This window comes from Phocoena phocoena, chromosome 10 (assembly GCF_963924675.1).
Source record: "Phocoena phocoena chromosome 10, mPhoPho1.1, whole genome shotgun sequence".
NCBI classification, from domain to species: Eukaryota; Metazoa; Chordata; class Mammalia; order Artiodactyla; family Phocoenidae; genus Phocoena; species Phocoena phocoena.
In genome coordinates this window covers 36,847,702-36,918,187 of record NC_089228.1, presented here as the reverse complement: position 1 = coordinate 36,918,187, position 70,486 = coordinate 36,847,702, and the positions used below count along the sequence as shown (strand labels likewise).

The following is a 70,486-nucleotide window of genomic DNA, read 5'->3' as shown; positions in this document are numbered from 1 at the left end:
GCCTAGGAGGGGGTGCTACCTCCAGGCATGGAGGAGTTTGGGGAGGGGACTGGTGGCGGTTGGGTACTGCCTTTAGTGAACTAGACCACACTGAAGTTTCTTTTTCCCCCTAGTCCACTGAGAATCGGTTTACGGTCACCACGTCTGCAGGGACTGAGGCCAGTAAGAGTTTTCTGACGTAGGCCTGTGCCGTACTTCCCCTTCAGTATATGTGGGGATGGTGCCCCCTGCTCTCCCTGGAGGCACTGAGGTCACATGGAGCCTGGGAAGGGGTGGGGTGAGGGAGTAAGATTTCCCAGGATTGAGCCCTCAACAAGGGCAATGGGAATGTGAGCTGAGCTGATGCTTCCTGGAGGCCCAGGCCATCGCCTACCCCAGGTACCCTGTGATGATTTTCTGCTAGATGGAGTCTAGGTTTCTGCTCACAGCAGGTTAACTGTGGGCCCCTGTGGAAAGGTGGGCTGGGTAGTCTGGCCAGGGAGGAATCAAGGTATCCCTCTGGGTCTGGAATTGGCAGACAGTGCAGCTGTCCCAGTCAGATTATGCAGGTTATGGACCTCGGGTGGCCCATTTCTAGTGAACCCAAAGGCTGGGTTTGGTATGGGCTAGCTGACACCATTTTTTTCTTCCTGGATCCTGGAATTTATTGATCTTGTCCAGTTTCCAGATTCAGTGAGGTCTTGGCCAGGCAGAGACCTCTCTTCGCTATGGCCTCACACAGCAGGGTCAGCGAGATACTGCAAGGCCTCTCCGGAAGGGGCAGTAGGGCCAGCTTGTACCTGGAAGCTGTAGGTTCCAAGCAGACTGTCCTCTTCTTAGAATGCTAGGACTCAAGAGGCCTCACAGCCTGAAGGAGATAACTCTGGTATCTCTTTCCTAGCACTTTTGCTTTGAGGGCAGATTCTGGATGGGCCTGCCTTACTGAAATTGGTGGTGGGTCTGGCCACTGCCCTGTCTCCCTGGTATGGTTCCTTGCTGGTGCTAGTTCTGGTCCAGCTCTTGTTCTAGTCATAGGTACCCAGAGAAATGACTGATACAGGGAAGAAAGGGAGAAGACAGAACTGGAAGGCCCAGCCTGCCCTTTGAAGATCAGCCCCAAATAAAGACATTGTATTGAACCAAGGTGGGTGGGGTTTCTAGCCATCAAGACACTCCTGCTTTCTGGGCCCTTGACCATCTCAGTGGGCCATTCCCCTGGAGGTAGGCCTGGGCTCTCCTGGGAGCCCAGGAAAGCCTTCCCCTGCTCTGAGACCAGCCTTGCCACTCCCTAGCCTGTCTTAGGCCCTGTCCCATCTCCTCCTTGCTGGTGCCTGGTTCAGATGTCTCCCAGCTCCCGCTTGGTATGGGGCTGCTTAGCAGGTGGTGGGCTTGCTGAGTAACCTCCGAGTCTGCCCCTTAGCCACTTGGACAGGGAAAGGGGCAGGAAGTGTTCTCACTTCTGGAATTGAAAAGTTGCTCAGGCAGGAAGGGAGTCCCTGTGCCCAAGATCTCAGGAGCCCTGTCTCCTTATTAGCTGCTTCCCTCCCCCATGACAAGAGTTCCTCCTTTTTCAAGGGAGAGGGAGAGGAGGTTTGCTCATGATGCAGAGCCTGTGCGAGCAGGTTTATGCATGCATGCCTGTACTATCGCTGAAGAACTTCTGTGCACTGGATCCTGGACCTTTCTGCCTAGAGCCCTGGAGTGAGTGGTGGGGAGGAGAGGCCACCAGTTACAGTGCAGCAGAAGACCTGCTCCCTCTGGTGGGCATTTTGGGATCAGAGAGGAGGAGCTGCTTAGTGAGGAGCAACAGAGGCTTTCAGGAGGAAGGTTGAGCTAAGTCTTGAAGGATGGTTGAGTTTCCCAGGCAGAAAGGACTCTGCAGTAGGGTTACGAGGACATTTCAGGCAGAGGAAGTAGCCTACGCAAAGAGAGGAAGCATGGGAGGATGTGGCATGTTTGGGGAGCTGCAAATAGTTCTGTGTGGGGGTGTGGTGGGAGAGGAGGCTGGTAAGGCTGGCTGGCCAGAGCCCGGATTTGTCTCTCCCTCTGCCACTCACATGATTAGTGGGCGCCTGCCCACCTGGGTCTTGGCCCCTGCTCAGGCCTAGGGATGCAGAAAAGGACTGCTAGGTCAGTGTGTGGACAAATCCAGGCAGTGTGTTGTGTGTTGTGTGGGCCACCCTGAGACAGCCTTGCATGCTGGCCTCGGAAGTTTCATCATAGAGGTGAATTGGGATCCATTGAGAGGTTCTAAGCAGGATGATCACAGGTGTTCTGGTGCCTTTGGGGGACTGAGAAGGATGTGGAGCTGGAAGGTCCGTGAGGGCTGCTGAGGTGATCAAGACCCTGGGACCCAAACCCAGGCAGGCCAGGTGTTGGAGAGGAGATTATCAATTGACCTTCCATCCATTTCTCTGTTTAACCTGTATTGGATGTTTCTTTTGTATAGCATAGGTCGGTAGGGTTAGTTAGGAACATGAAGATGGGCTTTGCCGCAGACACTGTCCTTTGGTCTGTCAGCAGGAGGCCTGCCAGAGCCACCTGCCTTTCTGGCCATCCTCAAGTCTTGGGTGTGAATGGGACAGTTGCACCATCTAGAGACAAGAGGTGGTACTGCAGTGCTCTCCAGCGCCTCTGGGTGGGGTGGGAGGAGCCTGAGGTTGAGAGAACTGACTGAGCTGCAAGGTTGACTTGATCTGGCTAAGAGTTTACAGCACAGTATTGGAGTCTGTGGGGGTTGCCATTGAGCCGCCCTGAGAGGCTCTCCGAGAGGGTGTTTGGACCTGAAGGATGGGCAGGGAGGAGCTACATGTTCAGAGTTTTGGGTAGATGGGCATCCTGAGCCAATGGTTACGTGTTTGGCCAGTGTCATAGCTACTAATAACTGACAACAAGTATGGAGCACTTGCTGAACCATGCTCAGTCCTCATGTGAAGTATCTCACAATTCTGTAAGTTGATATCAAGGAACTGGGAATTCAGGAAACCAAGGGACTCGTCCAGAGCACAGGACTCAAGATTCACACCCAGGCCTGCCTCTCTTCAGAGTTGTGGTCCTGACTACTGCACCATATTGCCTGCCACGAAAGCCCTGAGTTATGCTTAATGACAGGATTCAAGGGGACCAGGGCTGCAGAGAGTGGGAGCTGACCCCCAGGGACTACGCAGAGGTGGGAGTCAGTGCCCAAGTTTCAGGCAAAGTGAGACTCTGCATTGGCCAGGGTAGGAAGGCAGAGCAGGCCTGAGACATCCCTGGGGGATTGTTGACAGGACTTGGAAAGGGCCAATGGGAGGGCAGACACAGGTAAGAATGACTTCACGGTACTGGGAAAGGAGGCTGAGGAGAAGAGCAAGTGGAGGTAGAAGGAGTTTAAATTTAGGGGTCAGTGGCCCCTGAGTAGGGCCTTCAGACTGAGGAAAACCCGGGATGGAGAGCAAAAGGTCTGTGGTAAGTCTCTTGGATTTAGGAAGAGATACCCCTGGGGGCTGGTACAGATTCAGGTGGCAGGAGGTGAGACAAACTGGGACCCCTTGATACCAGAAGGAAAAGCAAGTGCTGGCCCTTTCAGGCCTGGAGTTAGGCCTAGGAAGTGTTGGAGACTCACGTAGGAGCCCTTACCTGGGTGGGGTTTGTGGGAGCCAGGGGAGGGAGGGGAGCAGAGTGAAGTGAAGTGTAGGTACTAGGGGTCCAGGGAGACTTAGGGGGAACCAGCAGTCTCAGCCAAGAAGGGGCTTGGGAAGCGGGGCAGGGTTTAGGATAGGGTGTGGGTTGGAGAGGAGGTGTTGAGGCCCTGGTGATGATGGCTGGCCCTGCCTAAGAGCCTGGGGAAGAGGATCTCACACAGTTTGAACAGCAACCCAGAGTTCAGTTCTGCTTCCTGACCAGCCCTTCTGTGGCCCCTCCACAGCTGGCAGGAGCCTGCCCTGTGCAATGGAGGGATGGAGAGTCCTGCAGCGGGATGCCACAGGCCGGGTTTCAGCAGGAAATTGTCATCTCCATTATGGTGTCTGGGGCTGCGTGGCTTGTTGGAGCTAGTGGTTCTGCCAGGCCCAAGCTGGCACAGAAGCCAGGAAGCAGGAGGTCTGTGGGCCTCCTTCCTTTGCCCAACCCTGACACCCTGCTCTGCTTCCCCAGGTGCCCTCTGAGAAGTGCCGCTGTGCGGTGGGCAGCATTCTGAGTGAAGGTGAGGAGTCACCCTCCCGTGAGCTCATCCGACTCTATCAGAAATTTGGCTTCAAGGTGTTCTCTTTCCCGGCACCCAGCCATGTGGTGATGGCCACCTTCCCCTACACCACACCCCTTTCCATCTGGCTGGCTACCCGCCGTGTCCATCCTGCCCTGGACGCCTACATCAAGGTGAGACACAAGTCTGGTGTGTGTGTCAGGGGGCAGCCAGTCCTTTGAGTGGGTGCTGGGGAGGCCTGCCTAGCCTGGGAGGAAGAGGCTGTTTTGGGAGGGCAGCACCTCGTGGAGCAGGTGCCTGTGGAGCTAGGAAGATGGGCAGAGGCTGCTGGCATTTCTTCCATACACCCGAGACCTCTTGGGCCCCAAGCATCTCCCAGGAGTACGGGTAGTTTGTTCAGAAACCCAGTCTTGTCATTTAAGCTCTGACTTGGAACAAAGACATCCTTAGTGCTCAGCCCCCACTCCAGACCCACCCTGTCCCTATCCTGCTGGGCCCTGCAGAGCAAGGGCCCTGAGACAAACTTCCCCTGTTGTAAATTACTCCTCCTCTAAAACATTTTGTAAACTTGGGTGCTAGGGAAATGACCCCAATTTGGGCTTGGAAGTGATCGTTTATTCATCTGTTCAACTTGTATTTATTGAGTGTCTGTGCTAGGTGCTATGCTGGATGTGGTGTGAGATACTGGTGCATGAAATAGGCATTTACAGTGAGGTGTGGAGATAGGTAATAACGTCAAACAAAAACGGGATACATGCTAGGAAAGTACAGGGTGAGAAAAGGCAGGGAACCAAGTACACAGCGTGGTTAGGGACAGCCTCTCGGAGGAGGTAACTTCTCAGGCAAAATCCTAGAAGAGCCCTTGGAGGGGCGGTAAGAATGTTCTAGGCAGAGCTAGGGTGAGGAGCGTGGGTTTGATCTAAAGGCAGTGGGAAGTCACTGCAGAGTTCCAGCCAGAATCCGAGCTGCACCTGTGCGAGATGGGTTCTGCTGTCGTTGGGAAGGGTAGGGCTGGACCATGGCTCATGGGAGCCGGGTGGAGGTGCTTTGAAGCTGTTATGAATCCTGCCGTGCATGGCGGCATCTTGGGCTGGGGCAGTAGCTGTAGAGATGCAGACAAGGGTGGAGACTGACAATTTGTTTTGGAGGTAGAACTGATGGATTTGTGGATGGGTTGGATGATGGGAAGGGGAGGGAGTGGGAGGAGTCACAAGTTGCAGTCCCCTCTGGGCAGGGCAGGTGGGTGAGCGTGTAGTGGTGCTTTCTACTGAGGTAGGCAGGGCGGAGGGAGGAACTGGTTTGCGGGACCAGCTCTGTGGGCTGTGTCAGGGGATCTGCCTGAGGGACATCTTAGATGGGGTGTGGAGTCCACAGTGATGTGTGTAGTCTGGAGTTCAGAGAGGATTGGGCTGGTGAATATGTTTGGTGACGTGAGCCTATTGACAGTATTTGCCCTGGAGGATGGCTGAGGCAGCAAAGTGTACAGAGGGCATGGCCAGTGTGGCTGGGATCAGGGAACAGGAGAAAAAAGTTAGCAAGAATGTGAACTTGGCGGTTTTGGAAGAACCTGGTGGCTTGTTCTCCAGAGCAGCTTGGGAAAAGGGACCGGCCTTGGTGATGGAAATGGGAGTTCAGACACGTCCTGGTTAAGTGTCTGGTATCAGGGCTTGGGAATGAATAAATGGGGCCCTGGGTCACCAGCTGTGGCCTTCGTGGGCGGAGACAGGAAGAAGAAACAGGAGGGCTGCTGTGGTAGGGAAGGGGCATGGGGAGGATGGAGGAGGATTTCCTTTGTGAGCTGGAGGTTGGCAGCCAGGAGGGTGCTGGGCGTGGGGTCGGGCAGGAGGCTGAGGGGCAGGGTGAGGCAGGAGCGGGGGGAGCTGGCTGGTGTTGAGGGCAGGAAGAGAGACATCAGTGCCTAAGGCCTGCTCAGCATTTCACCCAAGGAAGGGCTGGTGTGTGGTGTCTCTGGTCTTGTCTGTGTCATCCTCAGTTTCAAGGGCCAGTCTGGAGGAGCACCCCTGGGAAGAGACTTTCTGGGTTCCAGACCTCAGAACAGGACATGTGGTGTGGTGGCGAGCAACTCAGCCACCACAGCCTTTTCTTGGCTTCAGGGGTTTATTTTTAGACACCTTTGTCCAAATTTCCTGGCCCCTGACAGCTTCACAAGTTGCCTGGTTTTGACGTCACCTCTTTGATGAAAGCCCTTCCTCCTACCTCCTCCTCCCGTGGGAGCCTGTCAGCTGTGCTCTGGGCTTGATTTTCTTGGGGTTGGGGCTGCAGCAGGGGGTGTACCATCCTCTCTCCTGCCTGTGATGAGGAAGCCTGACAGGTGCGGGGCAATGCAAGGGGCTTCTCAGGGATGTGTGCGAGGCGTGCTGTGTGGGCTTGACCACCAGCTGGGAGAGTGAGACAGATGCCGGGCTGCCCTCAGTGGAGGCACGGCCCAGGTGCTCTGCTGGTTTTGGGGGTGAGGAACAAACCCAGGTGAAAGACGAGGAAGGGGCCGGTTCTCTTTGTTGGTCTCAGCCTGCAGTGGACAGGGTGTGGCCCTGTGCCTCTCTTGGCCTAGGTGACAGAGAGAAGAGAATGTAAGGCTCGCTCTTTCACCTGCCCTCTTCCCCACTGCCCTGAGACCAGAGAAAAGAGGCTGCTACTGAGACTCTGAGCGCTTCTGACTGTCCCAACCCTGACAGCTGGCTGCCTTTAACCGTGTGTGCGTGCGTGTATGTACATGTTACGTACATGTGCACGTGTCTTTTTTCTCCACCCCACTGGCTTCTCTCTGGATCTGAGGCTGGGTCTGCTGTGGAGTTGCTTCAGATGCAGTGACAGCAGCCCGTCAGCTTTCTATTTCAGGAGTGGTGAGGGCGGCAGTAGCCAAGAGGAGGGGAGGGAGGGCTTGGCAGGCTCACCTGCTTCCCCAGAGGCTGGGGCAAGGGGTGGAGGTGAATGATCTCAGAGCTTTGGATGAGGGAGGTGGAGAGCAGCTGCTGTTCCGGCAGTGGCAGATGTCTGAGCCTGGGACAGGATTGGTCTCATGGGACAGCAAGGTCCTAGGGGTTCTCTGTGAGGAACCCAAAGACAAGCATTTGTCAGGGCTCTTGTGGGGATTCTGGAAGGATGGCTGGATCCCAGCTTTGTGGTCTGTGTGGCAGCCCCTGGCTCTCTGGCTGGGCTTCCCCAGCTTGGCAGCCTGGCAAGCTCTAGGGGCTGGAAGTCTGCCTTTCTCCACGTAAACCACTGGGGGCCCCAGGCCAAGCACTCTGGGACAGCATGTGTGTGAGGGGTCCCTGGGTTCTGTGTGACTATTTATCTATGTGGAAGATGCCCCAGCTTTGTCAGGCCGCTCCACCAGGGTCCAAGGAGTTAGCCTCCAGGGCAAGAGGAGACCACTCCCTGATCCCCAGGAAGGGGGTTCCTCTGGCAGCTGAAGGAGAGAACTGAGCTTCCTTGAAATTGCAATGCCACAGAGGAGGTGGGGCCCAGATATCAGCCCAGAACAATAGGCAAAGGCCTCAAAATTCACCACAAGGTGAGCCCAGTCTTAATGAGCGTCCAGGGAAGGCTTGGGGCACATGGAGCAGACCAGAGATGAGTGCGAGGCCTGGGGTCCCACGTATGGGGTTGTGTGTGAGTTCCCTGAGTTCGGTACTTGGCTCATATCTGCAGTTGGTGAGGAGATCACTGAGAGTGTTAGACTGGCCAGCCAAGACCCCCGTGCCTGACTTCCAACAGGATCTATGATCTTTTCCATAAACCCCCTTCCCCAGGGTCTCTGCTTTCCCCAGGTTTTCAAGGGAGGTCTCCTTGTGATGTTTGGGCATCTCCTGAGTTTAGGGAGGGCATTGTCTGTGTGGAGGCTGGTTGGCTGGGTAAATGCAGGCAGGCCCTGGAGGTCAGATAGTGGCTCTTTCTCCATAGAATTGGAGATGTGTGGTAGGCAGAGCAGGTATAGTGAGCCAGTGGGGGAACCTTGGTGGTAGAGTTCTGGGATAGCTGGGTTGATGGGGCTGTTCTACCAGGGACAGCTGTGAGCAGGGACCCCAGACCTTACTTCTCAGTCTGCTCTGGGGGCCAGAGCCTAGGGGCTGTGCTAAGGTACCCCTGTGACTGGCAGCCAGGGATAGGGGACTGCACTCAGACCTTTACCTGCCTCAGCTGGAGTAGCTCTGCCTCTGGGTTTTACACATCAGATGACCTCCTGAGCTTTTGTTTGGAGGAGGATGTTTGAGACTTACCTGGTTTGAAAACCTCTGTCCTAAGAGGGGGACACCATTGGGCAGATGCCTCTTCCACCCCTGGCCAACTGCATGTCTGTTCTAGATCCTGAGGACGCCGTGGCAGTTGCAGTGTGAGTGGAGCTGGGAGGTGCCAGGGCTCATCCCTTGTGCAGACAGGGGCAGGAGGGTTCCCAGAAGAGGCACTTTCTGGGGGAGCTGGAAGCTGGACCTGGAGGAAGCCCTGGGGAGTATCACGGTAGAGATTTCCCTGGAGTGGATGTGACTGAATTCCCGAGCGGTGGGTGATAGGCTGGCAGTGTCAAGGGACAGCCAGCTGGAAACTAAGGAGCGGGGTCCTCAGCTGCCTCAGCAGGGTGGCTACAGAAGTGGGTCATCCTGTTGAGCGTGAACAGGGAGGAAGCTCCCAGCAGCATGGTCAGAGTCTGGGTCCTGCCCAGTGGCTCACAATCTCCTGTGTTTGTTTTCCCTCAGACTGTCTGGGTGACTTTGAGGGAGTCAGTGATGGGGGTGGTTTGAGTCCACACTGAGGCCAAAACACCAGTAGGGAGCAGGATGGTCCTGGCAGTGGGAATCCAGGTAAGGAAGCCCCCATAGAATATGAAATTTGGGGTCGTCTCTTTCTCTGCCCATCATCTTTGCTGAGCTAATTTGGGAGAGTTCCCGAGCTTTATTTTTAATAAGGAAGGCCTTCCTGGTATCTCAGCTCAGTCACTTACTCTGCACTTATTTACTGGGCCCTCTTTTGTGTGGCATTGTTCGGGGCATGGAGGAATGAGCTAGGAGGCAGGCATAGTGTCCTAATCAAAGCCAGCATCCCCATTGTTTTACCAGTAAGGACAGTGAGACCTAGGGAGGGGAGGTTACCCAAGGTCAGGAGTTGAAGCAGTGGCCAAGTCCAGACTGGATCCCCTGGGCAGAGAATCACTGATGGCTACATGCCTTTTACCACTCTGCTCTGCCCATGATTGGGGCTGGGCCCAAGAGGCTGAGGACTGTCATGAGCTTGGGATGCACTGGGAGTGGTACCCAGAGTGGGCCTGGGATAATAGCAGCACTGTGGCCTAACACCCACTTCACCCTCTGTCTCCAGCCCTGGTGGGCAGAGTCATGGGCTGAGGCTGTCAATTTGGGAGCCTGCTGGGGAAGCCAGAAGCAAAAGGCAGGAAGAGCCTGGCTGCCCATTTGCCCAGCAGGGACTCATTAAGGGTTACCTTGGCAGCTGTTCTGGGCACAGGAAGCAGCTGCTGCAGGTGCCTTATTGGTCCTCATGTCCTTACCCTCAGTGAGGTGGAGATGGCTCCAGGGCTAGCTTACCTGCCAGGGCTGCGACCTGCTAATTGGCCTGCCCCCAGTTCAGGGAGGAGGGTGTGCTCAGTAGTACCAGGACCTGGGGCTGAATGATAAGCCCCCAGAACTCTTTCCTCCCACCATCTCTCCCAGCCACAGGGCTTAGCCTAGGAGGAGTGGGGTGGGGAGGGGAGAGATGGATTCACTGGGAAAGGCAAAGCAACCTTTGGGGGTGGGGAAATTTGGGCTGAGCCTTGAAGGATGGGTAGTGTTCTCCAGGTAGGAAGGCAGGTCAGGCAGAGGCACTGACGTGGACATGGCCTGTGTATCCATTGTGGCTGGAGTACAGGGGAGGAGCAGGAATTTGGGCCCAAGAGATGAGGCTGGGTCCTGCAGGTTTTAGAGAGCCACTAATGGTATGTGATCAGATGAGTGACAGCATCCAGGCTGGCTTTGGAACAGGACTTGAGCACTGGGGGATGGAGAGGAAGAGCCAGAGGCCACAGTCAAACTCTAAAAGAGAGTAACAGAAGTTAGCAGAGAGTAGCAGTGACTCTCCATTCCCAGATTTCCCCGGGCCAGGAGGAGACCCCCCATCCCAATTCCACAAACATACACCAAGGCTTGGCTTCCCTGACTCCCCTTAGGAAGTTGCCCCTGGATGTTGAGGTGTGGGGACCCACGCAGGAGGCTAAGGCTCTCCCCTCTGCTGGCCTGGGGCCCTGAAACTTGTTCCTCAGCCTCTCAGGCTTCACCCCTCCCCACTCCCCTATCCCAGTAATGAAAGCACAAAGCCAGCCTTTGCTGGGGCGGGCGTGGGAGCCACCACTCTCGAAATACCAGCTCAGATATTGTAGCTTGGCAGCCCTGCAGGACCCTGGGGGCTGAGGCTTGTCTGGATGGTGCTGTGGGCTTGGGCCATCACCAATCCAGAGAGAGCCTTTTTCCCCAGGCAGATGGGCCTTACCAAGGAAGGATTCTTTTGCTCTTTTCCAGAGAGCTTGGGATTTCAGGAACAAGGAAGGAGGAGAGATTCCGAGGAGGGAGATCCCTCCAGAGCAGAACAACTCTGCCTTTTAGTGGAGCCCTCAGATCGGGAGAGGCTGTCTGTCTGCTTATGCAGACAGGAAACCTAAGGCTCCAGAGGGAAGGTCTTTCCTGAGCAGCAAGTAGAGGTACCAGTCAGAGATGAGAAATTCAGGGCCTTCTCCTCCTCCCTTACCTTCTGTCTTTCTCCCCACCTCTCCGTCCCCACTTGCCCAGCTGTCCTTCCCTCTGGCACTTCCTGATTCCTCTGGCTCCCAGGTGCTTGACTTCATGGCTCCATCTGCACCAAGCAGCCTTCCTGCTGCTGGATAATCAATCAGCAACATTTTCGTTGGCTTATAAGCCGAACTGGGCTCAAGGTCCTTGACTGCACAGATGCTGCAGACAGCGGCAGGATCTCGGAGAGGGATGGGCTATGGAGCCTGCCATGGCAGCAGCGTCGTCTGGGAGGCTGTGGCTCCCCTTCATTTGGAAGGGAGAGTGTTAGGATCCCAGGTCTGAGCTCCTGAGCTCCCCGTGTAGGTACTCACCCCCACACTCCCCAGCCCTCTGCTCTTGCTCCACAAGGGCTCAGAAGGCCAGAGCAGGGCTGAGCTGGGATTGAGTATTGGCTATCTGGACCCTGGGGAAAGGCTGGGCATGGCTGCAGATCAGGACCTGCCTGGCCCACCCAGGTATTAGGATGCTTAAGGGCCTGTGCCCCCCCTGTGCCTGCTTAGAGGGAACTACTCTCCCCTGCTTCTGCCCCAGCCCACCTTGGTCTCCACTGCTGCTGAGGCACCCCTCTTGGGCTGCCCACGAAGCCATGGCCTGGGTGAGAAGGAATATGAGCAGAGGTGTAAATTGCATGGCAAGCTGCCGGCTCTGAGGTGAAAATGAAAAGTCTTCAGGCAGCGTTGGCAGCAGGCACAGCAGGCTGGGGTGCCAGGCACAGCGCCCTGCTCTCCCTCACACCTTCCCCCTTCTGCAGTCTTCCCCAGACTCCCACCCAAGCCTTGCTTCTCTGCCGTCCCCTCCCCTGCCTTTTGGGGTGGGGGTGGGCTCCCAGTTCGGCCCTGGGCTAGACCTGACCCCAAGAGGGCCTTCATCTCTTTCTTCCATTATACCTTCTAACTGGCTGATTAGTGCACAGAAAAATGGGCTGTGCTTTTGTTAATTTTGTGAGCTTAATATTTTTGGTAGCATCTCCATTGATTCTTTTTGGGTTTTTCAAGTGTACAATTGTCTTTAAGTAATGGGGCTTTTGTTCATATTTTCCAATTCCTCACTTATTTTAATATCATCTATTCCAATCTCTTTATTTTACAGTTGGGGAGATTGAGACCCAGGGAGGGGTCAATAGCTAGGCCAAGGCTCTGGGCTCCTGCCTGGAGCTCTTTCTGCCACTTCCTTCCCCCTCTGTCCCGTCCCTGGCAACCCCATCTCATTCCTTTTCTCCTTTGCCTCTCATTTGCAGAGCTTTGGGCTGTCCTGCTCCAAGGGAGAAGGGTACTCACCATCCCTTCTGCAGGCTCTCCCTTGCTAGCACTGCAGCATCCCCAGAGCTGTCTCCTGCTGTCACTTCCTGCCCCACAGACAGGCTTAGGTTTTGGTCCAGAGGCTGTTGAAAGGCCCATTGGGTATAAGAGGGAGCATGGGAGAGGGAAGTTGACGGAAGTTCCTGGGCAGAGTAATAACAATGTGCCACATTCCAGCAGCAGCCCCCGCTGCGCCTCCCCCATCACTTTGCACATTCGATGCAGACCAGCTGCCTAAGGGGCCGCCAGGGTCTGAGCCCCCACTTGCAGGGACTGCTATGTGCAGGCGGGTGCACGTCAGTGTCTGTGAAATTAAAAATGAGCATGCCTCACTTCACCCAGTGAAGAGATGCCATCACCTTGGGTGGGATGCAACAGCTGTTTGCTGGCTGTGTGGCTGCCCAGCTCTCCAGCCTGGCGTGGAGAGACAGGTAGGACTGGTCCACTCAGAGTGAACAGGAAGACCCAGGGCCCCTCACTTCAGTGAGACAGGAAGTAGAGGGCTGTGATGGGGTGGAGATTGCTAGAGCAGACCTCATCCCTTTCTGGGCCTGGAGCTCATCTAGGAGATACATGACCCAGACCTTGGCCTGCACCCATTGCCTTGTCCTTTTAGGGATTTGAGGCCACATAGCTCTGAGCAAACCCAGGCTCTGGGCAACCTGGGAATGGGATCCACCCTGTCTCCCCTGCTGGGCCTGACCTCTTCTGCACGCCACACTCTCCCCACCCCTAGCCCAGGCCAGGGCACAGGTTGATGGTTTGAGAGCAGAACACCAAATGAGGGTAGTTCAAGTCCTCTCTCTTTCTTCCCTCCTCCCCTCTCCTAATTCAGTAAGAACTACCAGGGGAGGCACTGTGGGTCCTGTGGGGAAACCTTGGCTCGGCATATGCCAATCTGGTGCCTTTGCAGGAGCCCTGAGCTGTACCCCACCCAGGACATGAGCTCAGCCTGAGGTGAGGAGGGAGCGTGTGGTGTGTTCCCAAGGTAGCCAGGTCAGTGGCACCATGGCAGCCTTTTGTGTGCTGCTCCTTCCCTTGTCTGCCGGCACCCCTGTGGGCGGTGTGAGCACCTGGTGTTGGTGCAGGAGTGGTGGGGGGTGTGCTGGTGGCTGAGGTCTCCTGGAAATCCCTGCATTATGGGTGGTGTACCAAGTCCACCTATTGTTTGTGGAAGCCCCAGGGGGGAAGGAATCCTTGGAGGTGTGTCTGAGGGACTGGAACTCTGGAATCCAGTTTCTAGCAGTTCCTAGTGGCACCTTGGCATGATTAGCTGACTTCTTCCTATTAGGCGGGGAGGATTATAGACATCTACGTCTCTCCCACCTTGGAGCAGGGCTTTGTGATCCCCTTGAGTCTGCATGTGCGAATGAGTTGCCCTGGTTTGTGGCCTCATCAGGTAGCCCGTAACTTCAGTGGCCAGAGCAGGTTCCCCTGTCCTAGTGATGCTTCCTCAAGCCTCTGGCTGTCTGGTCTGTGGGAGGGGTTGTGCCCAGGGCTGGGAAGACTCCAGGCCCATCCAGTCAGTCCCCTTTCCCCAGCAGTACCGGCCCAGTGTGGCATTGGCCTGGTGTCCTTGGCAGTCAGTTCTCCAAGGGCTCCCTGAGGCTAGCTGAGGGAGAGGCAGCTGGCCTTGCCTTACTTCGATGATTTTCCAATATTTACCAGGTCATCAACACGCTGCCCGGGCCACAGCTCCTGCTGTGCAGAGAGGACCTGAGAGCTGGCCCATGGCTATCCTCTCTTCCCTGAGAGACTGCACCTGGCTGGGAGGGAAAGGGCTTGTTCTCTCTGCCTGATCACTTAGGGACAGGGCATATGGCTAGTCCTGCCCCACCCTCCATCCCCAGCCCCACACTGAACTCATTCTTGGTCAGTGGGCAGAGCGTGGAGAGGGATCTCAAGGAGAGGCTACAGGGACAGGCCCTATCTATGGGCCTGGGTTGGAAGTTTCTGCCTTTGCCTTCTTCCTGCCCCTTCTCTGCCCCTGAGTCTGAATTTTGACAGGATCCAGCATGTGTTAAAATGATTTGGGCTGAGCCGTCAATGAGATTTTAATTAGCTCCATGCCTCCCTCCAGTAGGGAGGGCCAGGGTCTCCCAGGTGGCTTGGGTAGGACTGGGCTGGGCTCGGGTATTAGGCTGCCCCTCCAGGGGCCTGGGGACAGGCTCGGGCAGCTGGCATTCTCTGTGTGGGATGTTGTGAGGAGGGAGGGCTGGGCAGGGAAGGAAGGGCTGGGTAGCCCCAGGCCACAGTTTTCTCTCCCTCCTCTGTCTCCCCTGTTCCTCTGTTCTCCCGGATGGCTTTGAGATGAAGGCGACGGCAAGGATGGAGGATGCAGTTTCCATGGCAACGGGGCTGTCCACAGCCAGGCAACTTCAGAACCGGGCTCTCCGGAGGAGGCAGATGCACAGAGCAGCCACAGAGAGCTGCCTCCCGCCTGCTGATGAGGGGGCTGGCAGAGCAGTTGGCAAGGGTGGCTGCTTGGTGCTACCCACCCTGATGCCTGGCCTCCAGGAGAGGGTGGAAAGGGCACTGCTCCCTCTTATCATCCCTGTTACTTCCAAAAGGAAAGCTAGGCAGGTGGCTTGAGTGTTGGCGAGGGTTGTCCCTGGAATTTCTGGGTGGACACAGGCTCTGATTCCTAGAAGCATCCCCAAAAGCCGACTGTCTTCAGCCCTTGAGAGATGGGCCTCCGGGTAGCTGATCACCTCTCAGCAGCTTCCTTTTGGACCCTTTGAATGCCCAGAGTATGGAATGCTGGTGAAGGCCATGCCCTGATTGGATTCGGGAGCCCTTTCCCTCTAGCTATCAGGGAATGACCTGGACCTTCTTCAGGGAGCCTCCCTGACCCTGGCCTCGTGACCAGTTCACTGAGTGGGGTTCAGGTTTGGCAGATGCTCGCCCCCAGATGCTGGCAGTAGAGGGGCCCCAGAGCCTGGTAGCTACTCATTCCTGATGTTGTCTTCTTGTTCACCCTCCTCCTGAAGACCAGGGCTGGGGTGGGTGTGTGGGCAGGTGGAAAAGCAGAGGCAGCCATTGATGTGTTTGGAGATGGGAAGAGCTGGGGGCATGCCCTCATTAGATGGCCAAAAGAGCACCCATGTTAGCAAAGAAGGTCAGACTCAAACTATTAAAAATAATGACTTTCCTTCACTGCCCCTGGAGGTGTCAGGGCTAGGGTGTCCCACTCTGTTCAAGCTCACAGAGTCTTAGGACAAAAGGCCTTGCCTGGGACACCCATGAAGTCAGAGGCTGAGCTGCAGCTAGACCTTGGGCCAGGACATCCACCCCCATGTGGCCTCCAGCCGGCTGCTGAGGGCCCTGGCTGGATAAAATAAACCTTCCTTCCCTCTCTCTCCCGGGGGCTCATTTTTCTCTCTCTTCACTTGCTTCAACTGGAGGGGGGTTCCTCAACCCTAAGCGTGGCCAGGCAGGCAGACAAGTGGAGTCCTGGAGTGGCTTCTCCCCACCAGGCAGTAAGTCTCTCATTACCGCTAAGTGGAAGGCTCATTTCAGAGCTCATGGTGAGAGCCGGACGGGTGCTATAAATAGCCGTGTTGTGCGGGTTAGCGGGTGAGCAGTGACAGGACAGGGTCCTTTTAATCATCTTAGTGGATAATTGTGCTCCATTGCGGGAAGAGGGCAGGCTCAGGAGCAAGATGCACTTGACCCCTGTCCTGGTTTGTCTGCCTGTCTCAGGGCAGCTCTGGCATGTATCTGTGCCCCTTTCACATACACTGGGGGCTACAGAGCACTGGGTTCTGTGTTCACGCAGAAGGGAGTGGAGTGCCTGTCTACACGTGGGGCCCTATAAGCTGGCACTTCAGCCCACTGGGGAGTTGGGCAGTGTCCAGTATTAGACCTACTTGTCTTGTCTGTTCCTCCAGCCTAAAGTCTGGCACCTCCCCCTTGGCTGAAACTCAGGACCCAGGTCTGAGAAGGGGTGGGAACCAACCACATCTGATAGACTCGGAGGTTGGAATAGACCTGAACCAGCAGGGGAATGGGAGTAAGAGAGAGGTTTAGCTGGCCTGGAGCTCCTATTCAGGGTTAGTCAGTAACATGTCTGCAAGGGCAGGGGCTAGAGGCCTGAGAGCCAGGGGCACTGCCTCTCCTGATATTGGTGGGTCAGTCAGCATTGTCCAGGGCAGAGAGGAGGTCAGGGCCATGGGATCCTGAGATGGCAAGTCTGGCAGGTCAGACCTTGGCTTGGCTTGGGTGCTTGGGGTCAAAGACTGTGGGGTCCCTGTCCTAGGGTATTCTGGGGTGCTAAGCTTCATGGTTCTGTGAGACCAGTGCTTTCTGGAACAGCGTTTTGGTCCCAGGATTAGCAGTGCCAGGCTCCTGGGTTCTTTTAGCACCTGTCCTAGGACTCCCAGGTCCTCAGACCACTGCCCCCTGGAGTATGAGGTCCTGCCCTTAGGATGCTGTGTGGGTGCCTTCGGGAGATTGGAGCAGGAAGCGGAGCCAGCCCCCTGGGAGGGAATAAATAATGGACAGTTCCTGGGGCCACTCAGGGACGTGTGGGTCAGAGGCCCTGTAAGGCTCATTCCGCCTTTCGCGCTCTCCCACAAGGAGCGGAAGTTGTGTGCCCACCCACGGCTGGAGATCTACCAGCAAGACCAGATCTATTTCATGTGCCCACTGGCACGGCAGGGAGACTTCTATGTGCCTGAGGTGAAGGAGACAGAGCGGAAATTCCGGGGCCCTGCGGAGGCCAATGATGCCCAGGTGGATGGCACAGGTACGGGGTAGGGGTGTTGCGGGGGGAAGAGGGTGGGGCCTCCTCCCTCGCTGGGTCGCACTGTGGGTGTCCAGGCAAAGCTTCACAGAGGTGGAAGAAGGGACCCATCTACCCACGTGCAGAGTTACCTGTTCTTAGACACGCAGATCCATGTAGGTGTGGCTTCACACGTTACCCCTGGCAATGCAGATACAAAGACCCTGCCTGGATTCCCTTCAGATGCAGCAGGAGTACCCTTGGAAACACAGATCACAGACAGCTGGATGCTCATGGGAGGGGGCTGAGGCTGCTCAGGAAGGGCATCACTTGGGTGGGCTCGTCAGGAAGTGAGATTGGCTCTGGATATGGAAGGTGAGGAGAGGAACAAGGTGTCCCCCAATATGGGGCCCCACCCAGAGCCAGCTGCTTTCTTCCTTCCAAAGAGGAACAGGGCGACTTCCCTGGTGGCCCACTGGTTAAGAATCCACCTGCCAATACAGGGGACACGGGTTCGAGCCCTGGTCCGGGAAGATCCCACATGCCGCGGAACAACTAAGCCCGTGCGCCACAACTACTGAGCCTGCGCTCTAGAGCCCACGAGCCACAACTACTGAAGGCCATGTGCCTAGAGCCCATGCTCCGCAACAAGAGAAGCCACCGCAATGAGAAACCTGTGCACCACAACGAAGAGCAGCCCCTGCTCGCCAGAACTAGAGAAAGCCCACGTGCAGCAGCTAAGACCTGATGCAGCCAAGAATAAATAAATCAATGAATCAGTCAAAGAGGAACCAGAGAGCATGCAGAGGGGAGCCAGGAGATCAGCGCCCTGCCCCTTCCATCAGAACCAGCCTTCCTACCCCAGGTCCAGGCCAGTAGGTTGCTTGCCTGCTCTCAGCCCACCCCCTTTCGTGACCTCTTGTAACCCTGAGCTGTCCCCAGGTGCGAGGGGACCTGCTGGTAACATCCCAAGTGGTCTTAGAGGGTCTAAGGCTTGGCCATGCTGTTGGAGCCTCATGTGACTCTGGAGGTCCATGACCTGTGGGAGTGGTACAGGGCTGGGAGGAGAGTGACTGTCCCTCTTCACCTCCTGCTTTAGGAGACTCTCTCTGTCCATCCAATCTTCAACAGCCAAGGTCACCCTGAGAGACATGTGTTGGCGGGGGCAGGGGGTAGGTACTGGGAGGCAGCCTTCACTCCCTAGGGGCCATGTCCAACACAGTTAACTTCATCTGCCACTTAATTGCCTCCATGGGGCACTGCTTCCACCGGCCTGGTAGTGCCTGGCAGATACTCTTCAGTGCCCCTACTGTGGGCACAGGACATACTACAAGGTCAGCAGGCCAAGGCAGTCCCCAGGGCAGGAGGGGAGCACCTTGACCTTCTTTCAACCTCCCTCGGCTGCCTGCACCCCCTTTCTTTTCCCCCCCACCCAGCTCCCCTTTCAAACACTGCCTGCCAGGGTGTTGAAGGACTCCTTGGCACCCACTACAGCTGGCTGCAACCTAGCTCCCACGCCCCCAGCTCCTTGGCCTGTCCTACCCACCAGCCTGCCCACCCATCCCCTGGAGTGGGGGCAAGGGGTCTGCTCTCCTCTGATAGGGTCTGCCCTGGCACCTGGGGCGGACTCTGGATGTCTGCCTGCCAGGTGCATGCCACTTGCGCAGCAGTGTGTGATGGATGCCTGTCTGCCCAAGGCTTGGCCTGTCCCTGTCTACCTTCCTGCTGTGGCCCCCGCTTGGGCTGGGAGGTGAAAGGGGGTGATTAGCTGCCTTGCGCCTGTTATTACATTGATGTATTATTTAGCTCCAGAGAGGCAGTGAATATTTGATCTTCTTGCACTGGCTGTGGGCAGTGGAGGAGAGGGGGACTGGGGTGAGGTGGCAGCTTCATTCTCTGCTTCAGCAGCCTTTGGGATTTAGGTGCTATCCTGCCTTGCCTGGCCTCTTCTTCCCTGGGACACAGACCCAGGACTCTGGACTTCCTCCTGTGCAGACCTTGATGGAGCTGGAGGTTTGCCACTTCCCTGCCTTGGACTCCTTTGCCAGAAGTGTCCACATGTGCCCAGGGGCTGTCCTCATCCCAGCATGCTGGTCCCTGGCCTGAAGAGGCACCCCTGGGCTCCTTCCTCTGATCATTCCTAGCCTAGGAACTGGGAGAGGAAGGAGGCAGCTAGCTGGCAAGCAGGCAGGTTCCCATACCTGGGTCCCGAGAGAGCCATTGGGTGGGTGGGTGGATTGAACTTAATGGGGCCAGGGAGAAATTATCGCCCTCCTTTGCTCCTTTCAGGCCTGCAGCCTCTGGGACACCAATCATTATTTAAGGCAAGAAAGAGGGGTTGGAGTCCTGCCCCAGGGTCAGAGGGAACCACCTATAATTCAGGGAGTAGTCCTGGCTCACTCTTGAATACCTCCACTCTGGGAGCCATGACTGAGGCCCCAGCAAGAAGAGGGCCCTGGGCCAGCAACCTGGCACTTACAGGGCTCATCTCACCTCTGTCAGTAGGTCCCAGAGGTCATCTTGGGGCCGAGGAGGCTGAGGGAGCAGATCCCACCCCACCCCACCCCACCCCTCACCCTGGGCTCCAGCTGAGGTTCAGTGAAAGTTCCAGGCCAAGTCCCAAACGCCAAGCAGTCCCCAGCTGTGCTGGGCTCTGGGCTCAATCACCATGGAGACAGGATCTGAGGAAGCTGGCCCACCCGTCACTTTCTGTGATGTTTGATAGCTGCCCCCTTCCGTCTCACACAGGAAGGGAAGCATATCTGCCTTTTCTCAATCTTGATTCCTACGCACAGTAGGCCTGAGCTCGTTGCTCCTCCTTGCCGCCCCCAACTGCTGACAGTGCCTCTGACCTGAGGAGGTGAATTGAGGGGCTGCTCCTGAGCAGGGCAGTTGAACCTGCCCTGGAGGACGTGTTGGGGGTGGGAGGAGCAGGCCGGGAGAGATCTCAGGGCTCTCCAGCCACTTGCAGAGTTCTCCCATGGTCCCTTCTGCTGCTTTGTGGCTCAGGAGCCACTAGTGGTTGGGGATGGGTAAGGACTTCTCTGGGATGACCCAGGCATAGAAGAAGAAAGTCCTTAAAATGCTTCTTCCTAACACCCTCCTCCCGTGTAATTGGTCGAGGATTTCTCAGGACTTCTCCATCCCACTCCTGCCCCAGCCTCCTCCTCAAACTGGGGCTCAGTGTGGGCCAGAGGCAGGGATATGGCTGCCCCTTGGGGAGCCCTGCATGGGGGAGGGACACAGGAGAGCAGGCCTCCTGGTCCATTCTCCTGTCCTCAGGCCTTATGGGCAGTGTTCTGGCCTTGGAGAAACCTCTCTCCAAGCCTGAAATGGGGGGTGGAGGAGGGGACACTACTTAAATCTCTGTCCTACCCTCAGCTCCTCAGGTTGGGGCTGAATGGTCTTTAATGGACTGTTGGCGGCTGGGGGGCAGCAGGCTTTGTGGGAGTGCAGGGAGCTGAGGCTAATTCAGGGTAGGGAGAAGAGTATACAGCAGGCTGTCCTCCCTCACTCCCTCCCTGTTCTGTCCCTCTGCCCTGCCAGTGCAGCTCAAGACAGGGCAGAGGGCAGCTGGAATGAGCCTCTTGAGCCAGGGGCAGCTTTATTATTCATGAGCACACTGTGTATGCTGAGTTGCTGGGCTGGTGGGAGAGCCTCAGTCCTCTCCCTGGAGGAGGGGGTGGGGGCCCTAGCTAACCTGTGCTCCCTCTTCCTCCAGGAACTGACACGATGAGTGACACAAGTTCTGTAAGCCTGGAGGTGGGTCCTGGCAGCCGGGAGACTTCAGCTGCCACACTGTCCCCTGGGGTGAGCAGCCGTGGCTGGGATGATGGTGACACCCGCAGTGAGCACAGCTACAGCGAGTCGGGTGCCAGCGGCTCCTCCTTTGAGGAGCTGGACCTGGAGGGCGAGGGACCCCTTGGGGAGGCAAGGGTCGGCCCTGAGGCTGAACCCCTTGGGGTTGCCAAGTGGCCCTGGGAGCCCAGTACCCCTGAGAAGGGTGAGGAGTAACCCACAGCCTGCACCTTCCTGTGGTGCAGTTGCTAAGGAACTGAGCAGCCTCTTCAGTCCTCTTCTTCCTCCACCTCCCGGGCTCAGGCTGGGGCCAGGGGTCTCAAGGGGACCTGACTTCTACTGCCCTGGGCCTCTGGCTAAGCCTTCTCCTCACTGCCCTGTCAGCTCCCAGAGCCAAAGGAGCCGGGACTGTTGGCACCGAGCCCCCGCGGCTGCCACCCCTGTTACATCTTTTTTTCAGATTCACATTGGAGCTTCCAGGACCCAGAATAAAGCAAATGCTTTTCTTTGTTTTACCTGGATTTGTACTGTGCATTTGTTTGTTCCACAATTGTTCTGGTTCTTGGGGACCCCAGAGCGGGCAGGAGCACCCCCAACCTGAGGAGAGGAAAGAACTTGGCCAGGTACCCTGGGGGGGGGGGTAGAGGGAATTGGAGGCCTTTCACTCCCTGTTCTTTGGCCCCACTTGACAGCTGCCCCTCCATTGCAGCAGCCCCAGAGGCTCCCCCAGGCTGCTGGAGAGCAGGCAGATCAGGACAAGGGGTGTGAAAGCTGAGCATGGGGTGCCCTCTGGGGCTCAGGAGTGGCGAGCTCACAGCCTGCCTCAGTCTGCTTCCAAGGGATGCCTTTGTGTCTGTGGCTAGAGTGTGCCTGTGCTGACACTGTTATCTGTCCAGCCGGTGAGGACATCCCCGCTGTGCCTGCCAGTGGCTGTGTATCTGCGTGTGTGCATGTGAACACACGCATGCCTTTGGTCTTTTATGTGGTGGCTGTACCTTGTGTGGATGGCTATGTGACTCTGTGCACATGTTGCTGTGCTTAGTGTCTAACTTTGGTTGAATTATAGGGGTGTGAGCCTGGCTATCTGGGAGCGTCACTCGGGGGTCTTTGTCCATATACAGTTGTCTGTGTGTAGTTATGTGTCTGTGTACAACTATGTTTGGCGGGGTGTGTTCATGTGTAAAGCTGTGTGTTTTTCTGTGTCCATATGTAAAACTATAGGTTTTTGCAGCTGTGTGTCCATGAGTATAGCTATATATGTGTGGACATGTTCACATGTACAGCTACATATATGTGTTCATGTGTACAGCTGTGTGTCCACATGTAGAGCTATGAATTACAGCTGTGTCTGTATACAGCTGTGTGTGCAGTTGTGTGTTTATGTGTACTGCTATGTGTGTGGCTGTGTCCACATGTACAGCTCTGCATGTAAGGCTGGGTGTGTGTGTGTGCATAGCTGGGTGTGTAACTGCATGTCCATGTGCTGTCGCGGGACTGTGCAGCTTACTTGCTGCAGGCCATATAATGGCCACTTGGGCTTGTGCTGTGTTTATAAAGCCCCATGTCTTTTGTGAGGCTGCCTTGGTGAGTGGGCTGGGACTGCTGTGCAGCTCCTCTCACTTCAGAACCCTGCTACTGTCAGCCCCTCTGCTCCAGGGGCCCAGCCCATCACTCACCTACCCCAGGGAGCAGTTGCTCTGAGACAGTGGAGAGGGTGGGAACAGCAGGAGCTGGCAGACAGCATGTCTGTCTCTCCAGCCTTGTCTGACAGCTCTGAACCCTCATCCTGCTGCCACCTTGCCTCATATTAGCAATGGAGTTTGTTTGGGTTTGATGTCTTGGTCTGTTGTACAGCTGTGCTCTTTCCAGAGCAGTGGAGCCTCCAGTTTCTGTGTCGGGGGAAAATGCCTGTCCTTCCTTGGTGACAACCCCCTGCCCCCCAACCCCCAACGCCAAGCCCATATGTAGGTGTGTGTACCAAAGGGACCTGGGATTAGCATGTGCTCATTGGCATGCATCTGAGCTAGCCTTACCTCTACTGACACCTGTGGAAGAAAGGGCAGCACCAGGGGAACGTGTAGAGATGCTGTGCCCCTAAGTACATGTTAGTGTGTGCATTATGGCTCTGGGGCTAAATCTGGGTGCAGCCCCCCTCTCCAAATCCCTCAGTACAGTGTGGCGATGCAGATTATCCACCACCCCTACCCAGGGGTATCCTTCCGCACTCTGCTGCAGGAGGGAAGAAGACTCAAGAACATCTTCTCAGAGCTGTCCTCCCTCTGCTCGGGCTCCAGCTCCTGCTCCCTCCTATGCAGCAGCCAGTTTCGGAGCCTCTTCCCCAGCCCCCTCCCTCCCAGATCCCCCTGCCAGCCCCAGCCTGTCCCTCAGGGTTGACCCTGAGTCCCTGGTCCTGCAACCCCACTCCCCCACCCCAGATTGGTATCTCTTTGCCATTAATGCCCTTTGCACAAGAGAGTGGAGATTAGTGGAGGGGTGGGGGGGAGGTCAGGGCTGGATGTGTGTGGGGTGTAGTGGTTTTAAAGGTCATCTGCAGGAAGGAAGAGAATGTCCCATCCTCCTCTGATCCTACCCCCCCACACTCCATCTTTTCCTTCTAGTGACTCAGGCCCCAGCTCGCACTTGGGGCTGAAGACACATTCCCCCACCCCAGGCCTGGCATGTGGACGGAACTGCAGTTCATGGATACGGAGAATCAGTGTGAGGACAGGGATGCAGCAGGCTAAGCGCTCCACCTATCTCCTACGTGCCTCTTTACCTATCTCCCAGTGGACCCCACTACCCTAGGGCCAGCCCTCCCGCTCTCGCAGATGGGAACCCATAGCACTGTGCGCACCTCCCGGGGCTCAGTGACCTTCCCAGCCCAGTGCCTCATGCCCGCTGCTCTCTGGAACGCAGTCTGACTTGGGGTGGAGGGGCCAAGAGGCAACTGCTCCAGCACAGGGTGGGAGAGCCCGAGGATTCAGCACCACGCGGCGGACAGCGCCGGGCCGGTGCGCCTGAAGAGGGGAGCGTTGGAGGAGTCCGGGGGGAGGCGGAGGCCCGGTTGGCCGCGGGAGATCTGGAATGGGGAGGAATGGAGGAGGGGCTGAGGGCGGGCCGGGGCCGGGGGCGGGGCGGGCCGCGATTGAAAGCTGCAGGTTGAGCGGGCGGGCGGAGAGCGCAGAGCTGCCGAGCCAGCGAGCGAGCGAGCGAGCGAGCGAGCGCTCTAGCGGGAGCTGGAACCCCGCGCCCCGGCTCCTCTCCGTTTTTCTCCGCGCCAGAGCCGGGCGCGCAAGGTAGGGTAAGCCTGGTGGTGCCGCGGCCGCCACCGACCTTATCGATCCTGACCCCACGTCCTGGGGTCCCACGGGCCCTCGAGTTCTGGGGCTCCTGGGGCTGAGACTGGCCAGGGCGTCCAGACAACGCTTGCCAGGAGCTCCGGGAAGCGGGAAGACAGCCCTAGACGTCCCGCCTTTCTTCCCCAAAGAACGCACGCTCTGCCTCTCGATCCCTCGTTCTTCCTGCCCCTCCGTCCTTTGGTCAGTCTTTCTGTCTGTGCCTCTGTCTTTGTCTCAGCCTCCCAGGCTCCATCGCTCCCTCCCTGAATCTTGTGGCCCAGGCCCCCAGGCTGCCCCATTCTAGGGTTCTCTCTCCCTTCAGGATTCTGTCCCTTATTGGAGCTTTGGTCCCAGCCACCCCTGTGGGAGGATCGTGGTCTTAACCAGTTTGGACCTCAGCCCCCATCTGGGTCCGTGTCCCCATCTGTGTTGGGCTTCATGCTTACCTCTCTCTCCTGTTTGCCTGCTTGAGCTGCTGCTTTCTGGCTATGCACAGGATCACAGTTCTCCTGGCCTAGCCCCAGTGGCAGACTAACCCTGGGGAGCTGAGGGGGCAAAATGAAGAGCCCCAGTCTCTGTGGCCAGGATATGGGGTCCTTCAACTAGTTCTGCCCTTCTTCAGGCTCAGTTTCCCTCTGCTAGCCTTCCCAAGCCTGTGTGATTGTGACAACCTGTTTGGGATGGGTGTCTGGGAGGGCAGCTGGGGCACAAATACAGGGTGCAGAGTGGAAGAGGGAGGCAGGGTCTCTGAGGGCCGGGGCCAGGATGGACAGGGCCCTGAGACCAAGGATGGGGAGTCTGGAGATGGTGACTTTCTCTGCTTGGTTCTGAGCTGAAGAGAAAACGAAAGCAAAAAGTCTCAAACGGCAGTCTATATAGTGCTAGCGTGTCCAAAATCTCACCTTGAGCCCTGTTTTGAGATTTTGACCAGATGGACTGCCCCCCCACCCCTGACACACACATACACTCACATCTACTTTCCCTGTTGACTTTAGGACCTGTGGTCACTTCGGTGTCCCTTTCTAGGGCCAGCCTCTCTACCTTGCTATCTAACTTCCAAAGCCTAGAGTCTCTATTACTTCCCCAGTCAGGGAGTGTTGGGGATGGCTTTTTAAGAACGAGAGGCTGGGAACCTTGGGTGCTCACCTGGGCTTCAGTTTCCTTAGAGGTTGGAGACTAACTACCCTTTGTTCTCAGCCAGCGATGGCTCCTCTCTGGAAATCCAAGGCTCAGGATAGGGACTGGACTCCCAAGTTTGTAACTGTGACCTTCTGCTGCAAAGCTGTTGACTTTGGGGTCCCGGGAGGTTTTGACAGGGTGTTGGACATTCTTCTGGGTCTTCTGTTTTCTGTTTGGGCCTTTACTCTCTGTAATCCTCCATCTCTGCTAAATTTGGGATGGGCACAGAGCCCATCTCCAGCCGCAGATCTGGGCAGGGCTGAGAGACAGGCCAAAGGGGTGTCCCAGGAGTTTCTCATCCTAGTTAGGGGCACCACCTCTCCCTGGCTCCTCAGTCCCTGGGAAAGGAGTTTGGGGGAGGCAGAATCAGAAGGGGTAGCCACTCTCAGGTTCCACTGTTCCCTACCTGTTTGTCTGTCTGTCTGTCTGTCTGTCTGTCTCTCTCTCTCTCTCTCTCTCTCTGCAGGAGCTGGGTCCCTCCTCATCCTTTTCCTGTCTGTCCTTTCCTGGTCTATTTATACCTCTCTTTGCCTTTGCTGCTTCTGCCCTCACCCCCTGGAGGCCCAGGTCTGCTGGACCCATCCATCCCCTTTGGGGCCATGGGATCACTGCTTGGGTTCCTGGCTCTGCTGCTGCTGTGGGGCGCTGTGGCTGAAGGCCCAGCCAAGAAGGTGCTGACCCTGGAGGGGGACCTGATTCTGGGTGGGCTGTTTCCGGTACACCAGAAGGGCGGCCCAGCAGAGGAGTGTGGTCCTGTCAATGAACATCGCGGCATCCAGCGCCTGGAGGCCATGCTTTTTGCGCTGGATCGTATCAACCATGACCCAAGCCTGCTGCCGGGCGTGCGCCTGGGTGCACACATACTCGACAGTTGCTCCAAGGACACACATGCCCTGGAGCAGGCACTTGACTTCGTGCGTGCATCACTCAGCCATGGTGCCGATGGCTCACGCCATGTTTGCCCCGATGGTTCTTATGCCACCCATGGTGATGCTCCCACTGCCATCACTGGTGTCATTGGCGGCTCCTACAGCGATGTCTCTATCCAGGTACATGGGGGCTGTTTAAGTGGGGGCTGGGGAGGGAGGCCAGAGGTGGGGACCTGGAATTCCTGCTGAGCAGGGGCTCTGGGCTACCATGCATTAGAAGAGGGACTAGAAGCTTCCTTCGAGTAGCTTTTTACAGAAGACTAAGAAAGTGCCCCTGTGGCAAAATGGGAGTACAATTTTAGAGACTGTGCAAGGAAAGCATCCCACTTCCAACACATACGCACACACACATCTGATGTTATACAGCCCTAAGAAACTTAATAGGCGTTTTGAATCCTGGCTCTCCCACTTACTGTGTGACTCTGGACATTATTTCTCTCTTCTGTGCCTCAGTTTCATCCTTATAAAATGGGACTCATAATACTTACCACTCTTAGGGGTGTGGTGGAAATTTAATGAGGGGGCCTGGCAGATCATAACGGCGTAATCAACATTAGCTGCTATTGTTATTAAGCCATTTCATAGATGGAGAAACTGAGGCTTGGAGAGAGGCAAGGCACAAGTCCAGGTGCTCACAAAGTAGAGACGTGAACCTAGGGCTCTCAGCCAAGGACCTCCAGGACTGTCAGGTCATCTGTCTTTGGATTGGAAAGGGGTGGAAAATAGAAGCCAAGAGCAAACCAGAGAAGAGAAACGGGGGTTGGGGACCCAGAAGGAAGAGAAGCAGGATGTGTGTGGAGGTGAGGAGGAGGGTACCCAAGGGTCTTCAGTGGGTGTACGATTTGAAGGGGTGGAAAGGGGAGGGAACCAGGTCCTCCCTCCTCCTGTTCTCCCACAAGGGGTCAGCAGAGGGCTCAGCTAATGTCCCTTGCCACATCTGGCTGCTTTAGCCCAGGTGGGATCCTCCCTGTCCCTGACTGGGTTCCTCCTCTTGCTTGGACTCTTACCTTCCTGGTGCCTGACATAGGCTGCTGGAAGGTGAGGTCAGAGCTGGGATTGGGGTTGGGAGTGTTGCAAGGAGGGCCTTGTCTGGGGCCTCAGCTTCCTTTAGGAAGCCAGCAGAGGGCATTGCCATCAGAAGCAGGGCCAGGACCTCTGACCTGGAAGGCTTGTTTAGGAGAAAGGAAGCAGGAGTCTAAACCATGAAGGCAGCTTCTGGCCTGGGGTTGGGGAAGCCTGCTCATACCCCTATTGCAGGGAATGAATGACCAGTCCTACTAGTCCCAGCTACTGGAAGTGTCCAGCAGTAGCTTGGACAGGTGTGGCTGTAGCAGCACCTACATCTGCAGCCCTGGGGGTGCAGAGGCAGGGATGGGTAGGCAGCCTCCCACCTGCTGATGTCTGCAGGGGACTCTGGGGTGCTTTCCCAGCACCCACTCCTCACAATTCTCTTCAGGGCCCCATGTATTCATCTCCAGGAGCCTAGTTACCTCTCTCCAACCCCAAGTTGCCTGCCTCCTGCAACAAGGCCCACACCTCAACATCAGTCTGCTTTTTCCTTGTCTGGGTCAAAGCAAAGCTCAGTCCTTTATCCATAGGCTGCACCTGCCTGTTAATGATTCCTCCATATTCTGGCCCCTCCTCTCTTGCCAAAACCCCTATCATCTTCCAGGCATTGTGGCTTCACATACATCATTTTTATCTGCTTATCAACCTTGTAAGGCAGGAATGAGAAACTGAGGCTCAGGGAGGTTTGCTAACTTGCCCAGGGGCACAGAGTTAGAAAGTACAGGGAAGACATTGACACTGTCAGAGTAAAAACCTGTGTCCCAGTTGCAAATACAGGACCTAACTCCCGCTTGTGGAACCTGGGCCATGCCCTGCTCTCACCTACCCACCATCCCACCTGGTCCTTGGCTGGACCCCACCCTTAGGGGCAGGTCCCAGGAATCTGGGGGTGGGAGATCGGCTGCCAGGCAGGCAGTGGTAGGCAGGAAGCCTTGTTTATTTCAGGTTCAGGCATCCAGTGGAGACCAACTCTTGGGCTCTCAGAGCTATGGAGCCCTCAAATCTGGGTCTTCCTGGGGGAGTCTTTTCCTCCTTTCTCCATCATCCCATCAGAATTGACTCCGGGGTAGAGAGCTTAAGAGCCCTGAGCATCCCACTTGCCATCTAGGGCCTACTTTTCCCTGTGCAGCCAGTGGCCAACCTCTCTCCACCCAGGACTTGGGCTTTCCCTTAGCTCTCTCTCTTTGTTACTGCCATGAGTCTGAAGGGAGACAGCAGAGGGGTTCAGGTGTGGCTCAGGACCCTGGTGCCTTGGCCCTGGGTCTTTCTCAGCCCTTGGGAAGGGATAGAAAACTCCCTGCCACCAGGGGGAAGACACATCAAGACAAGTTATAGGTCTTGGGCTTCCCTGGTGGCGCAGTGGTTGAGAGTCCGCCTGCCGATGCCGGGGACACGGGTTCGTGCCCCGGTCCGGGAAGATCCCACATGCTGCAGAGCGGCTGGGCCCGTGAGCCATGGCTCCTGAGCCTGTGCATCGGGAGCCTGTGCTCCGCAACGGAAGAGGCCACAACAGTGAGAGGCCCGTGTACCGCACAAAAAAGAAAGATATAGGTATTTTCGAGAGGGAGACCTCAGGGCCAACCACGTGGGCACTTGATTCCAAGGTCCAATAGCTGTGGGGGCACATCCGTCTTCAGCATTTGACTTGGTCTCTATCTTCGCCCTCTCTACCCCTCCCCCAGGTGGCCAACCTCCTGCGGCTATTTCAGATCCCTCAGATCAGCTATGCATCCACTAGTGCCAAGCTGAGCGACAAGTCCCGCTATGACTACTTTGCCCGCACGGTGCCCCCTGACTTCTTCCAAGCCAAAGCCATGGCTGAGATTCTCCGCTTCTTCAACTGGACCTACGTGTCCACTGTGGCATCCGAGGGCGACTACGGCGAGACAGGCATCGAAGCCTTTGAGCTAGAAGCCCGTGCCCGCAACATCTGTGTGGCCACCTCGGAGAAGGTGGGCCGTGCTATGAGCCGCACAGCCTTCGAGGGCGTGGTGCGAGCCCTGCTGCAGAAACCCAGTGCCCGTGTGGCTGTCCTATTCACCCGTTCCGAGGACGCCCGCGAGCTCCTCGCTGCCACCCAGCGTCTCAATGCCAGCTTCACCTGGGTGGCCAGCGATGGCTGGGGGGCCCTGGAGAGCGTGGTGGCAGGTAGCGAGGGCGCTGCTGAAGGTGCCATCACCATAGAGCTGGCTTCCTACCCCATCAGCGACTTTGCCTCCTACTTCCAGAGCCTGGACCCGTGGAATAACAGCCGGAACCCCTGGTTCCGCGAGTTCTGGGAGCAGAGGTTCCGCTGCAGCTTCCGGCAGAGAGACTGTGCAGCCCACTCCCTGCAGGCTGTGCCCTTTGAGCAAGAGTCCAAGATCATGTTTGTGGTCAATGCGGTGTATGCCATGGCCCACGCGCTGCACAACATGCATCGCGCCCTCTGCCCCAACACCACCCGCCTCTGTGATGCAATGCGGCCTGTCAATGGGCGCCGCCTCTACAAAGACTTCGTGCTCAACGTCAAGTTCGATGGTAATGGTGCTGGCCAGTGTCCACCAGGCAGATGGCCCTCGGAGGGTGAAAGGGAACAGGCCCTCAGGTTCTAGTACACGGCTAAGAAAACAGCCCATAGCAAGTAAGGGCATTACCCAAGGGGCTGGTGTCAGAGCCAGAACAAGGACAGCTAGGCAGAGAGGACTCCAACAGGAGCCAGGACTAAGGTTCCACTTTCTGAGTTCCTTCCAGAGAGTAGATGTCTGGCCTGGTCCTTCACTGTGAGGATCTCTGGTTCCTGCTTGGGCCTTGCCCTTTATCTCCTGTCTCTTTATCATGCAGGGAGTAGGGATGAGGAGACCTCAAGCCCATTGTCAGGCAGCAAAATATCAGTGAGAGTCAGAAGGAAGGTGCATCAGGATGACACACTATTTTCCAGGAAAATTTCTATTCCTAATCTTGGTTTTCCACTCAAGGTGGCCACAGTCTCTTCAAACCAAAAGTTATTTTAATAGAAGTTCCAGCTTCAAGAAAAATAAATGCCTCAGAATCATCGTTGTGCTTCAGGAAGAATCACTGTGGGAACAGTGAGAGAGGGTGCCAGGGCTGACAAAGCTTGGAGTACTGGACCAGGATCAAGAGGAATAGTAATTCCAATAAGACTGACATTCAGAGTTATGGGAGAATCAGAGTGGGGGTTAGTGTTGCATTTGGGTCTGATTGGGTTGACATTAGAACAAGGCTGAATTTAGCCCGCTGGGCTAAGTGGAATTTATGGTAGGGCTCAAGTTGGATTTTGAGGACTTTTTTGGGTAGAAAGAGTAGGGGCTGCGGGGGACCTGCATTCAACACCAGGCTGCACCATTCACCACGGGGCCTTAAGTACATGATCTGCTAACTTGAACACCATTTCTCACTGGGACCTGGGATGACAGGGATACCTGCATTCTGAGCCTGGCTGAGAGATGTGAGGTTCACAGGGGAGTGGGGATGGGGAGTAGAGTGATTTGTGAGCTGCCTGCCAAGCATATTCTGGTGAACATTGGTGGTTCCAGGTGACCACTGAGGTTGGGATTCAGCTTGCACTGGGATCAGTGTTAGGACTGTCCGGGGCTGGAGCTGGGGATGTCATTGATGGGATTAAAAGTAGGACCAGGACTAGACCTAAGGTCGAGTTTAGCCTTAGGGGGTCTCCATGGTAGGTTTGGGGAAAGGGCTGTGGTGTGTGTTGGGATAAAGTTGGGGTCTGGGGTCTGGGTTGGAAGGTCTAAGGCTGGGTTTTGGGAGTTATGGTTGGGGATTGGTGTGGGCATTAGGTTTGTGGAGGTGCCTGGATTTTAAGGTTGGGGTTCTATTTGGGGCTTAGGGTTGGGGTTTGTTGTAGCTTCTCATTTAGAAAAATGGCTGGGGTTAGGCTGGCTTTAGTGCTGGGTTGAGGATCAGAAGGATGAGGGCTGACCTAAGCTTTGGAGTTTGAGTTCTATGTTAGGGTTGAGGTCACATCAGGATGACCCACCAATCCAACCCTCTCTTCCTTCCCTCCCTGACCCCAGCCCCCTTCCGCCCAGCTGACACCAACAGTGAGGTCCGCTTCGACCGCTTTGGGGACGGTATTGGTCGCTACAATATCTTCACCTATCTGCGGGCAGGCAGTGGGCGCTATCGCTACCAGAAGGTGGGCTACTGGGCAGAAGGCCTGACCCTGGACACCAGCCTCATCCCATGGGCCTCCCTCTCAGCCGGGCCCCTGCCCGCCTCTCGCTGCAGTGAGCCCTGCCTCCAGAATGAGGTGAAAAGCATGCAGCCGGGGGAGGTCTGCTGCTGGCTCTGCATCCCCTGCCAGCCCTACGAGTACCGGCTGGATGAGTTCACCTGTGCTGACTGTGGCCTGGGCTACTGGCCCAATGCCAGCCTGACTGGCTGCTTTGAGCTGCCCCAGGAGTACATCCGCTGGGGCGATGCCTGGGCCGTGGGACCTGTCACCATCGCCTGCCTAGGCGCCCTGGCCACCCTCTTTGTCCTGGGCGTCTTCGTGCGGCACAATGCCACCCCAGTGGTCAAGGCCTCTGGCCGGGAGCTCTGCTACATTCTGCTGGGTGGTGTCTTCCTCTGCTACTGCATGACCTTCGTCCTCATTGCCAAGCCATCCACAGTGGTGTGCACCTTACGGCGCCTCGGTTTGGGCACTGCCTTCTCCGTCTGCTACTCGGCCCTGCTCACCAAGACCAACCGCATTGCGCGCATCTTCGGTGGGGCCCGGGAGGGAGCCCAGCGGCCACGCTTCATCAGCCCTGCCTCGCAGGTGGCCATCTGTCTGGCCCTTATCTCTGGCCAGCTGCTCATCGTGGCTGCCTGGCTGGTGGTGGAGGCACCAGGCACGGGCAAGGAGACAGCCCCTGAGCGGCGGGAGGTAGTGACATTGCGCTGCAACCACCGTGATGCAAGCATGCTGGGCTCGCTGGCCTACAACGTGCTCCTCATTGCGCTCTGCACACTCTATGCCTTCAAGACCCGCAAGTGCCCTGAAAACTTCAATGAGGCCAAGTTCATCGGCTTCACCATGTACACCACCTGCATCATCTGGCTGGCCTTCCTGCCCATCTTCTATGTCACCTCCAGTGACTACCGGGTGAGCTACCTGCTCCAGGGTGGGCTGAGGCCTGGGGGTGGGTGGGGGGCAGGGTGGAGTGGGACACAGGACCTTCTATTTCCTGATATCTCATTTAATCTTCTGATAACTCTGAGGCTCCAACAGGTTAAATCCTCACCCAGGAGCACACAGCTTGTGGTGGCCCAGTTAGGAGTGGACCCCAGGGGAAGGTGGGAAGGTTGAGTGGGGCCTGGGGAAATGGCCATGGAGGTGGAGGAATTAGAGCTGAGAAGAGATTTCAGGACTCAGATGTTATCTCCTAACCTGGGTGGAGGTGGAGGTGCCGAAATGTGTCCAAATCAGCAGAGGCTCTACCCTGCTCCACTGAGGGGTTGGCTGCAGAAGGGGAGCCCTGGTCTCTGCTTTTGTGGAGCTCCTGAACTAGCAGGGTGATTGACCAAAGAGCTGCTGACTGGTTTAGGTTGACAAAAGGCCCCAGTGAGAATACAGAAGAGGGAGGTGTGTATGTGGTGGTGGTGGTGGTGTGTGTATGAGTGTGTAGGAAGTCAGAGAGGGCTTTTTGGAAGAGGGGTCCTTGAACTGGACTCTGCAGCACAGGCAGATGGGAATAGGTAGGGTGGAGGAGGTGGGGAGGGCAGCCAATACGGAAGCTGATTGGAGCAGAGGGTCTGCATTGCCCTCCCCCTCGCTTGGAGTTGAGGTGGGAGGGGTGTACATGGTGGAAAGGTAGGCAGAGGTGAGAGTGAAGCAGGAATGGGAATGGCAGAGCTATTAAACCAGCAGCCCCAGAGGGTACAATGCTTTGATGCCCCTTGGAGCTGTGCAGTGTGGCGTGGTGCCCCCAGAGCTGTGTAACCCTGGGATTGAGAGATGAAACCAGGGAGGTCAGGAAAGGTGAAGCAAAGAGGGGGAGGAGATCTGGGGTGTAGGGTTCAGGAAGGTCAAAGCAGGTGAAAACTATACCCCAGTTGGTGGCTTCCTAGCAAAATTCCAACTGGCACTGAGTGCTCAATGCGTCTCCTCAGCTTCAAGGGGCAATGGCTGCTTCAGATGGAGTGGTCAGGGCAGACCTCCCCAAGGATGTGACAGGTGAGCTGAGCTCTGAACAATAAGAGGATAATCTTGGGTAATCCTCACAATTCTGGAGTAAATTCTGTGGCTCTCCCCGTTTTACAGATGAAGAAGTGGAGACTCAGGGAGGTTCAATTCCTTGCCTAAGGTCACTCAGCTTGGGAGTATAGAGCAGGGTCTGAGCTGACAATTTTAACAATTAAAGGAGCAGGAAAATTGAGGCAAGAGCCCCTGCAAAAGCCCTTTTCCTCAGGACAGAGGTATGGAGGGCAGTGCCGGTGGCCAGGGACGGCTGGGTGTGGCTGCACTTGCACCTGCTGGGCCACCTGCCTGGGCAGTGGAGGCTCGAGCTGGGGAGGGAATCTGCTCTGACTCAGCCTGTATTTGCATATGATTTGCATTTGCATGCCAATCATAGGTGGCTAAGGACTTACCTGGCATGTACACACACAGTACCCACACACACATGCGTGCACACACGTATCCCTACGCTCACACATGTGCACATACCAGCACACCTGGCAAACATCCACATCTTCCCACACATCCATATACATGCATCCTATATACTTACACACACAACTGCACACTCTCACCACCCCCTACACACACACACCCCCTACAGATATTCATGCCCTTACATGCATGCACTCCATACCTGCACCCCTACACACCCGCACACACACACATGCCTGCACACCCACTCCCACATGCACTCTGCATGTTCACCCCCACAGCTGGTCATCCTGGAAGACGGTGCACTGGGGCTGATGCTGGGACTGTGCCCAACCTTCCTAAAAATTCTTTGGAGCTTGGCAGACGGACCAAGGTCCAGTGTTGGATGCTTACGGCCTCCCCTGCTCCTTACCCCACCTCCCGGGCAGGGTCCCTGGGGCCAGGCCCAGGCCTGTGGGACAGACTCATCCTTGACCTCTCCCATCACAGGTGCAGACCACCACCATGTGTGTGTCCGTCAGCCTCAGCGGCTCTGTGGTGCTCGGCTGTCTCTTCGCGCCCAAGCTGCACATCATCCTGTTCCAGCCACAGAAGAATGTGGTTAGCCACCGCACACCCACCAGCCGCTTCAGCAGTGCAGCTGCCAGAGCCAGCTCCAGCCTCGGCCAAGGTCAGCGTCCATCTATTTCTAAGACCCCTCTCCACCTGTGCCCCCTCTCCCCACCTTAGTTCCTCATCATGGGGGCAACTCCCTGGGTTGCTGAGATTCCTTGGCTGGGGGTGAAGTGCCCCCTAGATGAGGCTGGACAGGAGAGGGTGTGTGGGGGATGATGGTGACCTGCTCTCCGCCGCCCTGCTTCCCTACTGTATAAGGGACCTTGGGACTGGCCCCAACCTCCAGCTTCCTTTCCCTAGGGTCTGGCTCCCAGTTTGTCCCCACTGTTTGCAACGGCCGCGAGGTGGTGGACTCAACAACATCATCGCTTTGAGGATCCCCACACTCCTGCCCCGACATGGCTGCTCCCCAGAAGCCAGCGCAGACCCGTGTCCAGGGCCAGGAGGAAGATGGCTGGAGCACTGCAATAATGCCAACACCATGCCCGCCCCCAGCGCCACTTACCAACCTATTCACTCAAACCCTTCAGAGTCAGAAGTCAGAGTCCTTGGTCTGGGAGCCTCTATAACGACCACCAACTGCCCTTGCAACTGTGTTCCCTCCTTGCCAGGCCCAGGACTTGGAAGGGAGCAAGCCAGGGTCCACTCTGCACTGGAACAGGGTGGATGAGGACTGAAGGCCCCAATCCCCAATCAGCAAAGGTGCTTCCAGCCCTGCCCCTCCCTCCTTCTAGGACCTTTTAAAATTTTTATATAAGTTATTCTGGGATGGGGAGGGGGGTCAAAATGGGGGCCGTCGCTCCTCCTGCACAGTAGTTTGTCCTGTAGTTTATTTTGTATTATCTGTAAATAAAGTGTCTTTATTAAAAAAAAAAAAAAAATCACTCTTTGCCTCTGATCCAGGGAGGCCCCTCACCCCCACCACAGCCTCTCAACCTTCATTTTGCCAGTATTTGTTCACTCTGCTCTGTGCCTATGCTAGGAGGATCTGGTGGCCACAAGACAGACACAGTCCCGCCTGGTGGAGACACAGAAAATGAATAAGCCATCCTTCCTTGAAAGGAGCTGCTACAGACAGGCCAAGGCACTACTGGGGTGAGGATGGGAGATTTAAATGGACACAAGCTCACCTGGCAGTCTGGGGGAGGACGTGGACGATGTGGGTGATGGAGCAGGCGGGGAAGCTGACTGTGACCCTTGGGAACTGTGGGCTTTTCCATTGTCTGGCCTGCCTGGCACTTGGAGGAGCCTTTGGTTAGCTCAGAGCCAGGCTGAGCGGTTTGGGGTGGAGGGAGCCAAGAGGAGGCACAGGCTGGAGCATCGCCTGTTCATGTGGTGCGAACAAAGCCAAGAAGAGGGCATGAGGAGGGAGGAGGTGAGGTAGGGAGGGCAGTTGGAGAGACCATCTGCTGTCGGACCCGGTGAGAGGTGGGAGAAGGGGGCCTTTTTCCCATCCCTGGAGGTGCTCGCTCCGCGGTGGGATTGTGGAGCCCAGCGCCCTCAAGCAGCCCCCGCGTTTGCAGTCTGGGACTCACCAGCAGAGGGCGCCGAGGCACAGGCTCGGACTCGACTCAGCCAAGCAACCGCTGCCCTCCTGTGGCCTAGGGGGCAGAGGGCACGCTGCTACCACAGGAGCAGAGGAAACTGACCTTTTGGGGGAGGCCCCAGACTGTGGTATCTTAGAGGGACGAGGTCCTGCACTGGGAGACGGGCAGACCAGGGACATTTGTTTTTTAAATTCATTTTTACTTTGGCAGCGCCGGGTCTTAGTTACGGCACACAGGCTCTTCCTTGTGGCACGTGGGATCTTTTAGTTGCGGCATGCACGTGGGATCTAGTTCCCACCGGGCCCCCTGAATTGGAAGCACCGAGTCTTACCCACTGGACCACCAGGGAAGTCCCGACGTTTGTTATTTTTAAGTGAATTCATTTGCATCTATAGGCTGGTAAGGCTGTGGAAATTTGGGTTAACAATTTAAGAAATGAAAACAGAAAACTGAAAAAAGAAAATTGCAAGAATGGCTTTTCCTCTCCAGCCAATATTTGGGGTGTAGGGATGCCAAATAAAATACAGAATGCCCAGTCAAGTTTGAATGTCATATGAACAATGGAAACCTTTTTGGTGTAAGTATATCTCATGCGATATTTGGGACATACTTACATTAAACATTTTTATTGTTTATCTGACGTTCCAATTTACCTGGGCATCCTGTATTTTCACTTGCTCATTTTGGCAACTCTACTGGGGTGTCTCTGCCCCAGATCCCTGCCCTGAATGACCCAGGCCTAGGTGCAGCCCCTAGTGACCAGACATCAGGGCGCTGCGCCCCATGGGAATTGTGGTGCTGTTCCCTGCTTCCAGTGTGGCCTTTTCTGGGTCTTCATGCTAAACTGGATCCAAGGAACATTTGCCCACCCTCCCAGGCCCTGGGCAGGCCAAGACAGGACTTTGCAACTGAGCAACTCTGCAACTCCTCTTGCAGCTGAAAAGCAATCCTCCTTCGCATGGCTCAAGTATATTTTCCTTAAGATGTAATAATAATAAGTTTTAAAAGGTAGTAATTAACATGGTTCACAGCTAAAAAGGTACAAAGTGTATTCAGTGAAGACTCTCCTATCCCTGCCACCCATCCAAGGAGAGGGCCCAGAGGCCTGGGAGCTGGAGGCAGGTGAAGACTTCCTAAATGTCAGTCCTCAAGTCTATGGACCACATCCCTTTCCTTCCTCCCTTGCCATCCCCACGCCCCGACAGTGTTGAAGGTGGAGAATCTCTTGTCCTTCACTCCTTAGCTCTCAGTCCTTATCACACATTACTAAGACCAAGCGCCCAGTTCTCCCCCCAATCCTAAGTGTTCTGGGTTTATGTCCCTGCTCTCTTCTCCAATGCCACATTCATGTCCACAAAGCCCTGAAAGGGGTGGGGGCTCAGAGGCCCCTGCCCTTTCCGGATGTTACTGGAGAGTAGGTTCTTGTCTCGTGGCAGAAGGAATTCAGAGACGAGACAGGGAGGTCAAGAAAGCAAAGCCAGGATTTACTTAAGCAACAGAACGCTCAGAGAGCAGGCAGGCTCAAGTGACTAGCTGGGCTGAGCTTCTTAGGCAAGCCAGTTATGTGGGGTATAGAAAAGAAGGAATGGAATATTCATTGGGGAGGATTCCCTGATTTTCATCCCAGCTCCACGTTCCCGAAGGGAGGAGGGATTTTTGTCCTTTAGTCTTGATCAGAAGTGTCATGGTGTCGGTGCATGATGGGAACTTCTTATCTGCAAGGCTAATTTTATTGTAATGAGAGCATAATGAGCAAAATGTTACCTTCAGATTCCAGAGAGTCGAGCCTTTTCCCACCTTTCTTTATCTGGCTCCAGGACACTTATCACCCCAAATGTGTGGTTTCCTGTCAGTCCTGAAGTTCCTGCTTTTCTTTGTCTGCCCAAGGACCCCCACTGTTTACAATGGTTTCCTGCCATTTGGCCTGTGTCTGCCTTTCTCTGTTCACATCTAGCTATCTACCTGCTCTAACACTCCCCCTTCAAGGAATCTGGACCCTTAAAGTCTTTCAAGGGGCAAAGGGTCAATGGTCCATCTTCTGTAACTGCTTCAAGCTGAGCATGGGTGTTGTCCCTACCTATGGGTCCAGGTCTCCTTGCTGTCTGTCAGAGATAGGGGTTTGGGGGTTGTTTACAGTGGTGGAGATGGAGAGTAGGGAGTAGAAGGAGGCAGCATGCTTATCCAGTGGATGTTGATAGTCCTCATCTTCAAGTGGGATGGTTTGAAATCCCTGACGTATCATCATTTGAAGCTGGAGTTTTCTGAAGCTGTGGGATTTTTTTCCCTTGGCACCTCAGGTTTCGCTATAGCAGCTAACAGGGAGAAACTGGAGTATATCTGAGTATATTCATTATATTAAACATTAGTCCGGAATATTGTCCAGTCCCTCTGCTGGCCTTCTCTCGTGTATTGTTAACTCTATTATTATGCTTTTATTGTGAGTTTTAGTTTTATTTATTCCAGTCACTAGGTTCTTCCACCAGATAGTGACGCTCCCCACATATTAGATATTGGCAGTCTGGTTGGTGTCTGTCACCTAACTGTGATTACTAAAAATTAGAGTGTGATTGTAGTATGTTTCATTAAGCCATCGTAATTCTTGTCTCCAGATGCTAATACCAGTAAAACAGAGGCTAACTTTGTCTAAAAGCTGAAATACCCTTCCCTCTGATTTGGTGTCTGTTCCAGAGACCTTGGCCTCCAGTTGGTTTCTGCCCCAGTCCTTCCTTCTTTACTGCACTGGTGTGGTAAATAACCAAAATATTTTGCTGTTTGCCCCATCAAGTCCCTCAAGGAGGTAGGGAGTCCTAAAAGATGTAGGTCCTTTGGGGAGGTACAGCTGTGGGGGCAGATCCAACCGTCAGAAGAGTTAGTAACTTTAGCAATGGCATTCATGGTGTCAGATAGTGGATGTTTGTAAGCTGGAGCTGTGACTATGTGAATAAGAAGGGACTTCCCTGGTGGCGCAGTGGATAAGACTCTGCGCTCCCAATGCAGGGGGCCTGGGTTTGATCCTGATCAGGGAACTAGATCCCACATGCATGCTGCAACTAAGAGTTCACATGCCACAACTAAGGAGCCCACCTGCCACAACTAAGACCCGGTGCAACCAAATAAATATTTTTTTAAAAAGTGACGCTGGTTTTGTCAGACCTCATGGTTGGAAGTTGCTAGAAAGATGTTAGGGGATGTTTAAAAAAAAACATCCATGTTAAACATGTTTAAAAAAAAAAAAAGGAGGACCATTAGGATGGGTGAGGTTAAAGGAGCTGTGACCTCATGAGAAGCAAAAGAGCAGAGATACAGGGACTTTACTGGAAAGGGAGGGTATTGACACCTGGAAGGAAGCCATTAGCCTCCTTTAAGGTGATTTTTTTTTGTTTGTTTGTTTGTTTTTGGTTTTTTTTGCGGTACGCGGGCCTCTCACTGTTGTGGCCTCTCCCGTTGCGGAGCACAGGCTCCGGACGCACAGGCTCAACGGCCATGGCTCACAGGCCCAGCCGCTCCGCGGCATGTGGGATCTTCCCAGACCGGAGCACAAACCCGTGTCCCCTGCATCGGCAGGCGGACTCTCAACCACTGCGCCACCAGGGAAGCCCTAAGGTGATTTTTAAAGGAGTGACAAACTTTGTTTTCCCTGGGATTCCCTGATCCGAGACCTGTGTATCTATACGTTTTTCTGTTTGTTTTTAATTTGGGGGGAATATTTGGAGCTGGATTGTCCATAATGCATAATCTAGCCAAAAGTAGGCCTTGCTTTTGGTTTTCAGGGAGAGTAAGAGTTGCCACCAAGGCTGAGAGAAAATTCCTTCCCAGTAAATGGACTGGGGCATTTAGGCATGAAAAGAAACTTCTGAGTTATAAGGGTCTTTCCCTGGGTGCAAGTGAGAGGGGTGATGAAATGTTTTAGCTTAGGCCTTCCTTCTACCCCAACAATAGAGCAGGTTTCAAGGGCAAGGGGCCCAGTGTGAGAAGTCAGGACAGAGCACATGGCTCCCGTGTTCACTAGAAACTGGACAAGCTTACCTGCCACATCAATGGTCACCCACGGTTCCTCCCATGTGATGACTGTCTTCTAGGAAGCCTTGGGAGGTCCCAGGTCCCGTCAATCAACCACTGCCATGACTGGCATGGGGGAATTTCCTCACTCCCTTCAGAGCTGGGGGCATTTCCTCCTCCAGTGGCCCATCTTCTTACAGATTGGGCATGGTGTCTTGGGTAGAGGTTGGGACCTGTTTCCTGGACATTCCTTGCTCCAGTGTTTGGAGCTCCCACAGGTAAAACAGGCTCCCTTTCCTGGCAGAGGTCTTCTGAGAGTACTTTTGGGGTGACCAGGAGGTGGATTAGATCTTGTCATGACAACTGCCAAAAGCCTGGCTTGCCATTTCTTTTTTTTTTTAAAAGATGGATTTTTTTTTAATTGTTATTTTATTTATTTATGGCTGCGTTGGGTCTTTGTTGCTGCACGTGGGCTTTCTCTAGTTGCAGCGAGTGGGGGCTACTCTTCGTTGTGGTGCGCGGGCTTCTCATTGCACTGGCTTCTCTTTGTTGCGGAGCACGGGTTCTAGGCGTGCAGGCTTCAGTAGTTGTGGCACGCGGGCTCAGTAGTTGTGGCTCACAGGCTCTAGAGTGCAGGCTCAGTAGTTGTGGCACACGGGTTTAGTTGCTCCGCGGCATGTGGGATCTTCCCGGACCAGGACTCGAACCTGCATCCCCTGCATTGGCAGGTGGATTCTTAACCACTGTACCACCAGGGGGCTTGCCATTTCTTAAGTCATGCTGTTCCTTCCTTTCTTCCTCTATTAAAGACACTGAAAGCCCTGTATCAACAAGAAGGTTGAGAGGGGTTTGGGGCCCCACGGCAAGCTTTGAAGCTTCCGACGGATGTTGGGCTGATTGCCTAGTGAAGTGGGTTGCAAATACAGTGTGTCCCTCAAAAGTGTTTGGGTCTACATTCGTATACTTTCTGAGGGCAACTGCCAATTGGGCCTGAAATAGGGCTGGATTTCCATCTTGGCCTTGGGTGATATCTTTAACCTTGTAGTTAACAGGTTTAATTATGCATCCCTTCAATGAGGCAAAGGCTCATGTAGCCCCCTCTAGTGATACCAAGCTGGCCTGGCTGATAGTCCCAATTGGGATCCATTAGAGGCACTGCTGTCATGCCCACAAGGTATTGATAAGGTTGGGCAATGTGTAATCCATCAGCATATGTTTGATGCTGTGCCCAAATACAGGTCTTTTCCTCAGTGGTGCAGCAGTGGAAAAGAATAATATTTAGGTCCTTCCAGGTAAAGTCAGAGGAGAGAGTCAGTCCCTGGAATTCTTGGGTGAACCGGCTAGAGTCCTCCCAGAATCCACCCAAGGGAGTGCGGTGCTGGTTGAGGTCAGACAAAGGAAAAGGGGGGTGGACTCTGGTAATTCCCTGAGGCCCACCTACTACTTCCTGAAGGGGGCAAAGAAGCTCTGGCTGTGCTTTTGGTACAGAAGGGTAAAGGGGCTTTTAGGGCAGGGGAGGGGCTGACGATGGTGAGTGTTGGGGCTAGGGTCTTCTGCCTGGGGGCTTGGGTTCCTCCAGGAATGCCAATAGAGAGGGCTTTTGTGTAGCCTGAAGGGGTCCCAGCCAGCAAGTTTCCCTAACATAGGAGTTGCATAGCTCTGGATTTTCTCTTAGGGTCATAAAAGCCTGCACATAAGGAACTTCTGTCCATCTTCCTTGCCTTCTGCAAAAGTGTCTAACTGTAGGACGGTATTATAGTTGAGGATTCCATTCTCTGACCAGGCCTGATGGTCCTCAAGTTTATATTGGTGTCAGGCTGTTTTACAAAATAAAACGAGATTTCTTCGTTTTAAAGAATATAGAGGGACTTCCCTGGTGGTCCAGTGGTTGAGAGTCCGCCTTCCAATGTGGGGGATGTGGGTTTGATCCCTGGTTGGGGAACTGGGGTCCTGCGTGTGGCGGGGCAACTAGGCCTGAGTGCCGCAACTACTGAGCCCGTGTGCTCCAACTAGAGAGGCCACGAGCTCTGGAGCCAGAGCGCTGCAGCTGGAGAGAAGCCCACGCGCTGGGAGAGATTATGCATGCCGCAGCAAGGATTCCGCCTGCTGCAACTAAGACCGGAGGCAGCCTAATTAATTAATTAAAAAAAGAAAGTAATGTTAATTTTAAAAATAACGTTTGCATTTAAGCAATTGATGTTGTCTGATACCGATATCATCTTCAATATTTGTAATAATAAAAAAAAAATCTAGAGAAAACTTGTTCCAGTGACTCAGAATGATCCCAAGGGGTGAGGCCTTGGGGATGGAGGAGATGTTTCCCATTGTTCCTTCAGGGAGAGAGTACTCCTGTAACAGGAGCACTAGCGTTAGGAGCTCCTGTGGGGGCGCCCTAAGACAGGATTGGTTCCAGAGGTCCCCGTTCACCTAGTCCCCTCGACCCTAGCCAAAATAGGGGTTATCTCCTCCCCCATATGGCGGTCCTGCTGGCCCCAGCGTCCGGGGGCCGTGTCCTAACCTGGCGTCCCTGGTACCCCGGATGAGCAACCTTCCTGAAGTCTTCTCTATAGCTTCTATGGCCAATGATTAATTCCTGTGTTCCAGGGTTTGCTCCCCTGGAACGGACATCCTCATAGTTTTAGGACGTATTTGGTCAGGGAACCATCCTTTCTCGAAAAGCGTGGTAAGTTTCTGAAAACAGGCATTGGCTATTAAGGGAGGTGGTTTGTGAAAAAGCTTCTCTTTCCCCGTCCTTATTGTGGGCGGCGCCCCCATCGCCAGGCTGCCCTCCCCTCCCCGCCATGGGCTCGCGGCGGCGGGCGGGTAAGGGAGGGGATATGGCGGCGCCAGGCGGAGGCACCCTGTCTGCACTTAAGCAGACGGAGAGTCCCGGAGCCTCCTAATCCCGCAACCCTGGTGAGCCAAGGACACCAGCACACGCGGGTTACCTCTGGGGCACGTACGCCGGGGGCGTGGCCCCAAGGGCAACGCAGCCCCGCCCGAGCTCCCTTGCCTTTAGGGCGAGGCGGAGGCGGGGGCGGGGGCGGGGGTGGGGGCGGGGCCGGACCTCCGCCAAGAGGCAGCCCACTGAGGCGGTGCGCAGCTAATGATGGCGGCCTGGGCGCGGTCCCACCACCGTGGGCCCTGACCGAGGGGCGCGTGACGGCCCCCCTCCCAACACGCAGACCGCTTGTGGCACGAGGGAACTCGCGAAGGGACCGCGGCAAGACCACAGCACGAAGTCTCTTACAGTCTATTTAAGTAAGGCTACATTTTATATTTCCACACGGTTGTAGCTGATGACTGTTAATTAAGTGGTGGATAAGGCAAACCCCTGAGGGCAAAGCTCCTGTAGTTGCGGTCTGTAGCCTCTGAGAAGGGCTGGAAACTTTTCCTGACGTGCCCTGCGCAATGAGAAGTTACAAGCGGGAGCGTAGAAGTTGGAAAATGTTTGGCAGAGTTTCCCCCCCCCCCCCCCCCCATTTCCAGCGCAGTAAGGCGCGAAAGTAAGAGTGAGGTAGGTACGAAGAGAGGAGACTAGGATAGTGAGGCATAGATGCACCAGTAAATCTGTAAGGGAAGCCAGGGGTGGAGGTGGGGGCGGTGTTATGCTTTTAACTGTGCGCCTAAAACGTTGCGTGGAAGTTACCTTGAGGTGGGCGGGCAGACCTATCGTCTCTCTAGTGCGGTCCACGACCCAGCCGTCCTCTGGAGGGAGACTTCTTGTGGTAAACTGCAGGTAGCCCTCAGCCTGTCTGGGTGGTCCAGGAGCTAGCTCCCTCTCAACAGGGGGTCCCTCGGCTTGGGCGAAGGTGGTTCCGGCCACTCTGCTCACTGATCCTCCTGGCGCGGCGTAGGGGATAGTGAGCCCTCTGCAGAGGCAGACCCTTGAGAGAATATCGCAACCCACGAAGTTGGAATGTACTGAGCAAAGGTATTGGGGGCAAAAAATGGAGCTGAGGGGATGACACGGAGACGGGAAGATTCAAGCTCGTCCACAGGGCGGAATCGTGTGGAGAGCCTTGCCCCAGAGCTCTATTCAGCCAGAGCGCTCTCTCTCCGTTCCTCCCGCCCCACTGTGGCAGCTCTCACCTCCTCTCCTGGTGTGGGGGGGTCCTGAGAGGTTGAGGGGTCGCTGAGGGTCTGAAATAATGTGCCCACCCCAGCCTCCTGCAGAAAAAGGGAAGTAGCCTACCATTGCCACCCCTGTGGGCCCGCGGGGCATCAGCACGAAAGATGCAGTTTTCGCAGTCTGGGGAAGAGGGCTAGAACTGGGGAAAGCAAGGGAAGGAGAGAGGTGGGGGGTTAAAAGGAAGTGTAAAGGGAGGGAGGAGGGAAATGGAGGAGACTTGGGGTGGGGGAGGGGGGAAGAGCAAGAGGAAGAGAGTAAAACCGGGAAGTTTTATACCTGAGGACTCTTGCCAAGATATCAGGGTTTGTATGTTTGTTTTTAAGAAAAATCGCTTTATTCTTTCTGTGAAAACAGTACATGCTCCCCATGAACAGTTTAAGCAGAAAAGTACAAAAAGTAACTAAATTACCTCTTGGACTTCCCTGGTGGTGCAGTGGTTAAGAATCTGCCTGTCAGTGCAGGGGACACTGGTTCTATCCCTGGTCCTGGAAGATCCCACATGCCCCAGAGTAACTAAGCCTGTGCCATGCGCCTCAACTACTGAGCCCGCGTGCCACAACTACTGAAGCTGCCATGCCTAGAGCCTGTGCTCTACAACAAGAGAAGCCACCGCAGTGAGAAGTGCACGCACCACAACAAAGAGTAGGCCTTGCTCACCACAATTAGAGAAAGCCTGCGCGCAGCAATGAAGAGACAATGCAGCCAAAAATAAATAAAGAAATAACCTCAAGTTTTATCATTCAAATATAACCATCATTGACATTTCTGGTATAGCATCCTAGACATATTTCTATGCGGTTTTACAGGAAGAATGGGAGATAAAAATACTTTCATAAAAATGGGATCATGCCATATGTTTATTTTTTTAGTTAAGATTTAATTTTACTTGATTGTGGGTTTCCCTGGTGGCGCAGTGGTTGAGAGTCTGCCTGCCGATGCAGGGGACAGGGGTTTGTGCCCCGGTCCGGGAAGATCCCACGTGCTGCGGAGCGGCTGGGCCCGTGAGCCGTGGCCACTGAGCCTGCACGTCCGGAGTCTGTGCTCCGCAACGGGAGAGGCCACAACAGTGAGAGGCCTGCGTACCGCAAAAACAAAACAAAAGATTTAATTTTACTTGATTCTAATTGAAGAAAATGAATATGAAGTGAAACTGAAGAAACTTAGAACTTCTCATACATTTCTTCACCACTAAAGATATTTTTTCCCCCTGAAAGATCCCTGTACGTTTAAGAAAAGAGACAGTGACATTTAGAGGTAAACATTCCTTTAGTCTCAGGGAATGGGAGGAGAGAGAGTTTGACCTGTGGTCAGCCTTCTTACAACATGAATAGGAGGAGAGTGAGCTGATGCTAGCTCTTCCTGAAGCACACTGCACCTGGTCTGGGGGTTGCTGACTAACCCGTCATTAATGCACTTCCAATGCACGGATGTGTGTGAGGCAGACACCCACAGGTGCTAGGGGCTAGCGAGGTATTTCAGGGGAGGGAGCCCAGGCGCTGCAGCTTCTCTGTGGTGATGTGGTCTGCACTCATGTTGGTTCCCATTCCTCAGGGATGGTGGCTTGACAGACTGTATCTGGGTCTCACAGGCCCTGGGACACTGGGCTCCCTGTTCTGGATCCTTTCTCCAAGCAAAATAACTTTGGTGCTGGGACAGCCTCTTGTGTCTCGTAAGTTTGATTCACAAAATGTGAAACTCACCCTGGTGGTCTTGCAGCATTATGCTTTTTCTTATTAACCATATTTTCATTGTAGACCATATTGATTGATTAATTCCTTGTTGAGAAATTGAGGATGTTTCTCATTAATTAGTATTTTTACACTGCATTAAAATGGTAATTAGAGCATTGATTAATAGTTTTACACTGTCCAATTTCATCAATTTAATCATGTTTAAATTCTGTTCTGTAACATTAATTTACTTAGTTATTTAATATTCATTCTATATCTAATGCATGCACAAGACACCACCAGTCCTTTTATGTCAGCTTTTTCATTCCTGAGTTTAAAGTTTTGATTTACTTTTTTTTTAGATGAAAGTTTTTTTTAAAAACATTTATTTTATTATTTATTTATTTATTTTGGCCGCATCGGGTCTTAGGTGCAGCATGAAGGCTCTTTATTTTTGGCTGCGTTGGGTCTTCGTTGCTGCATGCGGGCTTTCTCTAGTTGTGGTGAGCAGGAGCTACTCTTTGTTGTGGTGTGTGGGCTTCTCATTGTGGTGGCTTCTCTTGTTGCGGAACACGGGCTCTAGGAGCGCGGGCTTCAGTAGTTGTGGCACGTGGGCTCAGTAGCTGTGGCTCGCAGGCTCAGTAGTTGTGGTGCACGGGCTTCGTTGCTCTGTGGCATGTGGGATCTTCCCAGACCAGGGCTGGAATCTGTGTCCCCTGCATTGGCAGGCGGATTCTTAACCACTGCACCACCATGGAAGTCCCTTGATTTACTTGTTAATTGTTGGAATTTTATTAACTAGTTTTTATTTTCCATGAAAGGCTCATGGTCCCCATATTCTGAGTTCTTTTGTATATTTGACAATGCCTTTTCCCCCTCTTTCCATGTTTGTTATTACAAAGATTAAGTTTTTTTCTTCCAGTTTTATTGAGATATAATTGATATACAGCCCTGTGTTAAGTTTAAGATGTACAGCATAATGATTTGACTTACCTGCATCATGAAATGGTTATCACAATAAGTTTAGTGAACATGCATCATCTCATATAGATACAAAATTGAAGAAATAGAAAAAAATTTGTTCTTGTGATGGGAACTCTGAGGATTTACTCTTTTAACAACTTTCATATATAACATACAGCAGTATTAATTGTATTTATCATGCTGAACCTTACATCCCTAGTACTTATTTACCTTATAACTGGAAGTTTGTACCTTTTGACTTACTTCATCCAGTTTCCTCTCTCCCTTACCTCCCACCTCTGGTTACCACAAATCTGATCTCTTTTCTCTGAATTTGTTTGTTTTTGAAGTATAATAGACATACAACGCTATGTTAGTTCCTGGTATACAACATAGTGATTTGGTATTTCTATACATCTCAAAATGATCATCATGAGAAGTCTAGTTAGTCACCATACAAAGATACTACATAGTTATTGACCATATTCCCCACACTGTACATTTCATACAGGTGACTTATTTGCAACTGAAAGTTTGTAGCTTTTAATCTCCCTCACCTATTTCTTTCCTTCCCCAGCCCCTTCCCTCTGGCAACTACCTGTTTGTTCTCTGTATCTATAACTGTTTCTGTTTTGTTATGCTTGTTCATTTGTTTTTTAGATTTCACACATAAGTGAAATCATACAGCGTTTGTCTTTCTCTGTCTAACTTATTTCGCTTAGCATAACACCTGCTAGGTCTGTCCATGTTGTTGCAAATGGCAAGATTTCATTCTTTTTTATTCTTTTTTACATACAGGCCATCTGTATGTCTTTTTTGAAAAGATGTTTATTCAAATCCTCTGCCCATTTTTTAATTGGGTTTGGATTTTTTTGTTGTTGAATTGTATGAGTTCTTTGTATATTTTGTATATTAACCCCTTATCAGATATATCATTTGCAGTTATTTTCTGCCGTTCAGTAAGTGGCCTTTTTGCTTTGTTAATAATTTCCTTTGCTGTGCAAAAGCTTTTTAGTTTGATGAGTTCCATTCGTTTATTTTTGCTTTTGTTTCCCTTGCCTGAGGGGACACATCCAAAAAAATTATTATTAAGACCATTGTCAAAGAGCTTACAGCCTGTATTTTCTTCTAGAAGTTTTATGGTTTCAGGTCTTAACTTTTTTTTTTTTTTTTTTGTGGTATGTGGGCTTCTCACTGTTGTGGCCTCTCCCGTTGCAGAGTGCGGAGCACAGGCTCTGGACGCACAGGCTCAGCGGCCATGGCTCACGGGCCCAGCTGCTCCGCGGCATGTGGGATCCTCCCGGACCGGGGCACGAACTCGTGTCCCCTGCATCGGCAGGTGGACTCTCAACCACTGCGCCACCAGGGAAGCCCTTAATTTAACTTTTTAATCCATTTATATTTATTTTTATTGAAGTATAGTTGACATACAATACTATAATGGGTCTTTAATCCATTTTTTTTAAGATTTTTTTTTTTTTTTTTGGCTGCATCGCGTCTTAGTTGCGGCATGCGGGATCTTTGTTGAGGCATGTGGTATCTTCATTGTGGTGCACGGGCTTCTCTCTAGTTGTGGCATGCAGGTTTTCTCTTCTCTAGTTGTGGCATGCAGGCCAGAGCGCATGGGCTCTGTAGTTTGTGGCACGCAGGTTCCAGAGCACGTGGGCTCTGTAGTTTGTGGCATGTGGGCTCTAGTTGAGGCATGCAAGTTCAGTAGTTGTGGCGTGCGGGCTTAGTTGCCTCCTGCCATGTGGGATCTTAGTTCTCTTACCAGGGATCAAACCCACGTCCCCTGCATTGTAAGGCGGGTTCTTTACCACTGGACCACCAGGGAAGACCCTTTCCCATTGTATATTCTTGCCTCCCTTGTCATAGATTAATTGTCCATATAATTGTTCATATAATTAACCCATATACATGTGGGTTCATTTCTGGGCTTTCTATTCTGTTCCATTGATCTATGTGTCTGGTTTTGCACCAGTACCATATTGTTTTGATGACCATAGCTTTGAAATCGGAATGTGATACCTCCAGCTTTGTTCTTCATTCTTAAAATTTTTTTGGCTATTTGGGGACTTTCATGTTCCCATACAAATTTTAGAATTAATTGTTCTCGTTCTGTGAAGAATGCCATTGGCGTATCGATAGAGATTGCATTGAATCTGTAGATGGCTTTGAATAGTATGGTCATTTTATCAGTGTTAATTCTTCCAATCCATGAACATAATATATCTTTCCATATGTTTGTGTCGTCTTCAATTTCTTTCATCAGCCTCTTACAGTTTTCTGAGTACAGATCTTTCACCTCCTTAGTTAGATTTATTCCTAGGTATTTTATTCTTTTTGATTCAATTGTAAATGGGATTGTTTTCTTAATTTCTTTTTCGGATAATTTGTTCTAAGTGTATAGAAATGTAATAGACTCCTGGGCTGGGGAGCCCAAAGAGGGGTTCAGATCACTCGCTCCTTGGGCAGAACCTCTGTGATTATAATTGTCCTTCCATTTGTGGCTCTCCCATCTGGGGGTATGGGTCTTGACTATACCACATCTTTGTCCCTCCTACCCATCTCCTTGTGGTTCCTTGTTTATCTCCTTAGTTGTAGGTCTTTTCTGCTAGTCTTTTGGTTTTCCTCATCAGTAGTTGCTCTGTAGAGTTGTAATTTTCGTATGCCCGTGAGCTCAGGGTTTTCTTACTCCACTGTCCACTGTCCACTCCCCCCATGAAAGATTTCAAAGATTAGGTTTTATTAGTTTATTTTGCTCAATTTTAATACAATTTCTTCTTAATAAAAAGATCCCCTTGCTTCCGGTGATACTTCTCCCTTTTTATTATAAAAACTATATATATAAAAAAGTAGAATACCTCTATGAACCCATCCTTTTAGAATTATCAACTTTTCTGCCTAGTATTTTTTCATATATACCCCCATTCTTTTCCTCCCTCCCCTTCCAGAATTTTTTTTTTAATAAATTTATTTATTTAATTTTGGCTGCGCAGCCTTTCTCTAGTTGCAACGAGTGGGGACTACTCTTTATTGTGGAGCATAGGCTCTAGGTGCACGGGCTTCTGTAGTTGTGGCATGTGGGCTCAGTAGTTGTGGCTCGTGGGCTGTAGAGCACAGGCTCCGTGGCTGTGGCACATGGGCTTAATTGCTCTGCAGCATGTGGGATCTTCCCAGACCAGGGCTCAAACCCGTGTCCCCTGCATTGGCAGGCGGATTCTTAATCACTGTGCCACCAGGGAAGTTCCCAGAATTTTTAAAATGTAAATCAGGTATATTCTTATCCTTTTAATTAAAGCAATATACAACATTTATTGAGCATTTACTGTGTCCAAGAATCTATTATTGTATATATACATGTTATTATACATATTGTGCATAGGTTATTTCATTTTATCCAGTAGCTATATTAAGTACATTTTATTAATATACCCATTATACAGATGTGAAATAAATTTGTATTGAAAAATATACACAATTCATAGAGGTAAACCTCAGATTTTTTCACAAAGTGAGCATACTTTATAACCATAACTCAGATTAGTGATGGGGATGTTTGCCTCCTGACTTTTTACTTGAATAAAAGGTTGACTGGTTTTAATACTTTGGGGTCAGATTTCCTAGTTTTTACCTAATATCCTTTTCCTGCTCCAGGAGCTCATCCAGGACACCACATTATATTTAGTTCTTGAGTCTCCTTAGGCTCTGTTGGAGGAGGTCATCCAGAGAGGCAATCAGAGGCTCTTCACCCCCTCTCTGTCCTTGAAATGTATGTTCTGTCTGCCATTCCCATAGTGGGAGCTGTTTCAAGGATGCAACCTTGACAGAGTAATGTGTTGTTGAGAACATCTGGATGGTATACATGACGAAACCCCATTAAGGCCTCTCTATAAACTTTTAAGATTCTGGTGGGTGGGTGCAGAGATCTGCTTGTCTGCAGCTGCCCAGGACAGCCTTGCAAGTAAGTTCCCTTGCTTATTAAACCTGCCACATACTAATCTGGAGCGATCTGCCTCTTGCTTCGGTCCTTGCTGTCAGTGTACAGGGCCAATTTGTGAACCAACAGCCTCCTCTAAATAAAAAAAAAAAATTTATGTCCATTTTTCTCCAGTTTTATTGAGATATAATTGACATACATCACTATATAAGTTTAAGGTGTACAGCATAATGGTTTAACTTACATATATTGTGAAATGATTACCATAATAAGTTTAGTTAACATCCATCATCTCATATAGCTATAATAAAAAGAAAAATTTTTAAAAAGAAAAAAAATTTTTCCTTGTGATGAGAACTCTTCGGATCTGCTCTCTTAACAACCTTCATGTATATCATATAGCAGTGTCAACTATAGTCATCATGTTGTACATTACATCCCTAGTACTTATTTATCTTGTAACTGGAAGTTTGTACCTTTTTTTTTTTTTTTTTTTTTTTTGTGGTACGCGGGCCTCTCACTGTTGTGGCCTCTTACGTTGCAGAGCGCGGAGCACAGGCTCCGGACGCACAGGCTCAGCGGTCATGGCTCACGGGCCCAGCCGCTCCAGTGGCATGTGGGATCTTCCCGGACCGGGGCACGAACCTGTGTCCCCTGCATCGGCAGGCAGACTCTCAACCACTGCGCCACCAGGGAAGCCCGAAGTTTGTACCTTTTGACCACCTTCCTCATGGTCCACACTCTTTCCTTCAGAACTTGGTAGACATTTCTTCTAGCTTTGAGTGTTGGCTGTAGAAAAGTCTGATGCCTATCTGATTTTAAAACAAATATTGAGAAGTATTTTACATATATAAAATGCATAGATTTTTAAGGGTATAAGTCTGTGAATTTTGACAAATGTGTACATCCATGTAAACATCACTCAAATCTAAATTTCTCATTACTCCTGAAAGTTCCCTCAGGCCCCTTTCCAGTAACTACTGCCTCCTCCCAGAGACAACCAGTGTTCTGATTTTGATCATCATAGACTAGTTTTTGCCTGTTATGGAACTTTATATGAATGGAATCATACCATATATACTTTTGTGTCTGAATTTTCTCTCAATCTGTTTACCATCATGTTGTTCATGTTTTTGTGAGAATCAGGTCTTTGTTCCTTTTTATTGCTGAGTAGTATTCCATTGTACAAATATATCATAATTTGGTTATCCATTCTGCTGTTGATGTATATTTTGGATTGTGTTCAATTTTTAAAGCTTTGCATATATATACACTTATATATGCACATACATATATGCATATACATACACACACACACACACACACACACTCACATACACACTATGAACACTACTTCTGGTCAAATCTTTTTGTAGACATAGGTTTTCATTTCTCTCTAGTAAATGCCTCAGAGTGGAACAGCTGAGTCATAGGGTCAATGTTTTTTTAAAATCTTTATTAGAAATTCCAAATGGTTTTCTCAAATAAAATGACACAATTTCTCAATTGTGTCATTTTACAGCAGTGTATGAGAATTCCAGTTACTCTACCTCTTTGTCACCTGTGTGTAGTGGTATCTCACTGTGGTTTTAATTTGTATTTATCTAGTGATTAATTATATTAAAAATCTCATGTACTTTTTGGCTATTCGTAGATCTTCTTTTTTGAAGTATTTGTTCAAGTCTTTTGCCCATTTTTATTGGGTTATTTATCTTCTAATATTGATTTGTAGGAGTTCTTTGTATATTCAGGATGAGTCCTTTATCAGATAAATGTATTGTGAATCTTTTTCCTACTCTGTAACTTTGCTTTTAATTATCTTGCTCTGTTAATGACTTAAATTTGGCTGAAGTACAATTTATCAGTTTTTTTTTTAATGGTTAGTGCTTTTATGTCCTATTTGGAAATTCTATGCTTGCTCGAGGTTTATGAAAATTTCCCCTATTTTTTGTCTGTACTTTTTTTAATGAGGTAAAATTAACATAACATAAACTAATTTTTTTTTAATTTATTTAATTTATTTATTTTGGCTGCTCTGGGTCTTAGTTGCAGCATGCAGGATCTTCATTGCAGCATGCGGGTTTATAGTTGCAGCATGCAGGCTTCTTAGTTGTGGCATGCGGACTCTTAGTAGTGGCATGCATGTGGGATCTAGTTCCCCTACCAGGGATGGAACCCGGGCCTCCTGCATTGGCCCCCTGCATTGGGAGGGTGAAGTCTTACCCACTGGACCACCAGGAAAGTTCTTAAAGTAAATAATTTTAAAGTGAACAGTTAATTCAGTGGCATTTAGTAAATTCACAATGTTGCACAACCAACACCTCTATCTATTTCAAAACATTTTCATCACCTCCAAAAAAACCCTGTACCGTTAAGCAGTTACTCCCCATTCCTCCCTCCTTCAGCCCCTGGCAAAACCATCAGTCAGTCTGCTTTCTATCTCTGTTGATTTACTTATCCTGGATATTGCATATACATGGAATCATGCAATATGTGACTTTGTGTGTTTGGCTTCTTTCACTTAGCGTAATGTTTTTTATGTTCATCCATGTTTTACTAGTACTTCATTCCTTTTCATGGCTGAATGATATTCCATTGTATGTATATACCACATTTGCTTATCCATTCATCCACTGATGAACATTTGAGTTGTTTCCACCTTTTGTTTATTGCAAATAGTGCTGGTATAAACATTCATGTACAGATATTTATTTGAGTACCTGTTCTCAATTCTTGTGGGGTTTGGGCCTAGGATTGGAAATGCTGGATCATATGGAATTCTGTGTTTAACATTTTGAGGAACCACAGCTGAACCATTTTTACATTCCTACCAGCAACATATGAGAGTTCCAGTTTTTTCACATCCTCTCCAATACTTGTTTTGTTTTGTTTAGTCATCCTAATGGGTGTGAAGTGGTATCTCATTGTTTGTTTGTTTGTTTTTTAAATTTCTGGCCACACCGTGTGGCATGCGGGATCTTAGTTCCCTGACCAGGGGTTGAACCTGTGCCCCCCTGCAGTGGAAGCACAGAGTCTTAACCACTGGACCGCCAGGGAAGTCCCTGATTGTAGTTTTGATTTGCATTTCTGTAATGACTAATGGTATTGAGCATCTTTTCATGTGTTTGTTGGCCATTTGCATAACTTCTTTGGGGAAATGTCTGCTCAAGTCCTTTACCCATTTTAAAATTGGCTTGTTTGCATCTTTATTGTTGAGTTATGAGTCCTTTATATATTCTGGATACTAGACCCTTCTCAGATATATGATTTGCAAGTATTTTCCCCTATTTTGTAGGTTGTCTTTTTTGCTTTCTTTATTTTTGGCTGTGCTGTGCTGTGCTGCATGCAGGATCTTAGTTCCCCGACCAAGGATCGAGGCCACACCCCCAGCAGTGGAAGCGTGAAGTCTTAACCACTGGACTGCCAGGGAGGCCCCGGTCTTTTTGCTTTGTTGATAATATCCTTTGATGCACAAAAGTTTTTAATTTTAATGAAGTGATTTATCTGTTTTTTCTTTTGTTGCTCATGCTTTTGGTGTCATGTCTAGGAATCCATTTTGCCAAATCCAAGCTCATAAATATTTATCCCTTTGTCTTCTTGTAAGAATTTTATGGTTTCAGCTTTTATATTTAGGTCATTGATCCATTTTAATTTTTATATATGCTGGTAGGAGTCCAACCTCACTATTTACATATGGATATCCAGGTGTCCCAGCACTATGTCTATCTGTCTATCCTTATGCCAGTACCACAGTGTTTTCTTTTTTTTTTCGATTGAAGTATAGTTGATTTACATTGTCATGCCAGTCTCTGCTGTACAGCAGAGTGACTCAGTTATACACATATAGACATTCTTTTTTTAATTCTTTTTTAAATATTATTTTCCATTGTGTTTTATCACAGGATATTGAATATAGTTCCCTGTGCTATACCATAGGACCTTGTTTTTATCCATCCTGTATATAATAGTTTACATCTGCTAATCCCACACTCCCAGTCCTTCCCTCCCCCACTCCCCTCCGCCTTGGCAACCACAAGTCTGTTCTCTATGTCTATGAGTCTGTTTCTGTTTTGTAGAGAGGTTCATTTGTGCCATAGTCAAGATCCCACATATAAGTGATATCATATGGTATTTGTCTTTCTCTGTCTGACTTCATTTAGTATAATAATCTCTAGTTGCATCCATGTTGCTGCAAATGGCATTATTTCGTTCTTTTTTATGGCTGAGTAGTATTCCGTTGTGTTTATGTATCACATCTTCTTTAACCATTCATCTGTCAATGGACAGTTAGGTTGTTTCCATGGCTTGGCTCTTGTGAATAGTGCTGCTGTGAACATAGAAGTGCATGTTATCATTTTGTTTTTATTTATTTTTTTTGAATTTTATTTTATTTTATTTTTATACAGCAGGTTCTTATTAGTTATCTATTTATACATTATCTTTTTGAATTATAGTTTTGTCCAGGTATATGCCCAGGAGTGGGATTTCTGGATCATATGGTAATTCTGTTTTTAGTTTTCTGAGGAACCTCCACACTTTTCCGTAGTGGCTGCAGCAACTTACATTCCCACCAACAGTGTAGGAGGGTTCCCTTTTCTCTACACCCTCTCCAGCATTTATTATTTGCAGACTTAAAAGGAAAAAAAAATTATTTATTTATTTTTGTCTGCGTTGGGTCTTTGTTGCTGTGCGTGGGCTTTCTCTAGATGCAGCAAGCAGGGGCTACTCTTTGTTGCAGTGCACAGGCGTCTCACTGCAGTGGCTTCTCTTGTTGCAGAGCATAGGCTGTAGGCGCAGGGGCTTCAGTAGTTGCATCATGTGGGCTCAGTGGTTGTAGCATGTGGGCTCAGTAGCTGTGGTGCGCAGGCTTAATTTCTCTGTGGCATCTTCCCGGACCAGGGCTCGAACCTGTGTCCCCTGCATTGGCAGGTGGATTCTTAACCACTGCACCACCAGGGAAGTCCTGTAGACTTTTTAATGATGGCCATTCTGACCGGTGTGAGGTGGTACCTCACTGTAGTTTTGATTTGCATCTCTCTAATAATTAGTGATGTTGAGCATCTTTTCATGTGCCTACTGGTCATCTGTATGTCTTCTTTGGAGAAATGTCTATTAAGGTCTTCTGCCCATTTTTTGATTGGGTTGTTTATTTTTGTTGTTGAGTTGTATGAGCTGTTTGTATATTTTGGAGATTAAGCCCTTGTCTGTCACATCATTTGCAAGTATTTTCTCCCATTCCATAGATTGTCTTTTCATTTTTTTTTTTATGGTTTCCTTTGCTGTGCAAAGCTTGTAAGTTTGGTTAGGTCCCATTTGTTTGTTTTTGTTTTTATTTCTATTGCCTTGGGAGACTGACCTAAGAAAACGTTGGTACGATTTATGTCAGAATGTTTTGCCTATGCTCTCTTCTAGGAGTTTTATGGTGTCATGTCTTATGTTTAAGTCTTTAAGCCATTTTGAGTTTATTTTTGTGCATGGTAGTACCACACTATTTTTATTACTGTAGTTTTGTAGTAAATTTTGAAACCAGAAAATGTGAGCCTTCCAAATTTATTCTTATTTTTTTAAAGATTGTTTCGCTATTCAAGATTCATTGCAATTCCATAATAATTTGAAGATCTGCTTTTTCATTTCTGTAAATAAGATCATTGGAATTTTGATAGGAATTGCATTGGATGTGTAGATCACTTTGTGGAGTACAGTTGTCCCTTGGTATCTGTGGATGATTGGTTCCAGGACCTCCCTTGTATACCAAAATCCACAGATGCTCAAGTCCCTTATATAAGATGGCAAAGTATAGTGGATATGTAGTGTATCCATGGATATATCCTCTGTATCCATGGATGTGGAATCTGTGGATAGGGAGGGCCAACTGTATTGCCATCTTAACAAAAATGATTAAGTCCTCAAATCCATGAACACAAGATGTTTTCCCGTTTGTTTGGGTCTTGCATAATTTCTTTCAGCAATGTTTTGTAGTTTCCATGTACAAGTCTTTCACCTCCTTGAGTAAATTTATTCCTAGATGTATTATTCTTTTTGATAGTATTGTGAATTGTGGAATTGTTTTCTTAATTTCCTTTTCAGATTGTTCATTGCTGATGTACAATAACACAGCTGGTTTTGTGTGTTGATTTGGTATCTACAACTTTGCTGAATTCATTTATTAGCTCTAATAGTTAAAAGAATTATTTGGGATGTTCTTTTTTTTGGCCACACCACATGACATGCCAGATCTTAGTTCCCTGACCAGGGATTGAACCCATGCCCTCTTCAGTGGAAGCGTGGAGTTCTAACCACTGGACCACCAGGGAATTCCCTATTTGGGATGTTCTATCTGTAGGATCATGTCATCTGTGAACAGAGATAACTTTACTCTTTCCTTTCCAATTTGGATGCATTTAATTTATTTTTTCTTACCTAATTGCTGGTTAGAATTTCAGTACGGTGTTGAAAAACAGTGAAGTGGGCATTCTTGTCTTGTTCCTAATCTTGGTGGTGGGGGAACACCCTCAGTCTTTCACCTTTGAGTTTGATGTTAGCTGGGGTTTTTTTCATAAATGCTCTTTGTCGTGTTGAGGAGCTTCCATTTTTGTTTGTTTGTTTGTTTTCTGAGTGTTTTTCTCCTGAAAGGATGTTGGATTTTGTCATAAGCTTTCTCTGCATCAATTGAGAGGATCATGTGAATTTCCCCCCTTTGTTCTATTAATGTGTTCTATTACTTTGGATGGTTTTGTATGTTGAACCTTAAATCCTGGGGAAAAATCCCACTTGGTCGTGGTGTGCAATCCTTTTAACATGCTGTAGGATCTCCATTATTAATATTTTGTTGAGGATTTTTGCATCTATATTCATAAGGGATATTGATATGCAGTTTTCTTTTCCTGTAATGTCCCTCTCTGGATTTGCTATGACGATGGCCTCATAGAATGACTAAGAAGTATTCTCTCCTATTTTCTGGAAGAGTTTGAAAAGGATTGATATTAATTCTTTAAATATTCATTTAGAATTCAATAGCAGCGCCATCTGATCCTAAACTTTTTTGGTTGGGAAGTTTTTGATTAGTGATTCAGTCTCTTTGTTATAGGTCTATTCAGATTTCCTGTTTCTTCTTGGGTCAAGTTTCATAATTTGTGTGTTTCTAGGAATTTGTCCATTTCACCTATATTATCCATTTCATTAGAGTACAGTCGTTCCTAGTATTCTCTTATAATTCTTTTAAAAACCACTATATTGAGGCATGATTGACATACAAAAAGCTGTACATATTTAACATATACAACTTGATGAGTTTGGAGATAAATATACTCCCATAAGATCACCAGAATCAAGGCCATGAAGGTATTCATCAGATCCAAAAGATTCCTTCCATCCCTTTATTTATTTATTAAGTTAAATAATTTTTTCTTTTGTGGTAAGGGCCCTTAACATAAGATCTACCTTCTTAGCAAATTTTAAGTATACAATACAGTATTGTTTAATTAACATAGGCTCTATGTTTACAGTAGACCTCCAGAATTTACTCAGACACTTCTCCATTTCCCTCTCCTCCCAGCCCTGGTAATCATTATTCTACTCTCTGCGAGTTCGACTGTTTTAGATTCCTCATAAAGGTGGGATCATGCAGTATTTGTCCTTCTATGTCTTGCTTATTTCATGTGGCATAATGTCCTCCAGGTCCATCCATGTTGTTGCAAATGGAAGGATTTCACTCTTTTTCATGACTGAATAATATTCCAATGTATATATATATGTGTGTGTGTGTGTGCATACATCTTCTTTATATATATCATTTTCTTTTTTTTTATTTTATATTGGAGCATAGCTGACTGACAATGCTGTTATAGTTTCAGGTCCACAGCAAAGGGACTCAGCCATACATATACATGTATCCATTCTCCCCTAGACTCCCCTCCTATCCAGGCTGCCACATAACATTGAGCAGAGTTCCCTGTGCTGTAGGGAACAACAAGGACAGTAGGTCCTTGTTGGTTATCTATTTTATTTTATTTTATTTATTTATTTTAAAAACCAGTTTGCTGTTTATTTTTATTTATTTATTTATTTTTTGGCTGTGTTGGGTCTTCGTTGCTGCGTGCGGGCTTTCTCTAGTTGCGGCAGAGTGGGGGTTACTCTTCGTTGCGGTGTGCGGGCTTCTCATTGCGGTGGCTTCTCTTGTTGCAGAGCATGGGCTTCTAGGTGTGCGGGCTTCAGTAGTTGCAGCATGCGGGCTCAGTAGTTGTGGCTTGCCAGCTCTAGAGAACAGGCTCAGTACTTGTGGTGCAGGGGCTTAGTTGCTGTGTAGCATGTGGGATCTTCCCAGACCAAGGATCGAACCCATGTCCCCTGCATTGGCAGGCAGATTCTTAACCACTGCACCACCAGGGAAGTCTCTGGTTATCTAATACAGCAGTGTGTACATGTCGATCCCAACTCCGTAACTATCCCTTCCCGCATCCTTCCCCCCCTGGTAGCCATAAGTTCTGTCTCTAAGTCTGTGAGTCTGTTTTGTAAATAAGTTCATTTGTATCATTTCTTTGTAGATTCTACATGTAAGTGATATCATACGTGTATGTGTAATTTTCTTTATCCATTCATCTGTTAATGGATATTTAGGTTGTGTGTATATCTCAGTTATTGTGAATAATGCTGCAGTGAACATGGGAATGCAGATATCTCTTTGAGACCCTGGCTTCAGTTCCTTTAGATTATATACCCAGGAGTGGGATTTCTGGATCAAATGTTAATTCTATTTTTAATTCTTTGAGGAAACTTCATAGTGTTTTCCATAGTGGCTGCACCAATTTACATTCCCACCAGCAGTGCACAGGGGTTCCCTTTTCTTACATCTTTGCCAGAATTTATTATCTTGTGTTTTTGATAATAGCCACTCCAACAGATGTGAGGTGCTATCTCATCGTGGCTTTGACTTGAATTTACCTGCGAGCCATATGCAGCAATGTCCAGCACATCAGTATACTTCATCACTGGGCTTGTTGCCTTCATGGATGCTCTTGCTCTTTTTGTGTTTTTTTCTAGGCAGAGACAGAATTTCTTGCCACCCTTCTCAGCCCCAGGGTCTCTCTCTGGAACAACCTGGATTCTTCTTTTTAACAATCAGTCCTTGCTCAAAGTTAAGGGAAGTTAGCAGGACACTGACTTGGAGCCAGGACCCCTGAGTGGTAACCCCTCTCCAAGGACATATCACCTTGTTCTTTGAGTTTGGGCTTCCTGTTCTTTTTATTTTTTGTATGTTAGATCTGGAGGATGCCATATGAGTTTCAGGAATTTCCCTGTGCCAGCCTTCATAATTTCAGGTCACATCCCTTCCCTCTAGATTCCACCCATGTAGTGGCCCTCCTGCTCTTTTATGGCTAACCCTGCCAGTCCCACCCCAAGGCTTGTGGCTTCCTATATGCTGCCACCTCTTCACCCAGAAGACTTTGGGCCTTTCTTATCTTTTCTCCAACTTCTCTCTTCTTGATCCTCACCCGTTTACTCTTATTCCCTAACCATGTATTTCTAGTCCAGGTTTTCCATATACAGCTCTTTCTAATCCCTAGTCTTATCCTCCTCTCCCACTCCTTGTTAACACGTTGCTGATTCTTCTTCCCACCATTCATTCTCCATCTCTCATCCAGAAACTACCCTCCCCCTAGTCTGGAAAGGGGAGGATTAGAGGGAGCAAGAGAACAGTGTCAGGCTCTGGATATGGAAGACTCTGGATCCAACAAAAAGACCAGATTCTCTGCCCTGGGATACCAAGGGTTCATATTTACATAGTTAAGATTCTATTTATTCCTGTGGAGCTCCCATGTATCTTTTGCTTCTGTTTTAATAAATACACTTACCTACTCCTGCTGCCATAGGATTGTATCTTTGATGTCTTCAATTTTAATACATTGGCCACTTTTCTGTTCTTATTACGTGGATGAGTAGATGTGGCATTTTATTCCTTGTGGCTTCCTATCCTATCTCAGGACTTATGAAGGCACATGATACCCCAAGTCTTGTGGAAACCACCAGAGTGGATCTGGCCATGGCTCTGGATGACAGCCAATACTCATGTGGTTGCTGAGAGTCCTGGCACTGGTAGGAAGGGAGAGGTGAGTTACAAGATCATAATCATTACTGTGACATAGGGTTTTTTTTTTTTTTGTGTGTGTGTGTGTGTTACATGGGCCTCTCACTGTTGCGGCCTCTCCCGTTGCGGAGCACAGGCTCCGGACGCGCAGGCTCAGCGGCCATGGCTCACGGGCCCAGCCGCTCCGCGGCATGTGGGATCTTCCCGGACCGGGGCACGAACCCGCGTCCCCTGCATTGGCAGGCAGACTCTCAACCACTGCGCCACCAGGGAAGCCTGACATAGGGGGTTTTATACCTGCCACACAGCTGTGTCTTCTATAACAAGTGCCATGGAGCAGGTTGTGACAGCTGTCCACTCCACATCCATCAGAGATAGAGCAGAGCCCAGAATGGAAATATAGGGTCTCTGAGTCCCATCCACACCAGGATTCTCTTCTTTTGTAGCCTATCTATAATCCTTCCCTGTTACCAGCTACTTAGAAGAGCAGGGATATTGGTGCCACATATCCTCTCTCAGGCCTTATTAGGTTCAGGCCTTTTCTGTCTCCTCTTGCTCTGGGTTTCACAACTTTCATCTGTTCCTTCCTCCTTCTGTGGCTACCAGCACCCTCTAAGTCTGTGTCCTTGTATTTGTACAATAAATTAATGACTTTTGTTTTCTGGATTTTGTACACTGCTATGTTGGGGGTCCTCAGGAGCATCCCCAGGTTTAGTGATTCCCTAGGATTCATACGATTCCACATACAGATGTAACTGTGGCTAAGATTTATTCCAGTAAAATGATATAGGCAAAATCAGCAAAGGAAAAAGACAAAGTAGGTGAAGTCTAGAGGAAACCAGATGGAAGCTTCTAAGAGTGCTCTCCTATTAGAGTCAACACAGGAAGTGCTTGATTCCTCCAACAATGACTTATGACAACACATATGCCAGGGAGGATAACTTGAATCTAGGAGCCTAGGGTTTTATTGGGGTTCAGACACATAGGCACCCTCTGGATAGCATAGACCAAAATTCCAGAGCCCCATAAGAAAAGCAGGTATTCAGCATAAACTACATTGCCTGTACAAACAGTTTAGATGAAGTAAATGACCTTATCAGGTAGGGAATTGTAGGAATACTGTCAAAATCTGAATTCCTTGACACCAGTGAATGGCTGACTTTTCAAGCATGCCTTCCTAAGGATAAGATTCTCAGGCCTGCTATGTTAACTCTCTTCTGCACAACTGGGAATAAAAAGATAGCAACCTAGGGGACATGTCAAACTTATAGTGTTCATATAGCATATATCCCAAGACTTTGGGTTATTAGTCCCCTTGATATAGTAACAGGACCTAAGACTTCTACTTGCTTGTTTAATCACCTTATGGATGGTGCTTCCATTGCCTTCCAGAGGAAGTGAAACCATACCAAGATTATATGTAACTCAGCTAGTTCAGGTGGAGGGACAAGTCCTGCAAGGACTTCCTTGCTTACCATGTTCTCCTGGACTTTTATGTGCTCAGCATAAAAGTGGTGTTACATCATGGCAGTGATGAAGTAGTCATAGGAGGTTTTTACTGTTTCCATTAGTTTCAAGGAGTGTCACAAAAGGTAACATGCATGATGAGAGACCATTCCAGGGATCAAGGAGAGGGTAGATAAGTCCTGGGGATCAAAGTAATGGAATTGTAGAAAGACTGGCATCCCAGAAACCTGAACTGGATGGGATGCTTCTCCAGAACTCAGGACTTTGTGGACCTAACCTCTTGGGCTCCTGTGGTTTTCTCTGCTTCTGTTACCTTCTCCTCCTGTCAACTAACTAGTGTCCTCATCTTCTCTCTGTGGGCCTTCTCTATTTCATAGCTTTTGTTTTCTCCAAATGTTCATGTTCTGTTCTCTATCTCATCGACTCCAAGACATGTGAAGCCTCAGCACATGTTCAATGATTCGCTCCCTGTTTACTGTCAAATTCTAGCTCATGAGGCTCTGACTGATTCAGATCTTCCTTGTTGGGCAGATGTTTTTCATGCCATGCCATCTCGTAATGGATCAGGTTTTATGGACTCTGATTGACATGAGAAATATAGCACAGAATGTAGATGCTCTGGGATATTTCTATCTGCAGGGTCTATTGACCAAAATATATCTATTAAAAACAGTTATGGATCTGGCCAAATTGAGTTTAAAAATGATGTACATTAGGTTAATAGGTTTCCAGCAATCTAGTGGCCTAGGAATCCTGATCAGTCTCCATGCTGAAAACAATTTAAAATGTTGAATAAAATTTAAAAACTATATTTTAAAAGCATTGATAGTATGGCAAGATGTAAAAGAATACTGAAACTCAAAACCAAATCAAGATGGGAGTTCAGAGAGTAACTGGAGTTCTAAAGTTTCCTTTTTGTCTTGAGGACATTTGCTAAAGTATGTGAATTTGAGCTCTGGTTGTCACAGCATTACAGGGATCAGGGGACAAGAAGACATGCCCAAGGTGGGAAGTCAAATAGGAGATCCTCTTCCATATATCTGGGACCCCCCAAATACCATTCCTCTGCCTCCAGCTCTTGAACATGGCAGAGAACATTTCTTGAGTAGATTTTTGGGACTGTATAGAGGAAGAAAAATAGCTCCTGAGGATTTAAAACCAAAGACATCCCTCTTGTAGGTTTTCAGCCAACCTCTTGCAGGTTTTCAGCTAAAATTCACACTACATAGATTATCCAAAAACATGCAAGCTGAGATTTTAGTTTGCAGTCCTTCTGGACTAATTGTCTGCCCAACCATCTGAGAGGAAAACCAAAATCCTCTCTGTAGGAACCTATATTCATCCCAGGAATCAAGTAATTCTCACAGGTAAAATGAGTAGATCACATTTTAAAAACCCTACCAAACATACAAGGAAAGAAGGCACCATGAGAGTGAGAATTAGCAGGAATGGATCTGCAGAGACTTAAGATATTGATATGGTCAAGCACAGAAATGAAGTAACTATTGCAATATTTTGAAATAAGTGAAAAACAAATATAAAAAATTCATCAGGAAACAAGAAATTATGCATAATAATCAAGCAAATTTAGAAAAGCCAAATAAAACTTATAGAAATGAAATACAATAACTAGAATAAAAAATTAATGATAGGATTTATGGTTTCCAGTTCATCATGTGAGGACTTTAGAAGTCTTCACTCCATTCAAACAACAAGTAAAAAACTGAACAAACTAAAAAATCAAAAACTCTTCTTATTCTGTCAGAGAAGTAAGGTCACAGGGCAAACCATTGCCCACCAAATTGAAGATACAGATAGATGGATACAGAGAATCATAACTTATCAGAGCAGAAGCCTCCATGGGAACCAGTGTAAGTGTAGGAAAACCTGACATATAATTGAGGAATTGCTGGAGGTTCAGTGTGGACAAGCATGAGAGATAAAAACACCAGGGGGGCCTAGCCATAGTGGACCTCTCACATTTTGTGAGTTTAATCTCCAGAAACTCTACCAGGCCCTCACAGTGATTATCAGAGAAATATACCCTTGTGCTTCTGACAGGGGGAGGGGAAATAAATCATTTTGAAGTATGCAAGAGCATTCTGTTTCCTTAACAAGGCCTGTCCTCGGGAGAAACTATTTTTACCAGAGCCTAACCTGCTGGCATTACATCACAGTCTAACCTACAAGGGGGAAGAGAAACACACTCAACTCTAGTTGGCTCTGCTAACACATGTAGGAAGAGAAATACACAACTCCAGTCCCTCCAGCCAATCTGTTCCATGCAAGGAGGAAAAAACTTAGAAGCACTGGTGAACTTTACAGTCCAGGGACACAGCATCACCAAAAGACTGGGACATAATCACAGAACTATAGAATGCTTTACCTCCCTCCACACCTTACCACTACATTACTAAAGGCCTATTTACCACAATTGCTTTCACGTCTATCTTTCAAAAAAAAAATTACAAGGCATACTAAAAGGCAAAAACAAACAAAAGAAACAACAAAAAACAGTTTGAAGAGACTAAACAAGCATCAGAACCAGAGCCAGATATGGCAGGAATGTTGGAATTATCAGACCAAGAATTAAAAAAAATACATTATTAATATGCTGTTGGCTTTAATGAAAAAACATCCAAGACAGATGGATAATGTAAACAGAAAGATGGAAATTCTAAGAAAAAATTAAAAAAAGAAATTCTAGGCTTCTGGGCTGGTGAACACATTCTGAGAGAGTGGTACCTGAAGAGAAAGCTCCACCCTCCATCCCCCTACCTTACCCTGTGCATCTCTTCCATCTGACAGTTCCTGAATTATATCCTTTTATAATAAAGCAGTAATCTAATAAGTAAAAAAAGAAAGAAAGAAATTCTACACATAAAAAAAATTGTAACAGAAATGAAGAATGCCTTTGATGGATTCATCAGTAGAATAGACATGGCTGAGGAAAGAGTTTCTGAACTTAGGATATGATAATAGACTTTCCAAACTAAAAAGCAAAGAGAAAAAGTCTGAAAAGAAAAAAACCCAGAAAATTCAAAAATGGTGGGACAACTACAAAAAGTGTAAGATACGCATAATGGGAATGCCAGAAGGAGAAGGAACAGAAGCCATATTTGAAGGAATAATGTCTGATAATTGCCCCAAACTAATGTCAGATACCACATTAGTGTCATCATTACACATACTATGGTCATTAAAAACACAATAAAGGAATACTTTGGACAACTCTGTGCTCCAAGATTTGAACCTAGATGAAACAAACCAATTCCTTAAAAGACGCAATCTGCCAAAACACACAGAGGAAGAAACAGATAATCTGGTAGGTCCATATCTATTATTTAAATTGAGTCAATAATTAATAACTTTCTAAAATATAAAGTACTAGGCTCAAATGGGTTCACTGATGAGTTCTACCAAACATTTAAAAAAGAAATTATATCAATACTCTATAATTTCTTCAGATAGAAACAGATGGAATACTTCCTAACTCATTCTATGAGACCAGCATTACCCTAATACCAAAGCCAAAGACATAAGAAATGAAAACTATAGGCCAACATTTCTCCCAAACATAGATGTAAAAATTCTCAACAAAATATTAACAAAATCAAATCTCACAGTGTAGGGGCTTCCCTGGTGGTTCAGTGATTAAGAATCCACCTGCCAATGAAGGGGACATGGGTTCAATCCCTGGTCTGGGAAGATCCCACGTGCTGCGGAGCATCTAAGCCCATGCACCACAACTACCAAGCCTGTTCTCTAGAGCCTGCAAGGCACAACTACTGAGCCTGCGTGCCACAGCTACTGAAGCCCGCGTGCCTAGAGCCTGTGCTCCGCAACAAGAGAAGCCACAACAATGAGAAGCCTGTGCTCTGCAACAAAGAGTAGACCCCGCTCACCGCAACTAGAGAAGGCCCATGCGCAGCAACGAAGACCCAACACAGCCAAAAATAAATAAATTAATTTTAAAAAATCTTACAGTGTATAAAAAGAATTGTACCACAATTAAGTGGAATGTATTTCAGCTATGTAAGGGTGGTTCAAATTCTAAAATCAGTTAATGTAATTCATAACTTCAACAGGCTAAGGAAAAAAATCACATGAACATATCAAGATGTAGAAAAATACTTTGACAAAACCCAACATCCATGATGAAAAACTCTCAGCAAAATAGAAATAGAGGGGAACTTCTTCAACTAGATAAAGAACAGATACAAAAAAACCACAGCTAACATCATACTTAATCAAACTCAAAGCTTTTCTGCTAAGATCAAGACCAAGATCACTGCTTTTCAACACCATTAGCTAAAGCAATAGGACAAGAAAAGGAAGGAAAAGGTATACATACTGGGAAGGAAGAAATAAAACCGTTTTTGTTCTCAGATGACATGATCATCTATGTAGAAAATCTGAAAGAATGAATACAACAGCTCCTGGAACTAAGTGATTATAGGAAGGTTGACAAATACAAAGTTAATATACAAAGGTCAATTGTTTTCCCACGTAAAAGCAATAAAAAAGGGGGATTTGACATTAAAAGAACATTACCGGGCTTCCCTGGTGGTGCAGTGGTTGAGAGTCTGCCGGCCGATGCAGGGGACACGGGTTCATGCCCCAATCCAGGAAGATCCCACATGCTGCAGAGCGGCTAGGCCCGTGAGCCATGGCCGCTGAGCCTGCATGTCCAGAGTCTGTGCTCCACAATGGGAGAGGCCACAACAGTGAGAGGCCCGCATACTGCAAAAACAAACAAACAAAACATTACCATTTACACAGCATCCCCCAAAGTGAAATACTTGATATAACTCTAACCAAATATGTACAAGATCTATATGAGGAAAACTGTAAATCCCTAATGAAGATACAAACTATAATAACTAAATAAATGGAGAGAATATGTGTAGGAATAGAAAGACACAATATTTCAAGATGTTAGCTCTTCCCAGCTTGATCTACAGATTCAACACAATTCCAAACAAAATCCCAGAAAGTTGTTTTGTGGATATCCACAAACTGATTTTAAGTTTGTATGTACAGTCGAAAGGCCCAAAATAGCCAAAACAATATTGTTTTTATTCATTCATCTGTCAATGGACACTTCAGTGGTTTCCATGTCTTGGCTGTTGTGAATAATGCTGCAATGAATATGGGGGTGCAGATATCTCTTTGAGATGAATATTTTATTTCCTTCCCAAATATATCCAAAAGTGGGACTGCTGGATCATACAGTAGTTCTCTTTTTAATTTTTTGAGGAAACTCCATACTGTTTTCCACTATGGCTGTAACAATTTACATTCCCACTAACAGTGCACAAGGGTTCCCTTTTTTCCACATCCTCACCACCACTTGTTATTTCTTGTCCTTTTTTTTTTTTTTTTTTTTTTTTTTGCAGTACGCGGGCCTCTCACTGTTGTGGCCTCTCCCGTTGCGGAGCACAGGCTCCGGACGCGCAGGCTCAGCGGCCATGGCTCATAGGCCCAGCCGCTCCGCGGCATGTGGGATCTTCCCAGACCGGGGCACGAACCCGTGTCCCCTGCATCGGCAGGCGGACTCTCAACCACTGCGCCACCAGGGAAGCCCATTGTCTTTTTGATAATAGGCATTTTAATAGGTTTGAGGTGGTATCACACTATGGTTTTGATTTGCATTTCCCTGATGACTAGTGATGTTGAACGCCTTTTCATGTACCTGATGGCCATTTGTATGTTTTCTTTGAAAAAATATCTATTAAGCCCTTGGTCCATTTTTAAATCAGGTTGCTTGGTTTTTATGCTATAGAGTTATGTGAGATCCATATATATATATATATTTTTTTTTTTTTTTTAAATAAGTTTATTTATTTATTCTATTTGGCTGTGTTGGGTCTTCGTTTCTGTGCAAGGGCTTTCTCCAGTTGCGGCGAGCGGGGGCCACTCTTCATCGCGGTGCACGGGCCTCTCACTGCCGCGGCCTCTCCTGCTGCAGAGCACAGGCTCCAGACGTGCAGGCTAGGTAGTTGTGGCTCACGGGCCCAGTTGCTCTGCGGCATGTGGGATCTTCCCGGACCAGGGCTCGAACTCCTGTCCTTCGCATTGGCAGGCAGACTACCAACCACTGTGCCACCAGGGAAGCCCCATATATATTTTTTATTGTTTGGATCCTTAGTATAGTTTCTTTTCTTTACACTTTACTAGTAATTTTTTTTAAAAATGAGAATGAGTGCTTAATTTTAATCATATGATTTTTTTCTCCTTTGAATTAATCAGTTACAATGATGGATTTTTCACTGTTGAACCATCATTGGTTTCCTGGCCTATTTTGTCATTATGTATATACATTTAAATGTTGATGTTTGCGGAATTCCCTGGTGGTCCTGTGGTTAGGACTCTGCTTTCACTAATGAGGGCCAGGGTTCAATCCCTGGTCGGGGAACAAAGATCCCACAATCCACATGGTGTGACAAAAAAATACAAACACAAACACAGACAAACAAATGAGGAAACAAAAATTGATGTTTGTAATTTGCTAATATTCTATTTAGGGTTTTAACAGTCCACCATTATGGACAGTGGTCTTAATTTACCTCTGGGTTTTTTTTAGGAGTTTTTTAAACTTTATTAAAATGTAATTGAGAAATAAAATTATACATTTTAATAATTTGATATGTAATTACATTATGAAAGGATTCTTCCCATCTGGTTAGTTAACATATCTATATATATGGTGAGAACATTTAGGTTCTACTCTCTAAGCAAATTTCAGTTTCAGTACAGTATTAGATCCTCAGAATACTTGTCTGGTTTTTTTTTTTTACATCTTTATTGGAGTATAATTGCTTTACAATGGTGTGTTAGTTTCTGCTTTACAACAAAGTGAATCAGTCATACATATACATATGTTCCCATATCTCTTCCCTCTTGCGTCTCCCTCCCTCCCACCCTCCCTATCCCACCCCTCCAGGCGGTCACAAAGCACCGAGCTGACCTCCCTGTGCTATGCAGCTGCTTCCCACTAGCTATCTACCTTACGTTTGGTAGTGTATATATGTCCATGCCTCTCTCTCGCTTTGTCACAGCTTACGCTTCCCCCTCCCCATATCCTCAAGTCCATTCTCTAGTAGGCCTGTGTCTTTATTCCTGTCTTACCCCTAGGTTCTTCATGACATTTTTTTTCTTAAATTCCATATATATGTGTTAGCATACGGTATTTGTCTTTCTCTTTCTGACTTACTTCACTCTGTATGACAGACTCTAGGTCTATCCACCTCATTACAAATAGCTCAATTTCGTTTCTTTTTATGGCTGAGTAGTAGTATTCTATTGTATATATGTGCCACATCTTCTTTATCCATTCATCTGATGATGGACACTTAGGTTGTTTCCATCTCCGGGCTATTGTAAATAGAGCTGCAAAGAACATTTTGGTACATGACTCTTTTTGAATTATGGTTTTCTCAGGGTATATGCCCAGTAGTGGGATTGCTGGGTCATATGGTAGTTCTATTTGTAGTTTTTTAAGGAACCTCCATACTGTTCTCCACAGTGGCTGTATCAATTTATATTCCCACCAACAGTGCAAGAGGGTTCCCTTTTCTCCACACCCTCTCCAGCATTTATTGTTTCTAGATTGTTTGATGATGGCCATTCTGACTGGTGTGAGATGATATCTCATTGTAGTTTTGATTTGCATTTCTCTAATGATTAATGAAGTTAAGCATTCTTTCATGTGTTTGTTGGCAGTCTGTATATCTGCTTTGGAGAAATGTCTATTTACGTCTTCTGCCCATTTTTGGATTGGGTTGTTTTTTGTTATTGAGCTGCATGAGCTGCTTGTAAATTTTGGAGATTAATCCTTTGTCAGTTGCTTCATTTGCAAATATTTTCTCCCATTCTGAGGGTTGTCTTTTGGTCTTGTTTATGGTTTCCTTTGCTTTGCAGAAGCTTTGAAGTTTCATTAGGTCCCATTTGTTTATTTTTGTTTTTATTTCCATTTCTTTAGGAGGTGGGTCAAAAAGGATCTTGCTGTGATTTATGTCATACAGTGTTCTGCCTATGTTTTCCTCTAAGAGTTTGATAGTTTCTGGCCTTACATTTAGGTCTTTAATCCATTTTGAGCTTATTTTTGTGTATGGTGTTAGAGAGTGATCTAATCTCACACTTTTACATGTACCTG

General features: G+C 49.5%; 2 protein-coding genes across 4 annotated transcripts in view; both read left to right on the top strand.

Moving 5' to 3' along the window:
* The window catches only part of TEX264 (testis expressed 264, ER-phagy receptor), a 29,190-nt gene extending 7,899 nt beyond the window's left edge, over positions 1-21,291 (top strand). For 2 of the 3 annotated variants that reach the window (XM_065885540.1, XM_065885539.1), the window contains exons 4-6: positions 4,114-4,335; positions 16,836-17,004; positions 20,702-21,291. In XM_065885540.1, the coding sequence (XP_065741612.1) occupies positions 4,114-4,335; positions 16,836-17,004; positions 20,702-20,994 (684 nt within the window). In that variant the 3' untranslated portion in view covers positions 20,995-21,291. The remainder of the gene's footprint in view (positions 1-4,113; positions 4,336-16,835; positions 17,005-20,701) is intronic. The other variant, XM_065885542.1, reaches the window with a different exon arrangement.
* A 4,603-nt stretch (positions 21,292-25,894) lies between these two features.
* Positions 25,895-34,900, top strand: GRM2 (glutamate metabotropic receptor 2). The gene is made up of 5 exons (XM_065884886.1): positions 25,895-26,344; positions 28,975-29,812; positions 31,327-32,402; positions 34,401-34,581; positions 34,827-34,900. Exons 1-5 carry the CDS (start codon positions 25,895-25,897, stop codon positions 34,898-34,900), a joined length of 2,619 nt encoding a protein of 872 aa, XP_065740958.1.
* The last annotated feature ends 35,586 nt before the right edge of the window (positions 34,901-70,486 follow it).

Excerpts from the sequence above, each read along its gene's own strand:
- GRM2 (XM_065884886.1), top strand. The coding sequence starts at position 25,895 with ATGGGATCACTGCTTGGGTTCCTGGCTCTGCTGCTGCTGTGGGGCGCT. Across the intron at positions 32,403-34,400 it reads TCACCTCCAGTGACTACCGG|GTGCAGACCACCACCATGTG; the intron begins GTGAGCTACCTG and ends CTCCCATCACAG. Across the intron at positions 34,582-34,826 it reads CAGCTCCAGCCTCGGCCAAG|GGTCTGGCTCCCAGTTTGTC; the intron begins GTCAGCGTCCAT and ends TCCTTTCCCTAG.